Source organism: Phoca vitulina, unplaced genomic scaffold (genome assembly GCF_004348235.1).
Source record: "Phoca vitulina isolate PV1807 unplaced genomic scaffold, GSC_HSeal_1.0 scaffold31, whole genome shotgun sequence".
Lineage (NCBI taxonomy): Eukaryota > Metazoa > Chordata > Mammalia > Carnivora > Phocidae > Phoca > Phoca vitulina.
Genome location: NW_022589734.1, coordinates 5,329,567 through 5,401,655, shown reverse-complemented (window position 1 = coordinate 5,401,655; position 72,089 = coordinate 5,329,567).

Sequence of the window (72,089 nt, the reverse complement as noted above, 5' to 3'; positions counted from 1 at the left end):
ATAAACTTCTGTTGTTTATTAGCCCCCCTGTCTATTATGGTATTTTATTATAGTAACTTGACTGGACTAAGATATTTCCTTTTACCTAGGTTTGCTGATAGAATTTTTGCTCCCCTTTCATGCCTCATTGCTTGTTTTTTAATTTAATATTTCTATAGTTCACATGTCATTTATTTAAAATGCCTCAAATCTGTTTTTGACATAAAAAATTAATAAAAGAATGAGTGTAATTGTCCACCTAAAGTTTTCAACAGGTTTTCCTTAAAACTCTATTTTTTCTTTCTATCACTCCTTCCCCTACCTTCATCATTTTTAATTAATTGTTTGACAAAGTAAACAATTATATTTATTTACTTTAAAAAAGCACTAATGTATTCTAAAGGGAGACTGGCTCACTCTCAAATGTCTTGAGGCACCATAATTGTGAGGAGGGACTGTTCTGGGTGAAGGAGTTCAACCCAAGATAATGAGATTGGAGAGGGCCATAATGAGTTCAAAGGAAGGCCCTGGCATAAAGGCAGACCCAGAGGTTGTTAATGTAGGGTGGAGTTTGTCGCATCTCAGGGACCTCCCACCCTATTCCACTGGTGTCGATTTAAATGCACTCTTTGCTGACAGAATGTCAACATGAAGCGATTATTTCAGGTTTGTTAATGATATGATAGGGACATGTATGAAGATGAACTTGGCCTAGGTCCCCAAACACAACATTTACAATCAGCTTTCCTTGCTTTACAGGGACCTTCCTCAAATAAAAAGAGGTGATTCCAAAGGTCATTGCAAGATTACAAAATAACAGGTCCAGGCTTATGTGCTGTTATGTGTGGGAGGCTGACTGATCGGGCCTGGATGAAATGACATTAGCTTCAGCCCGGAGCTGGGTCTAAATGGGGACAGTAATACACGTGTGACCAGCTGTAGGCATTTCTTTGGTCCTGTCTTCTATATAGGAAAAAGAATTTTTTTTCCTCACTTAGTGTGAAAAGTACTTTGATACCATCAGACTGTGTTCAAATGATCGAACTGATGGAATGGTTTTCAAATTAAATTTTGAGTAATGCTGTTAGAGTTCTTTATTATTTCCTCTGCTGTTGATCAGCGTAAGTGACTTACAACTAAGTTTAACCAGGCTTTTTCATTCCAGAGGTGACCATAACCCAACTGTGTAATTTGGGCACCCCCTCCCTGTTTTCAGAGGAATCAATAGTTCAATTTACACTTTTTAGGCACCTGCTCTGTGTATATTTTCACGCTGGATACTGTCACTGTCCTTTAGAAATTCACCATTGAATTGGGACCATACGTTATGAATACAATACAAAAATGAAAATGATTGGCAATACAAAGCAGTGTAAATTACCTGTGATAAAGGAGGTAGAAACACACATTGCAGGAATTCAGAGGCAGGCTTAATCACATAAGTGGGCGAGATCAGGGAAGGCTTCCCCAGAATGGTGTGACCTGGTGTACAGCAGAGCTATATCTCTGGATGTTCCCGTATAGACACTCTCCTCCAGCCACAGCACTGTGAACCTTCCTTTCCCCGTTTCCCCAGCACATCTTTGCCAATGACATTCCTCTCATTTAGAATGTCCAACCTCTTTCTCTGCTTAGCATAATTCTCCCCAAGTTTCCAAACACAGGTTATAAGTGTCCTCAAATATGTGGCTTAGAAATGTGAACTTTCAGTTAATGGGAATCACTCTCTACTTTTGAGTAAGGTTACAAAAGGGTAAGTGTGAACTAAGGCTGAATTTATGAGAAGAAAATCATTTTCAAACATTCAATATAACAAGCTTATGCCTCCTATTTATTATTTTTCCCTAGGATATCTGAAAAGGACCTAAAAATTATTCATTTATTTATTGCCCCCCTACTCGAGAAGGGGATTAAAGACAAGGCAACCTTAGCCAGTGGTGGGAAATCAAAGTATCTCTAGACTCTAGATCCCAGAGTCAATGTCTAGAGATATTTTTGGTTTTCACAAGTTGAGGGGGAGGGTGCTCCTAGCATCTAGTGGTTCTAGGAAGTTGCTAAACATCCTACAGTGCACAGGACAGTCTCTCCACAACAAAGAATGATCTGCACTACAGTGTCAATGGTGCTGAGGTTGAGAAACCTGCACTGGAGAAACTAAGAAGTTACTGATTGATACTCAGTTAAGAGAAGGTTGCTTGGGAAGATTTACCTTCCAGGAGAGGAAAACAAAATAGCAACTTACAACAATTCAGTTTACAACATTTGGACCAGAAAATGAAATAAAAAAAGAGTTCAGCTCATTCATTAGAATGTCCCATTGACAACCCTTTAATGCCCTGCAGTTGTTCATTCCATACAAAGCTGACATTTCTGACTTTGACCATACATGTAGCAATGCCAAACAAATGACTTCAGGGAAACCATACTGCTGAATCATTGCCAAGTACTGTCGTCATCTTTTAATTTGTTTAGTTTCTCCTTGGGTGTGTCAAGAACTCCCCACCTTCCCAGGTGTGACCAGGTTAGACAATTTTTCCCAGTTCCCATTTCTCTCTGAAGGAAATGCAGTGTGTATGGTCAAGGTTGGGGAGGGACAGAGGTCCATGATGAAATAATCCTGAGGGGATCCCAGAAAATTCTGTCTGGATTTTTCCTTCATAGGGTTGCATTCTTGGCTGAACAGAGGCTGTTGATCAACCTTAACTATTGTTTTGCATGTTTAGAATATATTTATTTTGGGGGACTAGGGCTCAGAGGTTATTTCAACTTTATTTGGATGATTAATATGTACAACTTATGGTCATGTTTTAAAATAGAAATGATTTGCACACTTATGTGTCAGGTGAGCATAATTTTTAACCCACAGAAATTAATTAATCCACCAAATATTTATTGCATGTCAAGTATGTACAGACATGGTACTAGGCTCAATGTTATGAGGATTTATAATCTGGTCTGGGAGATAGCCAAGAAAAAGATAATCACAATCCAACGCGCTGAGTACGACGGTGGGGCAATTAGGCAGCACTGTGGGAGCACAGTGTGAAGTCCCTTAGCTGAGACCTGAGAATCGAGACTTGAAGGTTGGTAGGAGTTAGTGATATAAAGTGTATGGGGGAGCGGAGGCAAGGAGTGGGCAATGATATTTCACTAAGAGTGGTTAGCGTGTGCAAAAGTTCACAAGGTAGAAAAATCATGGAGAGTTCAGTGAACTTTAAGGTGTTCGGCACAGCTGTTTTGAAGGTATAGATTTAGGATTCAGGAGCATATGTAGGTGAAAAGTTTATTCATGGGTCTGATCAATTAAGGATGGTATGTAGAATAAGGAGAGAACTGGACCTAAGAGAAATACAATCAAGAGATGGGCAAAAGAATAAGAACCAAGACTTGTGAAATGTGGCAAGAGAAAGTAAAAAGACAAGCCACAGCTGGTAGGAAATATTTGCAATACCATTATGTAAAGAACTTTGACAAATCAATAAGGAAAACATGAACAACCCAATTGAAAAATGGGCAAAAAGAAATGAAAAAGTGTTTCATTAAGAATGAAGAGATCGGGGTGCTTGGTTGGCTCAGTTGATTAAGCATCTGACTCTTGGTTTCCGCTCAGGTCATGATCTCAGGGTTGTGAGATGGAGCACTGATTTGGTCTCTGCGCTCAGCATGTAGTCTACTGGTCCCTCTCCTTCCTTCTCTACCCTCCCCTCTTAAATAAATAAACAAAATTAAAAAAAAAAAGAAATGAAGAGATCCTCAACCTTGTTGAAAATCTGGGAAATGTTAATTTGAGCCACAAAAGATACCATTTCTCACCTATGAGATTAGCAAATTTAGAAAGACTTGACAATATCAAATATTGGCAGAATGTGGAGCAATGAGAAGTTTGGTATGCTGTTGGTGGGGGAGCAAATGAGTGCAACCACTTTGGAAAAAAATAGGCATTAACTTAGTAAATATGAAAATGCATATATTTTACATGTTTAAGGTGTTAGGAGGCATGTGGCAGTATTGCTTATGATGATAGAAAACTGGAAATAAGAAAAATATCTGCCAATAGTAGAATAAAAAAATTTGTTTTTGTCTATTCACACAACAGGATACTATAGAGCAGTAAAAATTAACAAACTACAACTCTATGTTATGGATTGACTTCTGTCTTTGTAAAATTCCTTGATCTTGTACTTCTAGCCTCTACTACTGTGAGAAAATAAATTTCTGTTGTTTAACCCACCCAGTCTGTGGTCCTTTGTTATGGCAGCCCTTGCAAACAATGTATCAATATGAATGGATCTCAAAAATATAAGATTGACTCAAATTGAATCAAATTGCCAGTCACAGAGGAACACTTAGAGTGTGATTCCATTCAGGTAGAGGTTTAAAAAAGGACATATATATTTTAGGGATACACACAGTTCTTACATTCTGACACTTCTTTCAAAAGATGGAGCTTAATTCCCCTTCCTTTGAATATGAATTGAACTTAACGACTCACTTCTAATGAACAGAATAAAGCGGAAGTGATAGTGTGTGACTTTTGATATTAAGTCATAAAAGACAGTGAGGTTTCCTCCTTCCCCTCTCTTGGATCACTTGCTCTAGGAGAAGCCAAGTGTCATGTTCTGAGGACATTCAGATCACCCAATAAAGGGGACCTGATGGGGGCACCTGGGTGGCTCAGTCGGTTAAGCAGCTGCCTTTGGCTCAGGTCATGATCCCAGGGTCCTGGGATCGAGTCCCGCATTGGGCTCCCTGCTCAGCGGGGAGCCTGCTTCTCCCTCTCCCTTTGCCTGCCTCTCTGCCTACTTGTGCTCTCTATCTCTCTGGCAAATAAATAAATAAAATCTTTGGGGAAAAAAAAAGGGGGGGGACCTGATGTCTCTTGCCATGTGAGCACACCATCTTGAAAATGTATCTGCAGCCCCAGTCAAGCCTTCAGATGACCCCAGCCCTGGTAGAAGTCTTGACTACCACTTCAGGGATTCAGAACCACCCAGTGAAGGTTCTCCCAAATTTCTGAACACAGAACCTGTGAAGTAATAAATGTTTATTGTTTTAAGCTGCTAAGTTTTGGGGTAATTTGTTACACAGCAATATATAAATAATATACAATATACACTAGAAGAAAAGCAGGGGACTGATAAACATAAATTTCAGGATAATGGTAACCTCTTGGGCAGAAGGAAGGAGATACAATTAGAACATAGATACCTCAAAGATATTGGTGATATTTTATTTATTTTTAATTTGGGTAGCAAGCAGATGTGTGTTCATTTTATTATCTTTAAAAAACTGCATAGATCTGTGCTATATATACATATACATTATATGTCTATTAGTTATGGGAGATATCTTATTAAAAAAATAACAACTGTGGTCAGAGAAATAGAAAAAAAATCCAAGAGTTAAATTACATGGCAGCTAAGAAATGAACGAGGGATATCTAGAGCAGGTAATGGTGCTTAAGAAGTAGGGCTGACTAGAGAAACACAAGAGGGTTGCCAGACTGCACTGAGCATCTAGTTTGAGTTTTCAGACCATTGATGTAGAGTAGCAGCCACCTGTCAGGCTGGGTGGCTTCCCTCCAGCCATGCCCAGTGTCCCAGATTAAGCATGAAGAACACATATCATAAATAGCTCCGAGAAGCAAAGTTTTGCCCTTGCCATCACACCTCAGCTCAAGTGTCAGATCCTCTGTCCTATGGTCTGTCCCTCCCTCCACCCTGTTAGGTGGATAATTCCCCTTCTTGCACCTTCACTAAAATAACGATGACAATTGTTAACACCTGTAACACTTGCCCATGTGCCAGAAGCACTGTGTTAACAGTTCTCACGCATAACTTCATTTCATCTTCACCATCACTCTATAGAGTAAATACTCTTCTTATCCCTATTTTACAAAAGAGGTTACACTATAGCCAGAGTGGGGCCAGGAATTGTTCGATACTAAAGCACCAGGGCACAACCATCACTTCACACTGCTGCCTAGGTGGTGGGTACATACAGAGATCTCAGCCCATGTTGCAGTTGATGGCAATGATAGCTTCATGGGTTTTTTTTGTTTTTGTTTTTTAAAGATTTTATTTATTTAATTGAGAGAGAGAGTAAGTGAGAGAGCATGAGTGGGGGAGGGGGAGGGGCAGAGAGAGAGAGAGGTTGAAGCAGGCTCCCTGCTGAGCAAGGAGCTCAGGACCCTGGGATCATGACTTGAGCAGGAGGCAGATGCTTAACGACTGAGCCACCCAGGTGACCCATGGATAGCTTTATGTATTTATGGCTCTGCCAGATTGTGAACTACTAGGGGGTTCAGGTCTGTCTTATCTCAGCTTTGTGTCGTAGAACCTGCTCAACCAAATGAATGAGTGAATAAATGAGTGCTGGGTGATGATGTGAGATACTCTGTTAGAGTTTTCTATTCCTTCTGTAGCAGACTATGTCAGTGATCTTTGCCCATGTTGTGGACTAGATGTTTGTGTCTGCCCCCCACAACCTCCCACTGCCCTGCCCCAGATTCCTATGTTGAAACTACCTTCCAATGTGATGGCATTTGAAGGTGGGGCCTTTGGGAGGTGATTAAGAATACATGAGGTCATGAGGGCGGAGTTCTCAGAATGGGATTAGTGCCCTTACAAGTCACTAGAAAGATTGTTTTTCATCTCTACTCTTTGCCATGTGAAGATAAAACCAGAAGATGACAATCTACCACCTGGAAAAGGATTTTCACCAGAAATTCATCATGCTGGCACCCTGATCTTAGACTTTTAGCCTCCAGAACTTTGAAAAATAAATTTGTTATTTATAAACCACCCTATCTATAGTACTTTGTTATAGTAGCCGAAAAGGACTAAGACAGTTCGTATCACCTGGGCTCCCTTTCCAGTTTTATATACATCTGTTCCCACACTGCTTTCAATTCCAAGGGCCAGCGGCTGTGTCTCTGCCACACACATTATCACAGGGCTGCCCCCACACTGCTTTTCTGCACTCACAGAGAGATAGAAGTGTCTGGATATTTATGTTCTCCCAAGGGTAGCCTGTGGCCAATGACAAATGAATGTGTGGGTATAAACAGCCCAGCTCCTTTGTCTCTGACTGGGACAGTTCCAAGGTATGGCCTAATACTCTCTATGGACCTCCTCATCTGGGATTGAGTCAAAGGCTTCCTCCACGGGCAGGTGGTATTTTCAAAGATGACCACAGCAGTACATCCCACCCCATATGTTCTCCTGTAATCAAGGTTTGAAGCCTAATTCTCCTCCTCTTGCATCTGGGCTCATCCAAGTGACTGTTTATAACCAATAGAATACAGTTGAATCAATAGATTTTGTCACTGACTTCTGAACTAGTTCAGAAAAAAGTTTTATACCTTCTGCCTTGGTCTCTTAGAATGCTTTTTCTCCAAGACATTGCCTCTTGGATTTCTTGCTTTTTAAACCCAACATATACATAGGCCCACTGGTTGACAGGCCCAGCTTCGAGTTATTCCAGCTCGAGAGCCATACATGTGAGTGAAGAAGCTTCCAGATGGTTCCAGCCTATACTTGCTGAGTCATCCAGACTTTGAGTGATCCCAGCTGAGGCCACAGACATCATGGAACAGAAGCAAGCTGTCCCTTTTGCCCTGTCCAAATTCCTGACTCATATAATCTGCAGGCATTACAAAAATGGCAGTTGATTTACACCACCAAGTTGGGGTGATTTGTCATGCAGTAATAGACAGCTGGAACACTAAATCTCGCATTCTTACTTGGCTTGCTTCATTTCCCTGTCCTCCTTTCCCTGTCTTCCTATCAATATCTCTTGGGAACAAATCCCAGTAAATCACTTTCATACTAATTTGTATCTCAGGGTCTGCTTCAGGGGAACCTTACCTAAGACACCCCCTGCCGTCATCTAGCCTAGAAGCTGGGGCTGGGAAAAGAAGCTGTCAGAAACCTGAAGGAAGACCGTAGACACACCTGTTGCTGCCCATCATCACTGAGGAAATCTTACCTAGAAAACAAATACCTGGGTGTGTCCTTAGCTGTTGGAACTTGGACATGAGTCAATAGTCTGGAGTCTGTGATGAGGGTGTGAGCATATCTGGTTATGGATTCAAGGGGAAGAAAGGAGCTAGGACTGAGAAGTTTGGAGGACAGACCAGGGGACTGGTGAAAGCCAAGCTGGACATCTGGATAGGAATGGTCCATGCAGACTGAATGTATGGGAGACGAGCTATCATCACAGGGCCAGTGTCCAGGTTAGGACCATGCTGGGAAATGTGAGGCAGGTCATACATTAGGATCAGGTGAGGGCAGAAAGAGGTTCAAAAACCTGAAGAACAGAAAAGAACCAAGGACAAGCACCAGGAAACAGCCCAAGGTAGACAGCCAGAAATCTGATGTAACTGGTTGGAGTAAACAAAACAGCAGCTACACACATGGGGTGCTCTGTGACCTTTGGAGGTCTTGTTGGATGAGGTTGCATTTTCTCTTCTTGGCTAGTCTTTTAGGTGATCCCTGTGGAAGCAGTCCGTATCACAGCCAGGCTGGTCTACACAGAGCAGATGCTTGGGGTCAGCAGCCTGGAGGACCGTGTGTGGACCTGGGCTGGCAATCACTTGACTAGCTGATCTGTGAGCACAGATGCAGCCTGGGGCATTGGAGCACAGAGGTAAATATAGTCAGGAAGACTTGGCACATTGGAAGTAGTTGGCAGGCAGGGTGCTGTGGCTTGCCCTTCAAAATGCCAGAGAAATTGGTTAAAGGGAAAAGCTTACTTAATTTTTCCAGGAAAGATTAACAAACAGAGAAGGAGGAAGAAGAGCAATCATGGCAATGCAATGGGGCCAAATCTCTTGAGGTTGCTTTCAGGCTTGTGTTTTCATCTAGGAGGAATGTTGGTTCACCGGGACTGTCCTTGAGCCTCCAGGGCTCCTTGCCTTGATGAACTTTGGCCTCAGGAGGTTAATCCTCCAGACCCAGTGAGAGGTGGGGTCATGTCAGAGAATTCTACCGGGGCAGAGACTCTCCAGGGCAAAAGGGAAACTGAGGAAAAAACCAGCAAGTTTTGAAGGGTAACACAGGCATATGATAAAAAATTCAAACCCTTTACAAAATAATATAGAATGAAACATAAATCTCAACCCCACCCAACTCCTAGACCCCTCGTTGCCACCTTAGAGGCAATGACTGTTCTCAGCTTCTTATGCATCTTCCAGAGATGCTCTGTGCATTTAGAAGCTGATATGGATATGCAACCATGTCCTTGCTTGCACGTTTTCCCACATTTGACAGCATACCATATCCAGTGGTGTGCTGGACCTGACCCTATGGGCACATAGGAGCCAACTACTAAATTTCTAGAAATTTTGGGAGCTGGTTGTTAAACATGGGCATTCTTAAAAATTATATTATATGACCTTATAATTAAATAAATTACACTAGAAACAAATACTCAAAAGTCATGGTGTCTTAATTATTTTACTACATTTTATTGTTTCTATATTCTTGAGGTTATTTATGACTACTGTATGTGTAGTGTGGAAATACTATGTAATATAATGATGTGGTATTTGCATCTCTTTCCAACTGTGCATTCAGTGAGGACATGTTGGTTGCTTGGAATTGGTCATCGAAATACTTGCACCTTTGGAAATCAGCAAACACTATGAATCAGAGCTTGATTTGTTGTTTTCTTGATGGTCTAGACCAGGGGCTCACAAACTCTTTCTGTAAAGGCTCAGATAATAAATATCTTAGGCTTTGTGGGCCAGATGATCTCTGTTGCAACTACTCAGCTCTGGTGTCATCATGCAGAAGCAGCCACAGGTGAGAGGTAAATGAATGATGTGGCTGCCTTCTAAACTGTATATACAAAAAGACAATGGGCTAGATTTGGCTTGAGGGCTGTCACTTTCTGACTCTTGTTCTAGAATTAAGAAAGTGGTGGGGAAATAGTAATAATGCAGGTTAATGTAAAAGTGTTGTGTCTGACTCCATTACGTTGTGAAGAGCACACAACGTTGAGGAAATATTCTTCCAGTACTCCAAAATTATGATCTGATTCAGCAAAGTTGCTCATGTCATTGATACACAAGTGAAGTTCCAACATACATATTTGTTGTTTCACTTCCATTTTGCTCATGAATAAAAATGAAATATCAACCAATCTTAATGTTTGAACCACACTCCTTTGTCAGTGATATTAGTGACTTTTTTGCTGATCAAACAGTAATCAAGCTTTACTCATGGTCCAGTTTTGAGACATGACTGTTGGTGATAGAATTGTCAAACTGACAATGGATTTCGTAAGAAATATCAGGTCATATTAATGTTAGAGGATGGAATTTACAAAGAAGAATATTGCATATTTTATTATTTGTAAATTGTGCACAATACATCTTTTATATTAGTAAATTTTTTTTGAGAGAGAGAGTGCATGTGAGTGGGAGGCAGGGAGGGGCAGAGGGTCAGGGAGACAGAGCATCTCAGCAGGCTCCATGCCCAGCAAGGAGCCCAACACGGAGCACAATCTCATGATGCTGAGATCATGACCTGAGCTGAAACCAAGAGTCGGTTGCTCAACCGACTGAGCCACCTAGGCGCTCCATATTTGTAAAATTTTTGTTTTATGTACATATATACATTCTTACAATTTTGTTTATATTATTAAACATTTAGCGGCTCAGTATTGCATGTAACTGTTCAGAACCTTACTTTTGTTCACAATATATTTTGAAGAGTCCTTCATACATGTACATTGGCCTCATTCTTTTCAGCAACTATATTCTTTTTAATAAAGAATAATTTGTACCATTTTAAATATCTTCCATATTTGTTTACCACTCACCTACTGATGGGTATCTGTATGGGTTATAAGTCTTTCACTATTAGAAACAATGCTACAGTGAACATTCATATATACATACTGTTGCACACATATACAAATATGCCTGTAGCCTAAATTCTTCGGGCAGAATTGCTGGGGCAAAGAGTGCATGCATCTGTAATTGTGATAGATATTGACAAATTGCTTTTCAAAGAAGTTGAACCAAGCTACACTCCCACCTCAAATGCAAGAGAATGCTTGTTTCTTTATACCTTTGCCAAATGGTATATTATCATACTTTTGATTTTGGAAAGTGTGATGGATGACAATGGTATCCTATTGAAATTTAACTTGAATTTTATTTGTTATGAGGGAGAGTACACGTATTTTCATGTTTAAACCCCATTGGTGTTACCAGCTATGTGAATTATTTATGTTCTTTGTTCTTTTAAAATTTTTCTACTAATATCCAAGATCACTTTACGTCCCTCCCAACAGAATATGAGCTCCACAAGGCTGGGAGTTTTAATTATTTTGAATCCTCCAAAGCTTAGAATAGTGCCTAGGTGCATAGTAGTTGCTCATTAAATATTTGTTAACTAATTAACTCCTAAGGGATTTAGCCCCTTATCTGTCATATATGTTGCCGTATTCTCTCCCAATTTGTCATTTGTCTTTTGACTTCGTTTGATTAAAAAAATTTTTTTTTGCCCTTGAAGGAATTTTAAATTTTTATATAGTCAAAACCAGAAATCTTTTTTTTTTTTTTTTTTTTTTTATGGCTCTGTACCTCTGTGTCTTATTTGGAAAGATCCTCATTTCCAAAAATAAGTCGATTCTCCTGTGCTGTCTTTTAAGAATTTGAAGTTTGATTATTTTTATATTTAAAATTGTAAAACATCTGGAAATTATGTTAGCTTAAGTGATAAAGTAGGCACTGAAATTGTGGTTTGTCCATGTGGCTGCCCAGTTGGTCTGATATTCTCATTGATCTCTCTCATTCTCCCAGTGCCTGGAATTCACTTTATCATACACCAAATTCCCATTTGTGGCTGATCTATTTCTAGCTCCTCTATTTCTCCATCTGTGTGTTCATATGCCAACACCAAGCTGTTTTAATGATTAATGCCTCCTCTTTTACATGGTGTTTATAGCATCTGAGTGATCAAACTCATGTAAATATCACAGTGTGAGGAAGCCATTTTTGGCCTTAGACCTAAACATATAGTTTCTAAAATATATACACACACACACACACACACACGTATACATGCTTTGGCAGACATCATCTCACTTGATTCTTACAATACCTCCAAGAGGAAGGCAGTCAAAGTGGGTTATTTTTTTTTTTATTGTTGTTGTTGTCCCATTTTATAAATGAGGAAGCTGAGGCTCAGAGAAGTCAGGGGCTTTTTGCCCTTGACTGTTCATTTAGTGTCTAATAATATGTGGGATGGGTAGTAAACAAACTCCTACTCTTTCCCATGACAAAACGTTGCTCAATGGAAAAATGCATTATTAAAATAACAACTGAAACAAAAGTTACCTCATTCCACACATTTTTCTTATTCTTATGTACTCACTCTTTTATGCTGTCTTCCTCAGATCTCATCAAGAAGTTCAGGTGAGTTAATGTCAGAATACTTGGGAAAAGATAATGATTTGTATATTAAGAGATTCTTAGCATGGCTCTTGGCATGTAGTATGCACTCAGTAAGTGATAGCAATTTATATGCTTATTCTTATTTATTTGATTAAGAGCATGAGTTTTGGGGCACCTTGGGTGGCTCAGTCGGTTAAGCATCTGCCTTCAGCTCAGGTCATGGTCCCGGGGTCCTGGGATGGAGCCCTGTGTCGGGCTCCCTGCTCAGCAGGAAGTCTGCTTCTCCCTCTCCCTCTGCCCCTCCCCTCCCACTCGTGCGTGCGCGTGCGTGCTCTCTCTCTCTCACTCTCTCTCTCTCTCAAATAAATAAATAAAATCTTTTTTAAAAAAAAGAGCATGAGCTTTAATGTAAGAGAGACCTGAGTTCTAGTCTCCACTCTTTCATTTATTATGGGGGCAGGTTCCTTAACCTCTCTGAGCTTTGGTGCCCTCATATGTAAAGTGGGCAAGGTAATAAAGCCCTCAGCAGTTTGGTGATGATTAAATGAGATAATACACAAAGGCTATCTTAACACAGTGTCTAGCACGTAGTAAGCCCTCCATGAATGTTAATGATTTCCTCATGGATTATTTTCTTCTGAGGGTCCTAAATGTATTTCCCCACAAATGAGGACATTTCCATTATCTTTTTTCAAGAAAATGAGAGATAGTTAGTTCTCCAGTTGTTCTGTATTCACGGATACACTTTCACATACCTGATGGCTTCTCTGTTGCCTTATCTGAAAAAGCGGAAATGAAAATCAATGCACGAAGCTTACTTTAATTTAGACTCCACTTATTCTTGCTAAGTCCCACTGGATCTGTTTGCATTATTTGCTAAAAAGAGTTTGTGAAATAAATTAACAGTGTAAATAAGACTTGGGAAGAGGGCTGAAAATAATTAAGGCAACTATTTCTAAGCATGCTTAAATACTTGAGAAGTACCATTTAAATACAATTTATCTGAGATCTCCGAACCACTCATATCCATTTATTAAGAAGTATTACAGCATATTGTGTATTGTTATGGACTGGATGTTTGTGTCATTCCCCCCACCCACCATGTGTTGAAACCCTAACCTCCAGTGTGATGGTATTAGGAGTGGCAATTAGGGTTACATAAGGTCTTGTCATTAGTGCTCTCATAAGAAGAGGAAGAGACACCAGAGCTGCTCTCCCTCTCCCCCTACCCTCTTTCTTTCTACCTCCTCCCCCCACACCTTGTGAGGACACAGTGAGAAGGGGGCCATCTGCAAGATAGGAAGCATGCCCTCACCAAGAACTGCATTGGTTGGCATCTTGATCTTGGACTTCCTAGCCTCTGGAACTGTGAGAAATGTTTGCTTTTTAAGCTACTCCATGTGTGGTATTTTGTGACTGCAACTTGAGCAGAGTAAGACATGTACCAATCTCTCTCCTCAACTCAGTAGGCTCTCAAGGGCAGGTCATGCCATATCCATCTCTATGCCCCCTGTACCTGGCCCAGAGACACAGTGCCTGTGCATGGAGGGTGCTCAAAAATGTGAAAATGACAAATATATCCCAAAGACTTTTGCTTGGATATATTTGGTTATTCTAGACAAAGTCATTAATTTATCTTTAATTGCCAGTTGGACATTCCTACTCAGATAACCCGTGGTCTCCTCAAATTTAGCTAAATGCATCATTTCATTCTATAAAATTAGCTCCTCAGCCCAGTTTCTTAATGTTTTCCTTCTTGGCACCATGATTTTTCCGTGCTCAAAACTTAGATTCAGTTTTGTTTTCCTCCTCCCCCCTTCCTCCTCCATATTCAATAAGCCACCATGTCCACCATTCCCACTTTCAGAATATCTCCTGTCTCTATCACCTCATCCTCTAGTCCAGGCCCCATTGTCTCATTTCTGCAGTACCACTGCAATCCTGTAGTATTTTTATTTCAGATGATAATACATTACCTTTCTTTTTTACCAAAAAATAATAATAATAATAATAAAGAAAATATATTAATTTCCCCTCAACTCCCCTTCAATCCCATTTTCTTAAAGGCAATCAATGTTAACAATTTGATGAAAGACCTCAATGTGAGACAGGAATCAATCAAAATCCTAGAGGAGAACATAGGCAGTAACCTCTTTGACATCGGCCACAGCAATTTCTTTCAAGATACATTGCCAAAGGGTAGTGAAACAAAAGCAAAAATGAACTTTTGGGACTTCATCAAGATAAAAAGCTTCTGCACAGCAAAGGAAACAGTCAACAAAACAAAGAAGCAACCCACAGCATGGGAGAAGATATTTGCAAATGACACTACAGATAAAGGGCTGGTATCCAAGATCTATAAAGAACTTCTCTCCACAGTTTGGCTATTGTGGACATTGCTGCTATGAACACTGGGGTGCATATGGCCCTTGTTTTCACTATATCTGTGTCTTTGGGGTAAATACCCAGTAGTGCAATTGCTGGGTCATAGGGTAGCTCTATTTTTAATTTTCTGAGGCACCTCCACACTGTTTTCCAAAGTGGCTATACCAACTTGCATTCCCACCAACAGTGTAAGAGGGTTCCCCTTTCTCCACAACCTCTCCAACATTTGTTGTTTCTTGCCTTGTCAATTTTTGCCATTCTAACTGGTGTAAGGTGGTATCTCAATGTGGTTTGGACTTGAATTTCCCTGATGCCTAATGATGATGAACATTTTTTCATGTGTCTGTTAGTCATTTGTATGTCTTCTTTTGAGAAGTGTCCGTTCATGTCTTCCACCCATTTTTTGACTTGATTGTGTTTTGGGTGTTGAGTTTGAGAAGTTCTTTATAGATTTTGGATACCAGCCCTTTGTCTGTAGTGTCATTTGCAAATATCCTCTCCCATTCTGTGGGTTGCCTCATTGTTTTGTTGACTCTTTCCTTTGCTGTGCAGAAGCTTTTTATCTTGATGAAGTCCCAAAAGTTCATTTTTGCTTTTGTTTCACTAGCCTTTAGAGATGTATCTTGAAAGAAATTGCTGTGGCCGATGTCAAAGAGATAACTGTTTATGTTCTCCTCTAGGATTTTGATGGATTCCACATTGAGGTCTTTCATCCATTTTGAGTTTATCTTTGTGTGTGGTGTTAGAGAATGGTTGAGTTTCATTCTTTTTTTTTTTTTTTTAAGATTTTGTTTATTTATTTGACAGAGAGCGACACAGCAAGAGAGGTAACACAAGCAGGGGGAGTCGGGGAGGGAGAAGCAGGCTTCCCATGGAGCAGGGAGCCCGATGTGGGGCTCGATACCAGGACCCTGGGATCATGACCTGAGCCGAAGGCAGACGCCTAACAACTGAGCCACCCAGGCGCCCCTGGCAGAGTTTCATTCTTCTTCTTCTTCTTTTTTTTTTTTTTTTAAAGATTTTATTTATTTATCTGAGAGAGAGAGAATGAGAGAGAGCACATGAGAGGGGTTAGGGTAAGAGGGAGAAGAGACTCCCTGCCGAGCAGGGAGCCCGATGCGGGACTCGATCCAGGGACTCCAGGATCATGACCTGAGCCAAAGGCAGTCACTTAACCAACTGAGCCAACCAAGTGCCCTCGAGTTACATTCTTCTGCATGTGGCTGTTATTGCACCATTTATTGAAGGGATTGTCTTTTTTCCATTGCATATTTTTTCCTGCTTTGTCGAAGATTATTTGACCATAGAGTTGAGGGTCCATATCTGGGCTCTCTATTCTGTTCCATTGGTCTATATGTCTGTTTTTGTGCCAGTACCATGCTGCCTTGGTGATCACTGCTTTGTAATATAGCTTGAAATCGGGCAATGTGATGCTCTCAGCTTTGTTTTTCTTTTTCAACATTTCCTTGGTGATTCGGGATCTTTTCTGGATTCCATAGAAATTTTAGGATTGTTTGTTCCAGCACTTTGAAAAATGCCATTGGAATTTTGATTGGGATGGCAATGAAGGTATAGATTGCTCTGGATAGCATAAACATTTTAACAATGCTTATTCTTCCGATCCATGAGCATGGAATGCTTTTCCATCTTTTTGTGTCTTCTTCAATTTCTTTCATGAGTGTTCTGTAGATCCTAGAGTATAGATCCTTTATCTCTTTGGTTAGGTTTATTCCAAAGTATCTTATGGTTTTTGGTGCTATTATAAATGGAATCGTTTCTCTAATTTCTCTTTCTACAGTTGCATTGTTAGTGTATAAGAAAGCAACTGATTTCTGTTCATTGATTTTGTATCCTGCTACATTTAAAGAGCCGAGATGCCCTTCAACAGATGAATGGATAAAGAAGATGTGGTCCATATATACAATGGAATATTACTCAGCCATCAGAAAGGATGAATACCCAACTTTTACATCAACATGGATGGAATGGGAGGAGATTATGCTAAGTGAAATAAGTCAAGCAGAGAAAGTCAATTATCATATGGTTTCACTTATTTGTGGAACATAAGGAATAGCATGGAGGACATTAGGAGAAAGAAGGGAAAAATGAAGGGGAGGAAATTGGAGGGAGAGATGAACTATGAGAGACTATGGACTCTGAGAAACAAACTGAGGGTTTTAGAGCGGAGGGGTTGGGGGGATGGGTTAGCCCAGTGATGGGTATTAAGGAGGGCACATACTGCATGGAGCACTGGGTGTTATACAAAAACAATGAATCGTGGATCACTACATCAAAAACTGATGATGTATTGTATGGTGACTAACAACATAATAAAAAAAAAAAAGAACTTCTCAAACTCAACACCCCAAAAACAAATAATCAAGTCAAAAAATGGGCAGAAGACACGAACAGACACTTCTCCAAAGAAGACACACAAATGGCTAACAGACACATGAAAAAATGTTCATCATCATTAGCCACCAGGGAAATTCAAATCAAAACCACATTGAGATACCACCTTACACCAGTTGGAATAGCAAAAATTGACAAGGCAAGAAACAACAAATGTTGGAGAGGTTGTGGAGAAAGGGGAACCCTCTTACTGTTAGTGGGAATGCAAGTTGGTACAGCCACTTTGGAAAACAGTGTGGAGGTGCCTCAAAAATTTAAAAATAGAGCTACCCTATGACCCAGCAATTGTACTCCTGGGTATTTACCCCAAAGACACAGATGTAGTGAAAACACGGGCCATATGCACTCCAATGTTCATAGCAGCAATGTCCTCAATAGCCAAACTGTGGAACAAGCCGAGATGCCCTTCAATAGTTGAATGGATAAAGAAGATATGGTCCATATATACAATGGAATATTACTCAGCCCATCAGAAAGGACGAATACCCAACTTTTACATCAACATGGATGGGACTAAAGGAGATTATGCTAAGTGAAATAAGTCAAGCAGAGAAAGTCAATTATCATATGGTTTCACTTATTTGTGGAACATAAGGAATAGCATGGAGGACATTAGGAGAAGGAAGGGGGAGGAATCGGAGGGGGAGATGAACCAGGAAAGACTATGGACTCTGAGAAACAAACTGAGGGTTTTAGAGGGGAGGAGGGTGGGGGGTGAGTTAGCAGGGTGATGGGTATTAAGGAGGGCATGTACTGCATGGAGCACTTGGTGTTATACGAAAACAATGAATCGTGGATCACTACATCAAAAACTAATGATGTATTGCATGGTAACTAACATAACATAATAAAATTAAATTAAATTAAAAAAATAATTTGATGTGTATATGTCTTTCTATATTTTCCTGTGTGGTTTTTTAAAAAATAGGTCATTCAGTACATATAATCCAATGGAGAAAAGATAGTTCTTCTAAGAAATGGGGTTGGAGCAACTGAATATCTTGTAAGAAAAATGAACCTCTACTCTTATCTTGCATCATACACACTAATTAAAAAGAAATAGATCCTAGACCTGAATGTAAAACTTAGAACTTCTAAAAGAAAACATACGAAAAAATTTTTGCAACCTTGGGGTAGGCAAAGATCATTTGAATGGAATGCAGAAAAAGCACTAGTCATAAAAGAAACTATTAAAAAGTTGGGTTTTATCATCAAAGTTAAACAATTCTGCTTTATCAAAAACACCATTAAGAAAATGAAAACTTAAAGTACTGACTTAAAGAAAATATTTTACAATATATGCACATAAGAACGTGTGTCCAGACATATAAATAACTTATAATTCAACAATAGGAAGACAATCTAATTAAAAAACAGGCAAAAGACTTGAAAAGACAGTTCACAAAAGGTATAAAAAGATATACAAATGGTCAATAAACACATGAATAGATGCTCATCCTTCGTTTACATGGAAATGCAAATTAAAGCCATAATGATATACCATTATACACCCAATTAAATGGATAAAGTGGAAAAAGACTGATAATACGAAGTGTTGACAAGAATATGGAGCAACTGGAAAACTCATAATATAGGTGGTGGAAGAATTGTTTGGCATCTCTTTACAATGTTAAACAGACACCATGTGACTCAGGAATTTCTCTCATAAATAGTTACCCAAGAAAAATGAAGACATTTTTGCACAAAGACTTGCATACAAATGTTCATAATAGCTTATATAATAAACTGGAAACCACCCAAACATCTATCAAGAGGTGCTTGTAGAATGTTCCTACTATAGAGTCATACCCAGAAATAGAAAGGAATGAATGACTGATACAGGCAATAATACAGATGACTTAAAATATTATGTTGAGCAAAAGAGGCCAGACATGAAAGAGCACACACTGTATGATCCCATTTATATTAGATCCTAAAACAGATGAAATTAATCTATAGGGCCAGAAGGCAGTGCAGTGGCTGCCTGGGGCTGAAAAGGGGCACAAAAGAACATTTTTGGGTGATTGAGTTTTGAACATTTTGATTGGGGTGGTGGTGAAGAGATGTATACATTAAATTCCATCGAAATTAAATGTATACATTAAAATCCATCAAAAGTTACACTTAGAGTATATTTTATTGTAAGTCAATTAAGACTCAATAAGTGTGAGTATGTGTGTGTGATAACAAAAGTGTGTTATACATGTTATTCTGCTCTTTGTGTTTACCAGTGTATCATGGACATTGCTCCATGTCAGCACATAAAGATCTAGCCCATTCTTTTAAATAACTGTGTAACATTTCATAGTATGGCTCAGTTCTCTTTGATGGACATTAAAACACTTTTTCTTTTTGACAAAAATGGCTTCTATAAACATGTTTTTATGTCTTTTTTTAAAAGATTTTATTTTTATTTATTTGACAGAGAGAGAGACAGCCAGAGAGGGAACACGAACATGGGGAACGGGAGAGGGAGAAGCAGGCTTCCCGCAGAACAGGGAGCCCAACGCGGGGCTCGATCCCAGGACCCTGGGATCATGACCTGAGCCGAAGGCAGATGCTTAATGACTGAGCCACCCAGGTGCCCCTGTTTTTATGTCTTTTAAAAAATATACTAGGGCTTTTATTTCTGAAAAGGTGGATTTTCAAAGTTTGCAATGTTGGTTCAAGGGAGTATGGGCATTTTAAACTTTAATAGACATTGTCAAAGACTCTAACAAATGCTCAAATAAAGGAAAGACATGCCCTTCAGGAGTATATAAGAATATTTGTTTCCAGCATCATCAACAGCACAGTATATTATCACTCTTTTTGCCACATGTTCAATGAAAGATAGTATCTCATTTTAATTTACATTTTTCTCCCTACGAGAGGTATTGACCATCCTTTTCTTTTCCTTTTTCAGGGTACTTGGGATTTTATCTTTTTGTAAATTTCCTGTTCATATCCTTTCCCAAATTTCCTGTGGGGTTATTTTCTTTTAAAAAATTCAGTTTGCCTAACAATATCTTAGCAGAGCTGTTGGTGTATTGTCTATTTTGTTATTAGAAAATTATTTTGTCACCTTTCTTACCTATCTCTATTTAAGAAACACTATTGTAGTCCTTGAATGAACCTCTCTGAAATAGCCCCTAGGGCCTGGTGCCCTTTAAAAGTAAATCCCCGTGGGGAATTTATAACCTGTTAACAGTTATCAGAAAAGAAGTTCTCGCTCTTTGACTTCACATTAATTTCTGATGAGTCAGATATACCTTCACCTAAAAATGAAAATATACAAACAAGTCTGTAAAAAGCAAATCAAATACTATATTCCATAGTATGGATGTTTCAATATAGTATATGGGGGACTTTTTTTTTTTTAGAAATAATAAACCAAGAGGACATTGCCATGTGGCATGGATGCTAGATCAATGTCACTCCTATATGACTGGGAAAAAATTCTATTCATTAATAATAGAATAAAGTCTCAATTATTTATACTGGATGTTTCTTGTGCTTCTGCAACTCTGAACCCCAGTTAATCCTCCTGTGTATTTGAATTGGGGAATTGGAGGGCCCCTGAAACTTCATTAATGGGGATAATTTCTTCACAAAAAATATCCAACTCATTAGAGAACATGGCAGTTTCTTTATCAAGGATTATCCATACATAAAAATCCCAATGGGATGCAGATGCATCTCAAGACTGGAAGAAAGTGCTTGAGTTTGGAGTGTTTTGTGCATTGAATTAGCCCACAATTATGAAACATTATCCTTTGACTGTGAGAAGGAGGGCAAGTCTTTCCCTGTTCATTGACTGCACGCCCAGAAAGCCTCAGGTCTTGGTGCCCAGGCTCAGCTGTCATAAGTTCAGCACTTGGAATCTGGACAGTTGCAGCAGAAATGATCCCTTCCTCCACCTCAAGCCTGTGAGGAAGACAACACCCCCTCCCCTCCTCAGCCAGCAGTGTGGGTCCCTAGTGTGGCTTCTTTAGTTTTCCTGCCCCCTGGATACATTACCCTATGATCAAAGCTGGCCTGGCACAATGTCTCCATGCTGGGGTAACTGTTCATAGCTGAGAAAACCCAGGTGACCACCTCCAGTCCATTTTGCACACTATTCCCAACCAGTCTTTCTAAAACTCTTTCTCTTATGCCACTTCCTCTTAAACTATTAGCAGTTTCCCACTATCTTCTGGATAAAGAACAAATATTAGCAGTTTCCCACTATCTTCAAGGAATATTATAACCTTGTCCTTAACCTAGCTCCCACTGTACCCTAGTAGACAGGGCATCCCCTCCCACCCTTGGAAAGCCATTCACCCCCACACAAGTATGCCTGGGTGTCCTCCCTGCTGAGGTCCCTTCTGCTCTTTTACACCCAACTTTTGTCTCCTTACCCTTCATTGTCTAGTTCAGGTGTGACCTGGTTCACAGGCTTCTCCAGTTCTTCTGCTGTGCTGATCTGTCTTCATCTGGACTTTACTGGAATCTATGTTAACATTTATCTGACTCTGAGTTATATGCTATCTTTTGGAAATTATAGTGTTATGAGGTTTTGTTTTCTTCTTTGTATTCTAGCACATGGCACATGCTTGATGAACTGTTACTGAATGCTGGCAGACCATGTCTTATGTTCTTTCTGTTCCCCTCCTAGTCTTTAGTGTTGTAATAAAGCTGAGTACATAGAAGAAGCTCCATAAGACCCCTTTCATCAAATTACTTATTAGCAATAATATTGAATTTCTTCATAAAATGTTATAATTCAGATAAGTAATTCAGGCTCACTTTCAGTTGTTCTAAATTATTGCATTTATTCATCTTGAGAATTTAGTATTTGCAAGGTACTGTGCTATGTGTGTAGAGATATAATGGAAAGAAAGAAAGAAAGAAAGAAAGAAAGAAAGAAAGAAAGAAAGAAAGAAAGAAAGAAAAAAGAAAGGAAGGAAGGTAGGCAGTGCTTATCCTCATGTGGCTAAAAAGTCTTATGAGAAAGACAGGCATCAAAAAACCACAACCAAAGTATGAACCTGTCATGTGGCTTCATGTGGCTTTGTGAGAACCTCGAAGAGGAAACTGACCCAGTTGGGAGGGTGACACCTTCCTTTAGTAGGTGATCATTGCACTGTGGACTGAAGGAAGCTAGGCGTTAACCATCACAGGTAGGGATGGGGCAGGGAGGGAAGGATTCTAGCCAGAGTGACCATACTGGAAGAAACAAGCTACAGGCAGAGTGGAAAGAAGTTGAATGTGACTCAGCACAGAGAGAGGTGAGGCATGGAGATGGATGGGGCTGCATAGTAAAGTGAGACCCAACATGCAATGTTTTGTAGATTGTGTTAAGAACACTAAATATCAATGGGTAGTTTTAATGGGGAGACTGAAATACCTTATTGGCACTGGGGAAAGATCATCGTGGCTGCAGTATCAACAGTGGGGGAGAGGGTACCAGGGGGAAGGTCAGGAGTCCATTTAGGTACCTCTGCAGTGGTCCAGGTGAGAGATAGTGGATATTGTGCTAGGATGGCAGGAGAGATGGAGAGAACAAGTCTTTATAAGTATGAAATGGAAGGGCTTAGTGATGAATTGCATCTAGAGGTGAGGAAGACGGGAGTGCATTCAGGGGCTGAGGTTTTGGAAGAACAGGATGGATGGTGGTGGTCATTTATCCAGATCAAACATGAACAGAAGTTCTGCATGGTGATCATGACTTTGGTTTTGGATTTATCAAGCATGAAATACTTCTGAGGTATCTACAGCAGAGACTGCTAACACTCTACCAAGAGCAAGTCTCCTCTGATTCTTTTAATAAGTCCTCCTGAATTTAACTGGGCATAGGGCTGCCCACTTAGAGACAATATTTCCCAACCTTTCTTGTGTCTATGTGTGTCCATGGAACTAACTTCTGGCCAACAGAATGTGAGTGGAAGTGATGTGATGTCCTTAAGAAGAAACTTTTGGGTGATGTCCTTAAGAAGAAACCACTCATGCTTCCCTCAGCCTCTGCTTCATCCTGCTGGCCAGGATGTAGATGTGATGATGGGATTGGAATAACCATCTTGGATCCAGAGCTGGGAACTTCATATGGACAGCAGAACCTCTCTATCAGTCCAGGTCTGTTTATCTCTGGACTGTGGTTTGAGAGGGAACTGCACTTGTCCCTCTTTTTTTTTTTTTTACATTTCTCCCTTTTAAGGCATTTATTTTGGGGTCTCTCTGTACCTTAATCATACAATATCCAAGGGGAGATGTCAAGCAGGCATTTGTAGATGGGAACCTAGAACTCAAAGGGAAAGTCTGGAAAGGAGATATGCATTTGAGTATAAAAATTATGGCAGCCATGAGTGTGGGTGAGATTGTCTAGAGGGAGAGTTAGAGAATGAGAAGAGTAGTGGTCTGGGATAGAGCCTCAAGGAGTTCATACATTTAATGGCTGGGTTTGAGAAAGATGAGCAATCAAAGGAAACAGAAGCCTCAGCTAAAGCAGTGGGTGGGAAACTAGAAACCCAGGAAGGAGCAGTGCCATGGAGTCCAGGTAGGGGAGAGCTTTAAGAAGGAGGGAGGGGTGAGCAGTGTTGAACTTAAACGGTGTCCTTTGGTGAGATTTTACTGTATATTGGCCAGGCTGGTCAATGATAACTCAAGTGTGCTTGTAAAACCAAGGGATTGTTTGCTAATAATGATTATTATCATTAACACAACTCTTAAGAGTTGTGCAAGAATACAGAGAGATCTAATTATTATCTCTCAATCCAGTTTTCATGATAAATTATCCAGAAACATTAGAAATTGTCAAACTTAGCTTGATGCTTCATATGAATCCCTAAACAAACCTAAATGTGTTTGTATCATAGCTCCAGATTCCATAAATTCATTTTTTAATTAAAAAATTTTTAAATGTGATGAAAAACATATAACATAAAATTTACCACCTTAATCACTTTTAGGTGTATAGTTCAATAGTGTTAGATACCTTTGCATTGCTGTGCAGCAGATCTCCTGGGGGTTTTTCCTCTTGCAAAACTGAAATTATTTCTATTAAACAACAACTTCCAATTTCCCCTCCCTCTAGCCCCTGGTAACCACCATTTTACTTTCTGTCTCTATGTATGTGGCTACTTCAGGTACCTCCTGTAAGTAGAATCAGGCAACATTTGTTTTTTTCTTTTTTGTGACTGGCTTATTTCACTCAGCTTAATGACCTCAAAGTTCATCCATGTCATAGCATGTGACAAGATTTCCTTCCTTCTCAAGGCTGAGTTATATTCTGTTGAATGTATAGACCACATTTTGTTTTCACGGGTTCCTTTTAAAGAGTCAACTCTCCAAAGTGCTCTTCCTCTGGTGACGTTTCTTCTGGCCCTATTTACCCAGAAAGCAGGTAGAAGAGAGATGGCAAATCAGCTAGCAACTTTCTTCAAGAAAACTGATCCTCTAAATTAGTGGTGGACACACTTCCAGAAAGGGCCAGATAGTAAATATCTTTGGCTTTGAGGTCCATGTAGTCCCTGTCCCAACTCCTCAATGACTCACCTCGCAGTTTGTCTACTCATCTCTTGTACTTTCATATTCATTGTATGCATTCACTGTCTGTCTGCCTGCTAGACTATAAGCTTTGAGGGCAGGGGCTGTCCCCACCCAGCCTCAAGGACTCCTAGCACCTGGACTATTTTAAGGACTTCACTTACAGTATATTTCCTTGTGCATAATTTCAATGATGGTTCCTTATAATGAGGGAAATACTGTATTTGTTGACTAGCTGACTTCATCTTAGGCTAAAGGAATGTCTTTGTGGTGTCAAGTGTCTTGGGAAGGAGTTAGTTCATAATACTTACCTAGAGGACAATGTCCAGCCATTTAAAATATTATTATGCTACTGTAATCTGTGGCATTTTCTACAATAAAAAGTTCTCAACCAGCCGTCTTCTAACAGACTGTCAGGGGTTTGCATGCCAAGGTGCTGCAACCAAAGAAAAGTTTAAGACAATTTGATAACACCATGAGAGAAAAGGGCAGAAACATTTTCAGGGTAATATATGAGTTAATGGCTTATGTATTAGCCTGAAAATGTTTCATCCTTCTTCTTTCTGTTCCTACTGACATCAAAGCTATTGCAGATGGTCATGTGTGTTGATCACCACACTCGGGCCCTGGCCAGGGGGGCAAATGGGACCGACTTCTTATTTTTGTTCTACACTCCAGGCCCTGTGCCCAGCATGGAGGGAAGGGGGTACCGTTTTCTAGTTGATACGTGGAGTCTTGTGTGCTAACTGTGTCTGGACTGACTCCTGCTTAGTTCAAAGTTGTATAATTTTTGTTTGGCCTATACAATAGTCTCCTAACCTAGTCTTTCTGTCTCTTCTCCTAGATTAACTTCGTCATTCTTATGCTCAGAAACCTTTGGTGGATACTTAATATGCTCACAATGAACTACAGATTTCCTTGCCTGGGACTCAAGGCCCTCTGTAGGTCTGGCTCCCGTCCCATGGTCCTGCCTTTACCTTTCTGCATCTACCTTTCACCACACCGTACGCTGGCTCTGCCTGAGCTGCACACTTGCTGGTTTCCCCAGCTGTTACTGTGCTGGTGGGCAGGGGGCAGGGTAATAAGGGCCAACATCTACTGACTCCTAAGTATGTGTTTAGCATTGTGCTAGGGGCTTTACGTGCCCTATCTCATCTATGTCTCAGAATAGTCCTTTGAGATAAGTTCAACAAACTACATCTTTCCAACTCTAAAGTACTTTATATGTCTCATCTCCTTTTTTGAAAACAACCCTATGAATATAAAACCACGTCTGATGAATACCAAATGCTCTTAACATCTATTTTTTGTTATCTTTCACGTACATTATCTCAATTAATTGTCTCAAGCACTCTGTGCAGGATATTATTATTCCTGTTCTTCAGCTGAAAAAAAAAACAAAAAACGCTAAAGCTCAGAAAGTTCAATAGTCTTCTTAAGGGCAAATAATTAATTATGGGCAGAGCTGATTCTGAGACCTTAGTTGGTTGGATACCGGAAGCTGAGCTTTTTTTTTTTAAATAAAATATATATATATTTTAAGATTTTATTTATTTGAGAGAGAGAGAGCGTGCGCACATGAGTGGGGAGGAGGGGCAGAGGGAGAGGGAGAAGCAGACTCCTTTGGGGTTCGATCCCAGGACCCTGAAATCATGACCTGAGTGGAAGGCAGATGCTTAACCGACTGAGCTGCCTAGGCGCCCTCCCCCAAAGCTGGGCTCTTAAAAGATCAGTAGTTCTCAAACTTAATCGCCCATAAGAATTGTCAATCACCAGGAGCTAGTTTAAAATGGGCACTAACTACAGAGATTTTGCTGCAGTAGATCTAAGGGAGGGCCCAGGAATATGCATTTTTCACATACAACTGGGGTGATTCTTCTACAGGTGCTTTGTGGAACATGTTTTGAGAAGCCCTGTGCTAGACTGTCCTGCTCAAGTGATGGGTATTTACTTCTTTCTGACAATATATGGTTAGTACATTCAGCTGCTTTTGGATCTTGGTTACTGGGCTAACTCATAGTGTAGAGAAGGATGCTTCCTTTTCTTTTGTTGTGATGAGAGCAAATGCATCCATTTCATCCTAAAAAGAGTCTCTGAAATCTTTGGATTTAAGAAGCAGAGCACAGATCTACTTCACACCACTTAAAATAGCAATCTGCTTCTTCAGAAGGACAGTGTTTCCCACTCTGATTCTGGAGGTGAAAGCAAGAATTCTCTGAAAGAGCGTTGAAAGCATTGGTTATACATTGAGATCCTGCAGCTTGGCCAATGATAGATTTGTCAATGCTTGGGAAATCTTGATTTCCCTGATAGCTTTAACAGAGTGTGGTAATAGGCAGTGGTTTACTGGTTGCCTCTAAACCCTGAGTGCCGCTTCTGCCAAGTGTTCTGAGTTGCAGACCCAGGCTATGGGTTGTTGGAAGCATGAGAATTGTGTTGAGTGTAAAGTCAATGGACTATGGATCCATATTTGGGAGGCCTGGTAAGGGGCCCTTTTAGACACAGCTAAGGCATTCATTCATTGAGGGAAATGGCCTTGGCAATACTGGGATCACCACAGAGCACTGAGCCAAAGGGGATTATTCTCAAGCCTTACAACCTGATGGAATTTACTCTGCTAGGTTTTAGACTTTCTTGGGACACATGATCCTTTTTTTCCCTTCCAATTTCTCCCTCTTGGAGTGGGAATGTCTATCCTATGCTTGTCTCACCATTGTATTTGGAAGCAGATGACTTGTCTGGTTTCATAGGTTCACAGATGGAGAGGAATTTTGCTCCAGGATGAATCATACACCAAGTCTCACCTATATCTAATTTAGATGATATTTAGTTGAGATTTTGGATGTAGAGTTGATGCTGGAATGGCTTAAGACTTGGGGGATGTTGGGATGAAGTGATCATATTTTGCATGTGAAGATGACATTCATTTTAAGGAGCCAGAGGGTGGGCTGCTATTTGTGTCCCCTCCAGATTCATATGTAGAAGTCCTAACTTCCAGTAGCTCAGAATGTGGCCTTATTTGGAAATAGGGTCATTGAAGTTATAATTAGCAAGATGAGTTCATACTGCAGTAGGATGGGCCCTAATCCAATATGACTAGTGTCCTTCTGAAAAGGGGAAATGTGGACACAGACACACACACAGGGAGAACATCTACAAACCAAGGGATGCCAAAGATTGTCAGCAAACCATCAAGACAGGCATGGAACAGTTTCTCCCTTGCAGCCCTCAGGAGAAACCAAACCTGATGACACCTTGATCTTGGAATTCTAGCCTCCAGAGCTGTAAGACAATAAAATTTCTCTTCTGTAAGTCACCCAGTTTGTGGTACTTTGCTATGGTGGCCCTAGCAAACTAATACAGATTTTGGCAAGATTTAATGTTTTCTGGACACAGAACTTCTTCCCTGAAGACTGTCTGTGTCCCAAAGTTAATCATTAAGGACTCCATTTTGAGAAAATTCTAAGATATCATAGGAAAGATCACAGAATTAGAGTTTAATTATCCAAAATGTCAGTGACGTTTGGTGTCTCTACAATGCCACTCCCTGAAGCCATGGAATCAACAACCACAGCCCAGAACCCAGCCTCATGACAGGCCTTAGGGTTAAACATTACCAGGCATCTGTTGTGACCTGTAGTAGATTCTCTTGAAAACAAGCACTTGAATGTAGTGAATTCCTGAGTGTTCTCCACTGAGCGCCACTTACGATGCTCTCTTGTTAACCGTGCCAAGATATTTTTGGCTTGCCCTCCATCTCAGTAAAGCCAGGAGTCAGGAAAGCAAGCCCCCAGATTTCCGGTCCCCAGTGGCCATGGCAGGTTTCAATCTGTTCACCATCTGTCGGTGTCTGACCAGTGAGGAGCCTCTATGAAGACAGCTGGGGCAGAGAATTGGAAACTTGTTATGCTAAAGATGTCAGGGAAGCTTTCTTTAGGCTTGCATCACAGGCTGCCACTGAACTGGTGTTTGTCATGGTTAGAGCTGAGTTTAAAAAACTGTTTCTTTCTTTGATAAAAAGGGATTATTTCTAAAGGGGAGGTGCATGGAAAAATAATGTGCCCAGACCAGTTAGGGAACCATTCCAAATCCTTGTGAATAGTATGGAGGATGTATTAAATACAGTTTCAAACAGCTATCAGGTTGTTACCAGGCTCCTTGACAAGGGATGTGTGGGCATGGAGACATATCAGACTCCTCCAAGCAGGTTTCTGAACTGATTAGGGAGCAATATGTCCTTACTGTGCAATGCACTGGGACTTTGCTGAGAACACTGCCATCAGCTTGTCCTTGTCTCAAAGAGGACTGTATTGTCAGGTGGACTGAAGGCTTGGGGGTGCAAGAATTTACTGTATAAAATCCAAGGTTCTCTAGGACAGACAATGTCAAAGCTCCAAGGAAGGAGTATCAGCTCGGGTCTTGGTGTTCAGTTCTCTATCTTGATCCCTTTCCAGCCAGAATTCTTAGCTGCCGTGATGCACAACTCAGTGAGTCCCCGAAGGCAGAGGGCACATGAAGTAATTTACTTTTGATATTTTAGCATAATGGCAGCTCCTGTTTGCCTACATCACTAGGGTTACTGGATTCATTTGTCCAGCCAGAATGGGATGTTTTCCCTGGTGGGAAAATGTTTAACACTTCCCTAGCCAGGAAAGGCAGAATGGGGCTTGGTAGGGAGTTAGCCAGCTGTGCAGGGGGTGGTCTCTATTATGGGGAGAGGGGAATTTGATATGCATAAGGGGCTTTAGGGTCAGGAATAGCAGAGAAAGGATATGGTGGGGATCATGCTCAGGTGCAGTGTTCTCAGGAGTTAGGAGTGCCTAATGAACTGGATTCATAGACTGGGGAGATGGGAGGTGGCCACTCCATCACTCACAGTCTAGCTAGAAAATAGAAGTCATCCAAAATGTTTTCAACAGAGAGAATTTAATACAAGGAATTTATTACATGGTGAGAGCTGAGAAGCCACACATGGGATGGTGAGGCAAATTAAAGTTGAATAAAGCAAGAAGCCTCCACTGGCTGTAGCATCAGAAGTGCATTAACTAGAGCCCAGAAGCTTGGGCACTAGGTGGAAGTGGGCAGGTGATCAGCATGGCCCTAATGGACAAGGCACTGTGGTAGGTGCCTTCAGGAGATGTTTATTAGTGTTGCCATGGTATCTCTGGGGATCAGAGAGGGGTCAGAGAAGTGTATTAAATTGCCCAAAGTCACACCAGGGCAGAGTCAGAATTTGAACACCGGGCTCTCTGGCTCTGGTTTTCCGAGTCCCATGGTAAGGAATAGGATTTGGTCTTTTGAGGAAGAGGCTCTCTGGGGTTGCTTAGGCAGAAGATGACAGGGTTGAGAGGCATGCGGGTGAGGAGGCCATTAGGTGAGGGAGTTATTAGGTGATTCAGTGCCCCAGCTTGAGGTTCATGGGCTCTCCAGCATTGCTGAGGTCAGCTCAGGGGCCAGTTTCCCATGATGAAAGCAGAGCCTGCCCATGACAGTGACTTTCCTCTTCCTTGGTGAAGATTTTGGTCTGGGTCAAAGACAAAAGGGTACCTCTTCATGGGAGGAGGCCCCACAGATGGGCCAGAGCTGGGAGAACAATGGGAAGGCTGAGGCTGATGTCTGTCCGGCAGGTACTTTACCCTGCTTGGATTTGAACATCGGAATTTTAGGAGTAGCCACATGAAATGAGAAAGCCGGTTTGGCTGTGGTTTGGGTGATGGGGGAAGAGAGTGAGGGAAACTTGCAGGTCATGCCAAGATTTCAAAGCAGGAACAACAGCTCTTTGGACCAGCTACAGGCAGAGCTCTTGCTGCAGTTATCTGCCAGGCAGCCAGCTACATTCTGGGAAGACAAAGGCAATGTCAACCCCCAAATCCTTTGAGCTCATCTCTTTTTGACTCACAGTTGGATCTTCCCCATGAACAACACTTTGTGGAGGTTTGGAATGGATTTTTGTGTTGCAACAGTGTTTTCTAGCTGGTTGCTTAACTTAAGTGATGAGTCTGCAGAATATGCCAGGAGGATTTGAACTCAGATGACGAGGCCACATTTACTGCAATGCTGACTACTTTATGCACAGCATCACAGCATGGTGTCCAGGTCATTGAAAATGTTTTTAAAGTTCACAAACGGGTTAATCCAACTATTCATGGCATGGGATGCTATCTATGAGATGTTTGTGTTCCCTCTGTGTTCTCTAGAGTGATGATTCCACAATATGGTCACCAGGAGCTCAAAGCTCCTTCTCTAGCCGTCCTCATTCCCCTCTCATTCTGTTAGCTCCTTCTGAAAGGAAGGAGGAGCATTTTATCCCCATGGCAGAATCTAAGCCACAGGCATCCTGCTCCCCATCTTTGCACCCCCAGAGTGCAAGCACTCAGGCCTGCATAAGCGATTGCTAATGTGGGTGACAAGCAATGCTGCTTCAAAAATGCTGATCTGGATAAACAGAAAACTTTCAAAACTAGTGTTAAGAGTTGAAAGAAGAGGAAAAATTGCAATGGTACTTTGACTCAAAGCTTCTTACATCCCAACCTGTGCTCTGGTAGTGTCTTCTGTGGAGAGCATTGAGTCACATGGTTCTTTGTTTGGGACTGCATGAAGACCATCCATTTTGGGTGTGATTGGCCTGGTCTGGCAGGTGATGATCTCATTTCATTGGACAGTTTGGCCAGAAGAGCCGTTCATTTATTACACTCATCACAATAACATGCCCAGGAATCTGCTTCTGTGCTTGGAGAATAAGCCCACTTCATAAACGACCCACCTTATTTGGCATAGTATATATACAACATGACTGATGGCTCTCCTGGGAGCGGGGCAGGGGGTGGGGGGATGAGATTGGAGAGGAGAAGGGGAAGCGAGTACTTGGCCCATTTACCAGAAAATGGTAGCCATGCAGATCTGCTAGTCCCTTAAACCTCATCGTCTGGGAAAACAGGACTCAGCAGTTTGCCCTGACAGAAACAGCTGGCACTAATAGGTCCTGGGCCCATGGTCCTTCCAGGGAAAACCCAAGTCTGCCTGCTACAGGCACATGGATGACTGACAGGGCCAGCCCGGGCTCACCCACTGCTTCTGCAGCTTCCCCCCCGACCCTGGCCCTGGATGCCTCACTCATTCAACAAGTATAGCATGGATGGCTCCTCCAAGTCTCCTTTGGCACGTGCTAGGGATACAGCGGGAGAATGTTGTTCTCAAGGGGTGTAGAGTCTTGCAAGAAACCAACAATTTTGGGGTAAGTGGTAGGCTGAGGAGAACACCCACCTCGTTCTTTGAGAACACAGAGGGGTTGTTTACTGGCCCAGGGAGTAGTGGGTGAGGTTCGTTGTTGGGGTTCATTCTTCAAAACTCTGCTGACCATTGCTTCTATACTTGCACCCAGAAAGTTCTCATGTGAAACATTGCAGAGTCTCGCTTTCTCTCTTTTATCACTTCCTCTTTTCTTTCTCTGCTCTTGTCGTTTTTTTTTTTTTTTTTCCCGTCTCTCTGCAACAAGAAACTCTGAACTGTGGTCACCTTTTCAAAAGTTAGCTCATAGAATCGGGACCAAGTCTGTCACTGCAAGGCCAGGGTTTCAGAGCAGGTGTGGACAGGATGGAGTCCGGAGAAACACCCAAGTCTGACTGGCAAGTCAGAGGCAGCCATCCCCAGGCCGGGCCTGGCTGGAAGTCAGGGCCCAAAGGTGGTCCGGGACCAGAGGTTGGCTGGAAGTCCAAGGAGGGCGGCTGAGGTGGCCATCGCCGGAACAGGGCAGAGAAATGCCCAGCCCCAGCAGGATGCAAGCAACAAAAGCAGCCTCTGGTATTCCTGCTGCTGGGCACAGCCCCCCTGTGAGCCTAGAGGGGGCAGGTGGGAGCAGTGAGCGGGCCAGTTTGGGAGTTGTTTAGGGCAAAAGCAAGGGCAGTCTGGCACCTGTCTGGCTTTAGTCCGAGACATCTTTTGCTGTTTTTGATTTCTTGAAGTGCGGTCCAGAGTCCTCTTATTAACTTCTGGAGGAATTCAGTTTTGGGGAGCCCTCAAAATGCTAAGAAACAACATCACCTTGGGCTGCTGTTGTGGACTGGCTTCCATCTCAATTTTCTACAGCTGATTTCCTTCCACGTTTAAAAAAAAAAAAAAGCAATGCTGTTTGTTCTGTCCCATGGAACTGCAATTATTCACCCCTGGGAGGATGCTCCCCTCCCCCTGGGACTCCGGCAAGAGCAGGGGAAATTCCTTTCCCCACCAGCCCTGAGGAATCCTCATGATGCTGGTTTCCATTTTGGTCAAAACTGAGATGAAAGAATTCGATCCAGCATTGAGGAGAACTATAATTTTGATCCCGAAGGAGGCAGGGTGAGATGGAAAACTAGGCTACCCTTTCATCTGTCCTGTGAATGAAGAGGCGTATCCTGTTACAGATTGAATGACTCTGTGCCTTGAACTTCTGGGGCAGGTCCCACCTCTAAATCTAAGCCTCTGTAGGTGAGGAAAGCCACAGTGAGAAGGGGCTGGATTTTTTTTCCCCACCGAAGTGTTGTTAAATATTATTGTACATCAGCTGTCTCAGTCCGTTGGGGGCTGCTCTAACAAAATATCACAGGCTTGGTGTGAGACAACAGAAATTTATTTCTCACAGGTCTGGAGGCTGGAAGTCTGGTCACATGAGGGTTCTCTCCTGGCTCGCCCACTTCTTGGTGCGTCCCCACCTGGCAGAAGGGGCGAGGCAGCTCTGTGGGATCTCTTTTATAAGAGCACTAATCCCATTCATAAGGGCTCCACCCTTGGGACGCAATCACCTTCCACAGGCCCCACCTTTAACACCATCACCTTTGAGGGTTAGGATTTCAATATGAATTTCAGGGAGAGAAACAAACACTCAGATCAGAGCATCTACCTTCTTTTTGGCTTTGTGCTTTTGTAATAATTTTATAAATTCAATTAGGAATACCAGGATTCCTAGGGAAAATTTCCAACTGGTAAAAACGGGACAACTTATTTTAGACAATCTCGGACATTTCTATTCGAAGGATTCTTTTTACACCTCCTTACTTGCAGTCCTTCCGATATTTGTAACTGTGGGGACATTACTACTCCTAGATTTGGTATTCTTCAAAAAAGTTTTATTTAGGGGCGCCCGGGTGGCTCAGTCGGTTAAACGTCTGCCTTCGGCTCAGGTCATGATCCCCCAGGGTCCTGGCTTCTTCCTCTTCCCACTTGTGCTCTCGCTCGCTCGCTCGCTCGCTCTCTCTCAAATAAATAAAATAAGGAATATTTTAAAAAATTAAAAATTTTTATTTAAATTTTAATTGTGGAAAATGTACATAACATGAAATTTACCATAACAGCCACCTCTAACTGTATGGTAGTGTTAAGTGTATTCACACTGTTGTGTAACTGATTTCCAGAATTCTTTCTATGTGTAAAACAGAAACTCCCCACTTCTCCCTCCCCCCCAGCCCTTGTCAACTTTCTACTTTCTGTCGTCATGAATTTGACAATCCTAGGTACCTCCTATAGGTGGAATCGTACTCTAACTGGCCTACCTCACTTAGCATAATGTCCTCAAAGATTCGGTGTTCTTTTATTTCATCTTTAAAATAATATTTCCTCGGGGCGCCTGGGTGGCTCAGTTGTTAAGCATCTGCCTTCGGCTCAGGTCATGATCCCGGGGTCCTGGGATCGAGCCCCGCATCGGGCTCCTTGCTCTGCAGGAAGCCTGCTTCTCCCTCTCCCACTCCCCCTGCTTGTGTTCCTTCTCTCGCTGTGTCTCTCGCTGTCAAATAAATAAATAAAATCTTAAAAATAAAATAAAATAAAATAAAATAATATTTCCTCTTAACATCTGAAGGCTAACCCATTCCAATGTTGGAAAGGTCATCAATAGAACTTAAATAATACTCTTTAAGCCTGGAAATTTTAAAGAGCAGTGTGTATTCAGGAAACAACATATTGCTCATAGCAGAGTGGAACATCTCAGAGGTGAAAAATCAAATGGACCGTAGCCTCCCTAGTGAAGGGAGAGGGGTCGTGGTGAGTGGTCCCTGCCGGGAACCTCCTGTCTAGCAGGGAGCTGAGCCCGCAGGCTCGAAGCCAGGGGCAGGGCACGCTCTGCAGATGTGCCGTGCTCACGGGTGGGTGCCCGTGGTCGCGCTGCTCTCCCGGGGGCTGCTGGGACAGCTGCCATGGAGTGGGGTTGGCAGTGGCTCTGGAGGGAGACATCTGCTCGGGCTGCCACTAGAGCAGAAAAATAGGAGGCAGCTGCATAGAAGCAAAGAGAAGGACAGAGGAAAGGATGCCCAAGGAACACCCTCGACATCCTTGCACTCCCATCCCCAAAGCATGGCGCCCCCAGGCTAGTCGGGGAATACCAAGGAAGCTATTTGAAGCTATTCTTGGACAGAGAGGCTCATGCCTGAGCAGATGCCCAACCATGTCACAGAAATGCTGGAACAAGGGGGCCACTGGCTGGGGACACCAGGCTATTCATCTCACAGACGTGGCCTCTAAAAGCTTCTTGGGGTTTTCTTGTGTCTCAGCAGCCATGCAAATAATCTCTAAGAACCGTGACACCATCTTTTTCACAGAAATGTAATTTGCTACTGTCAGTAACACAAATTTCCCACCCCGAAGAGCCAAGGCGTTTTCTTGCTATTTATCAAATCTTTTACACTCTGATGACTAATGGAAAATACAATGGCAATTTGTTACTGTTTTGGCATTGTTTGCTATCAGAAATGACACTGGAACAAAAGGGTAATCAGTTACCATTGCATTCAAAATTTATTCTCTCCTGAGGGAATACACACACTCACATAGCAATAGGGGTTGCTAACCACACTATGTGTAGGCTTTATAAATTATCTATGTAGGAATTTTCACTTTAAAAAGCCGTGTTCCCATATATCAGCTCATTTTGGCGTCACGAGAATGTTTATGATATGGCTTTAGTTGAAAAGAGGGAGGCTTAAAGGAGAAATGGCTTGTCTAAGGCCACAGAGGAAGTCAATTGGGGCTAAAATATAGGTCTCGAGAGTCCTAAACCACAGCTCTTTTCACTAAACTGTACTTGAGAAGAACGTGTTCGAACCAGGGCATGAAATAGAAGAGATTATCAGTTTCTTTCTCCTACTGACTGGCAGTGCTCGGCCCCACTCTCAGCCTAAGCAACCCCGAGATGTTATATTAGCCATGACTTAAAAATCAAGGGGACATAACTATTAGGTTGAACTATTTAAAACTACCATTTTTTAAAAAAGATTAAAATAGTCAAATATCAACGATTTCATGTTTCAAACTAATCCATCTCCCTAAATTTACAGAGGTTACATTTCCCAGGCAGCATCAAATTGGTCTTTTTGTTGGTTAATTCGGCTGGTTGCTTTCCTTTCAATTTTGCTGCCCCTTGATCTGAATGGGCCGGTGGCCTCAGATCATTAATTTAGTGGCCTCCATAACCAAATGGAGCCAATTGTAGAGGCAGTAGGCCAAACTGTGCAATTAACTCAAACCCGGCAATTCAGGGTCATGTAAATATGACTCACAAATGGCCAGCCTGCAAGAATTTGCAACAGGTCTAACCGGCTCCTGTTGCCGCACATTTTGCCTGAAAAGGGAATTAAATCAGTATTCTTTTCCATTCATCTGGCGTAAATTCATGTGTTCTGGTGAGTGGAAGACAGCTGATTTCCAAGGCTGTTGCAGGGGGATGATTAGAAAATCAGGAGGGTATCTTGGCCCAATGTCAACACTGAAGCAAGGGGGCAGTGAGTCAAGTGGCTAAAGAGGCACACATTAGAGTCATTCATTCTTACGGTGGCAGAAGCTGGAAACTTGCACCACTGGCCAGGCTTCCCACCATCTGGAGCGAAATCAGGACACTCCCACCAGGCATGGCCGAGCTCCAAGTGGGGGCAGGCAGGCAGAAGGGCTGTGGTCACACTGCAGGGAAATAGAGCCTCCTGCTTCCCTGCAGGGAAATAGAGCCTCCTGCTTCCCTGCAGGCAACAGAGAAGTGAGGAGGGTGCAGCCTGCACTTCCTTTTCTGGTTCTAAGGTGCTTTTGTGAGCCACTGGATATCAGGCACGAAATGATGAAGCTGGAAAGCTCCTGCGGTTGCCTCTTTGGAAGAGCTGTGTTTTTAAGGCGCTGCACCCGGAGTCTCTCAGGGCCCCTGTTTCTGGCAATAAGACCTTCATTTTCCCTTCACACTTCATGTGAAGCGAGCTCACAAAAGGCCTGGATCAGGCAGAAGAACCCTGATTCCCTCAGCAGGGTTACAGACCCAGCAAGCTGAAGTTAGAAAGACAGATGGGGCGGTGGTCCACAGTCTCAGCATGAATGTTGCAGAGCGTGCCGGAGGGAAGCAAGGGCTTCCGTAGAGTCAGGGGGTAGGGGTGTATCGGGAAACCAGTTCTCTGGCAAAAATACAAAACAACCCTGATTTGCAAAGTCTGCCGATTTCCATGGTGTAAAGATACTCCCTCTGTGACCAATGTCAAACCACCAATAGTTTAACAACCAGCTTGGAAAACTCCTGGATGTTTGACAATCTCTCCTGAACCCGTATGGACTGGCTCAAATGCAGCATGGCTTGGTGGCTTACAGATTGGAATTGGGGAAATTTGGGAACAGAGTTTGAAATGTAAGGATCCTGTGGAGGAAGTGAGTGTCTCAGGGCAGACCCATCTCCTCCCTATCCTGCCACCCTCCCTTCCTCCTAAGAATGTTCCCTGGATAAATCTCGCTTGGGACAATCATCTCAATCCTAGGCTCTGTGTCTCAGCAACCTGACCTAAAACACTGTGCCCACTCAGTCACACCCAGAGCCCAAGATCTTCCTAGAGATACCCTCACACACCTGCTGCACCATCAACCATGCTCACTGCTCATGCAGACGTAGGGACTACCTGCTCCTGTTGGGGTGGGGGGCGGGGGCAGGTGGAGTGGCAGTGGAGGTTGCTGCTTATCTCCTGGGGTGGGGGGTGGAGGCTGTCGAGGGGTTGTCACATTGCCCCATGCATAATTTAAAATACCTGTCTCCATGAGTAGAAATTTGGTTAAATTGTTTGGAAGGTAGAACCAGCTTTTAGGCGGGACGGGTTTGTAGAGTGATAAGATAGGTTTATTCGGAAGGAAATTCTTGTGACCCCAACCGAAAGAATTCAGTGTGTAATGATCAATCTGTCTTCCAATTATGCAAATGTTAGGGCTGTGTTATCTGCATTTTGGCAACACATTTTTTAGTTAAGCCTCAGGTTCCTAATGTGCAGCAATGAGCGGCAGAGATGAACCGATCTTTAAGGCATCCGTCTGTTCTATCCTTCTATGCTTCTGGGCTGCTAGTGTATGATTTACTCACACTTTCCCATACGGTTTTTAGTCCCTTTGTCAATTTGACTGTTGTTTTTTGTACTCCTGGGACATCTAGTATTCCACTAAATAACATTCTTTAGTTGTGCCACAAATAAAGTGTGTTTCAGCTAAATATACTTTGGGGAGCAGCCTACGTTACCTGTACATCTTCTCCAGAATCTTTGATATCCTAGGGTACGTTCTCTATCAAGGGAAACTTAATGCTCATGGGTTTCCAAACTTTATAATCTCAAATAATTTTTTTTCTAAGGATAGCATATTCGTCTCCTAGGGCCGCCATAACAAAGTCCACAAGTTCAGTGGCTTAGAGCAACAGAAATTTAGTTTTTCACAGTTTTAGAGGCTGGACGTTAAAAATCAAGATTTTGGCGGGGCCACGTGCTCTCTGAAGGTTTTAGGGAGAAAGTCTGTTCCATGTCCTTTCCTTAGCTTCTGGTGTTGTCAGCAGCCCTTGGTGTTCTATGGCTTGTAGACTCATCAGTCATTCCTGTATCTGGCTTGAACAGACATTACATGCATTCTTCCTGTGTGTCTCTGCGTCTCTTCTCCTCTCTTATGACAGCTGCATAGACACCAGTCCTATTGGATTAGGACCATCCTTAATTGAATACAACCTCTTCTTAACTTGACTACCTCTGCAAAGACCCTATTTTCAAATAAGGTCCTATTCCCAGGTACCAGGGATAAAAGGTTCCACGTATCTTTTGGGGGGACACAATTCAACCCACAACAGATAGTTATTAATATTTTCTAAAACTAGTATACTCCAATGAACGCATTTTAGAAAATGCTGTCCCAGGAAGTTGAACTGTAATTAGGATTCACTAACCAGGTACATGGTAAAACACTTAGGTCAGGAATTCTTAATATGATAGCAAGGGGTTTGTGCCCTTGGCTGAGAAAAGAAGTTCTACCTTTGTATTAAATTTCTCATTTCCTTCATTTATAAGTGTAGGCAACCAAGCACAGTACTATCAGTGGTAGTTGGTCAATAGAAGTCAGACATTTTCATCTAACACTGCTGCTACTGCAGATGTCTTGGGATATCATTTACACTCATCACCATTTTTTCATTTGTACATTTAAAAACACTACTCTGAGAAAGAGACTGTAGTCTTCACCAGACAGACAAAGGCATCCATGGCCCTAAAGAGTTAAGAACCTCTGTCCCTGTCATGGCTTCCATGACCTGAACAACCCAGTGTCCATAGAAGGGTTTAACTGAGAGATGACCAACCAGCAGAATCTTTTCATTTTTACAAATAAAGAATAAATAAGCCAAACACAAATATTATAACACATTTTATTTGTAAATGGAATACCCAATTAGGGCAAAATGTAAGAATGAAATATACATAGGTACAATAAGGTATCTTGTACAATAATCTTCAATGATTGTCACTTTGTACTGATTTTTAATAGACCACATTACCAGGGAAAGATTTGTCTAGATTATCTGGGTATATTTTGGAAGCTATATATGCATAAGAGTATCTGACTAATTTCTAGGAAACATGCATTCCTTTTTGTGTGTGTTGAAATGTATCAAATAGTTGAATATATTCAACTATATTCCCTGAGAAAACTGGAAAGTCCCAGACAAACCAGGATAAAGCTCTGGGCGGCATGAATGAGCATGGTCACGTTGCTGCCCAGAGTCCTGACAGACGTCACTGTGTGAAGGTTTCCCCCGGACATGTTACCCCCCAGAGCACTTTGGCCTTATGAAAGCACAGGAGTGTCAAAGACCAAATTCCAGCCCAGCTCTGCCTCTGAATCATCTTGGAACTAGGCATGTCACCTAATCTTCTGAGCCTCTGTTTCCTTATCTGTGATAAATGGAGATAGTGGTGTGCTCTCTCTCTCTCAGGGCTACTGGGAGATTCAGCTGAGATAATTATAAACTGTAAAAGGGCTGTATGAATATAACACATAGAACAGTTCTTTAATTTCTCATGGCAACACTAAAATGGTATAAATTGGTTGATAGCCTTTTCTTGGATTATAAGAAGAATAAGAATATTAGCCTGCTAATCTTTTGTCCTTTCCCTCATGGCTTCTGTAGCCAGGGCTTGGTGGGGAGTCAGCCAGTTGTACAGGAGGTAGTCTCTATCATGGGGAGAGGGGAATTCGATATGCATGAGGGGTTTTGTGGTCTGGAATAGGAGAGCCTGTGGTAAGGTTCTGACTTCCTGAGTCTTAGGCAGCTACCATCACGGTGGGACTTCAAAGGCCATATAGAAGGACCCTCCTATTGGGTCCCACAGGTCTTCCCAAGTCCCTGATGTTCTCAGCTTAAAAGGTACTCCCTTGCCAAACCATTATACTTCCAAGAACCCATGTTGAAATGTTTATTATTTAACCTGATTTCAACCTTATTAGATCAACACTATGAGGATTTATCCATTTAATTATGGTTGGACATTACTCACTCCAGAGCTCCGTAATAAAGCATGAAAGTATTCTGAGGTCTGGACTCTTAGCTGTGTGCTCTTGGGCAAATCACTTATCTTCTTGAGGATCAGTGCTCTCATCAATGAAACGAAGATTTTTGTCTTTTCCTCACATACTTCCTATAGGATTATGGTTGGGATCATTGGAGGTAATGAAGAAGAAATTGATTTTTGTACAGCAAAGCCCATTTGACAGAGTGGAAGATAGTTTCATTATTACTGTTGTTAAAAAAACAAATGTGTTGGTCCGCTTTTCCAGTATAGCTCCCTGACAGTGAGGGAGACAAGGAGCCAGTCAGTTTCAAAGGGTGAGTTTGGAGAAAAAGGTGCTGCCTGTGGAGGTCCTGCTGAGGTCAGGTGCTGCAGTGAGAAGCTCCCAATATCCTGGATATGACCTCAGAGTCTTAGGGACCTGGAGACAGCCTAAGTGGGGAGGAGAGAAAATTAAATGGAAAATTCAAGATAACTTCACTTACTTCACATTTTGTTAGGTGCCAGCTCAGCCCACCACTGAGACAGGTGATAGAGAAACTGCAAACCTGCATAAGCTCCTATGTGCATATTTCATACTCAGTAGGAGAACAGACCACTGACAAAGAATAATACAGACCAACAGGCAGGGCCGGACACACCCTAAAGGAAAATAAAGAAACAAGCTATGTACTGGGCCTGGCCTTTTTTGAGGTGGACTGGTTGACTGGCAATGGACAACCTAGGGTGGGCCCTAGGTGTGGTGGTTGATGGGGCCAGTGGAGCATCTGCCAGATCCAGCACTCAGGCCTTGGGAAAGTTGACTTGCCCTGGGGGATAGGACTGAAAACCTGTAACCAGGCTGGGTGAGGGCAAGCTCAGTTCAAAGCACTTCCTTCTTTGTGGGCCCTGTGTCCCTTGTGATTAGAAGGATTATGCTAAGTGAAATAAGTCAAGCAGAGAAAGTCAATTATCATATGATTTCACTTATTTGTGGAACATAAGGAATAGCATGGAGGACATTAGGAGAAGGAAGGGAAAAATGAAGGGGGTGGAAATCAGACGGGGAGACGAACCATGAGAGACTATGGACTCTGAGAAACAAACAGGGTCTTAGAGGGGAGGGAGGTGGGGGGATGGGTTAGCCCGGTGATGGGTATTAAGGAGGGCACATACTGCATGGAGCACTGGGTGTTATACGCAAACAATGGATCATGGATCACCACATCAAAAACCAATGATGTATAGTATGGTGACTAACATAACATAATAAAATTTAAAAAAATAAACTAATTAAAAAAATTAAAAAAAAAAAAGAAGGATTTGAGTACCTGCTTTCCCAGGTGCACCTTCTGTGATCCAGTGGGTACAGTACAGGCTGTGGTGTAGGCTCTGCCCTGATTCTCTTCCCTGTAGACTGTGGCTGTGGGCAAGTTGCATCACTTCTCTGGCTGCCTATTCATTTGTATAAAATGAGGAAATTGGTCTATATGAACTCTAAGGGCACCTTCTAGCTTGGCATCAGGTTGTTCTATGATCCAAGACTGGTTTCTAAGGAACTCAAGAAAAAGTATGGCATATGTGACTGGAGCCTAGGGATGGAGTTCCTTTTCTGAAATTATAGAATCTTCCTATTAAAAGCAAATACTGGCTAGTATGGCATGACTCAAAAAATTAAACATAGAATTACCATATGATCCAGAAATTCCACTTCTGGGTATTTACCCAAAATAATTGAAAGCAGAGAAAGGCAACTGCATTCCAATATTCATGGCAGCATTATTCACAGTAGCCAAAAGGTGGAAACAACCCAAGTGTCCACTGAGGGATGAATGGAAACAAACATTGATGTATACATACAATGGGGATATTATTCAGCCTGAAAAAGGAGAGGAATTCTGACATATTCTACAACCTTGAGGACATTATACTCAGTGAAATAAGCCAGACACAAAAGGACAAATACTGTATAATTATACTTATATGAGGTACTTAGAATAGGCAAATTCATAGAGACAGACAGCAGAAGGGTGTTTACCAGGAGCTGAGAGAGGAGGAAATGGGACGTATTATTTAATGAGTACAGAGTTTCAGTTTGGGATTATAAAAAATTCTGTGGATGGATGGTGGTGATGGTTACACAGCGATGTGAATGTACTTGATGCCACTAACCTGTACACTTAAAAATAGTTAATTTTATGTTCTGTATATTTTATCATAATAAAAAAAACATAAAGTGGGAGAAGATATGTGTGAGACATAAGCTGGCAAAGGACTAGGATGTCAAATATATAAAGAACTTAACCAAATCAATAAGAAAAAGAACTAACCCAATGGTAAAATGGGCTTACCAGCTGGACAGCATAAAACCAAAGAGGAAATCATAATGGCCGATAAATATGAAAGGAGGCTCAACTTTATTAATAATCAGGGAAATGCAAACAAAAAGCACACTAAAATATTATTACATATAAGATAGGCAAAAAATAAAGTTCTGAAAATATTGATTGTCAGCAAAAATTTGGAGCAGCAAGAACTCTGGTGAAAGTTGCATATTGCTAATACCTCTTTGGAAAGCAGCTTGCATTATGTGGTGAGATTGAGATGGTCCAGCAATTCCACTCTTAGGTACCCAGAGAAACAGGCAAATGTGCAGCAGGGTATAATGTACAAGAATGTTCATGGCAGCATTGTTCACCTCAGCTGCATTAGGAAAAAATCCAAATACCACCTATAGAATAGATACATAAATTCTAATATGGTCAAATAATGAAATCCTATATTAACAATGAAAATGAGCAAATTTACAGACACAAAACAAGAGGAGTAAATTTTCAAAACACAATATTGAGCAAAAGAAGCAAGACAAAACATACAATGTGATCACATTTTTTTTTTTCAGGTGGAAAAGCAGGTAAAATGGAACTGGTATGTCAATTTAGGGATGGATACATAGTTGGCTACCTTTGGGAATGTCATGGGTGGAGTGTTTGTATTTCTTCCCCTGCTCCCAAATTCACGTTGAAGCTTTAACTTCCAGTGTCATAGTATTAGGAGGTGGGGCCTTTGGGAAATGACTAGTTTAGGTGAGGTGGTGAGGGCAGAGCCTTCATGATGGGTTTGTAAGAAGAGACACCAGAGAGTTTGCTTCCTCTTCCTCTCTCTGCTATTTGAAGACACAGTAAGGAGATGGTCATCTGCAAGCCAGGAAAGGGGCTCTCATGAGAACCCAAACGTGATGGTGACCTAATCTCAGACTTCCAGGTTCTAGAGCTGTGAAAAATAAATATATGTTGGTTGAGCCACTCAGTCTACAGTGTTTTGTTTTAGCAGCCAAGACAGACTGCTGATACTAGGAGTGGGGGTTGGGTGTGTATGCACTGGGGAGGGGCCCAAGGGGGACTTCTGGGTACTGACAGAGAGACCTCAAGGAGGTTTACACAGGAGTTCACTTTCTTATTATTCATTAAGCTCTATGTGTATGTTTTATTCATACAAATGTACATAAATCTCAATGCAATAATTCACACTAAAAATAAAAAAAGAAGAAGTATATGTGGGTGTGCCAGTGAGTAGCTTCCTCGTCGCCCAGTTTCACGGGCATTGTGGCATGTCTTATGCAGGAGCAGGGAGCAGTGGTTGATCTGGCAACACAGTCAGGTAAAGCTGGGGTGAGGAGATGAGAGGGGCATCTGAGAAAAGATGATAAAAATGAAATATTGATATATTCAGGTTGAGAATAGAGGTTCTGAGGAGTTATAATAACATTTTATTATTCATTTTACATTGTTTATTACCTAAGCCACAATATGACAAATCTAATGCATTTCCCCCTGATTGGTGATAATTCCATTGAGTTCCTTCTTTAGCACAGTCTTTGTATTTGGAGAAAATGAACATTTTCTGGGTATTTGTAGGTATAATTTGGATAAAGGCAGAGAAAGGAATTGTTTTCAGAAATGATATTATCACAATATATAAAGCATAATAAAGGGAGGCAATCGCATAAAATCTCACAAAATATCAACAAAGACAGAAATATCCAAAGCCTACCTCTTCTTCCAAAACAAACCATAGAATCTGGCATGCTCCCACAGAAACCTGGGCTTCTTGCAATGGAGTTTTATAACCTCATTATAAAATGGAGGGACCCAGGACTGGGAGTGTGGGAGAGAAAGGGATGCTGAGTAATTCCTTACTCTAATAACACATTCTTCACAACTCTATAATAGCTTTGTTATATCTTGGAGCTGTTGACTCATAGGTCTGATGACTGAGATACTGAGAGAAGAGGAACTGCTCCTCCACTCCCTTCCCCCAGCTCCCAAGGACAACTCTCTTTCATTTCATTTGTGTTCAATATGTGTTTGTTGAATTAAATTCTTGAAAGCATCCAAAGGAGTTCAAAGAGCTCTGGAGATTCAGAGGAATGAGACTTTCTAAGCAAGTATTTCTGACTGGGAGGTGGAGGAAGACTTCATGAAAGGGAAAGAAGCTGAGCTAGACCTTGAAGAATAAATAGAGATGGGGGATGAAGTTGGATTTGAGAGGCAAGGCTGCAAAGGCACGAGGCAACAAGGACAAAACATGTTTGGAGATTGAGGTGATGTTTGTTCGGCTGAGTCTGTGGAAAATCAGAGGGAGAGAGTTAAATTGAAGTGGAATTGAGGAGGTTCATGCTAGAACCAGAAACAGTGCACTTTGCTTCACAGGCAATGAGGAAGGTGAATGATTTGGTACAGAGGTGTGCCTGGGTCAAAGGTCAGTCTGGTGGCAGTGTATAGGCTGGATTGGACAAATGATTGGCTGTGGCCCAGGGAATGAGTTAGGGGGCTGGGACAGGAGATCTAGGCTGGAGTAAGAAGGGCCAGACAGACAAGGCTGGTAAAACACAGAAAGCAAGGGGCAACTGATGTTCAAAGAAAGAAAAAAAAAAAAAGGTATTAGCTACAGAATGGATTGAGGGGTGCAGGTGGAAACAGAGATGGCTGAGGTTTTTAAGACCCAGTGACAAGGGATAAGAGGATGCCACAAATGGAAAAAGAATCTGGTGTGTGTGGGCAGATAATGAGCTATTTTCTACTTGCTAGGTCTGAGGTGCTGCTGGTGGGACATAGAGGTGGAAGCATCCCACAGCTGGAAATTTGGAACTGAAAGTCTGGAAGGAGGTTGGGGCTGAAGCAACAGTTTCAGGAGACAAAGACCTGGCAGTGAGCCCTGGATGTAGATTGGCCCCAGAGGGAAGAGTGTGGAGCAAGAGAAGACAAAGTTTGGCAAAGGTGCATGTTTAGGAAGAAGGAAAAAGAAGACATCATGAGCCAGAATCAAAGGATAATATAAATTATTGTCATTTTGTAGATGAAGAAATTATTTTATTTTTAGCTGTGTTCACTTAGCCCTGAGATTCCCATAGCCAGAGCTATTTATGCTCCAATCAGGTTTGGGTCAGCCCTGGGTTCCGTAAGGAAACCCATCATTTCTAGCTTTAAGTGGTTCCAAGAAGGTAACTTGTTTATTGAATAGACTTCTGCTACACTATTTGTCTTTGTTGCAGGTTAAAACCTGTAACAGACGGGTGGGGGTGGGCAGTCGAAGGGTGGAGGAAGAGGGTGGTAACCTTTGTGAATAATGAATGCCTATAATTCTGCATGAAAAAGAACAATAAATAACAAATACAAAGCTCTTAGTATGTGTAAGTAACTCTGCTAAGCATTTTGCAAGCATTATCCCACTTAATCTTTAATCCACCTGAGTAGATACTAACATCTTCCCATCTAACAAAAAGGAAATGGATTCTCAGTGCAAGTAAGCTCACAAAGCTAGTTAACAGGGTTGGAGTCCAAGCAACTCAATCCCAAAGCCCTTGGTTTTAACTGTTACATTATCCTGAGAGAAAAACAAAGGAAGCAGGAACAAAAGTACATATGTAAGAAAGAGGGGCACTTTGGTGCCTCAGTCAGTTAAGTGGCTGCCCTCGGCTCAGGTCATGATCTCAGGGTCCTGGGATGGAGCCCCGTGTTGGGCTCCCTGCTCAGGGACTGTCTGCTTCTCCCTCTCCTTCTGCCTCCCCCACCCCCAGCTTGTGCTCTCTCTCTCTCTCAAATAAACAAATAAAATCTTAAAAAAAAATGTAAGAAAGACGAGAGGGAGGGAACTTTCAAGAAAATTAGTTGAAAATGTTAATTATCAAAGGTGCCTTGAACTGACAGGAAGAGAAGTCTCCAAATCTATAAAGTCATTAGAAGGTTTTTACATCCTAAAGTGTAAAGGAGAATTTAAGATCCCCTAGAATTAATGATGCTTTGATCCAATCTCCCCTAAGATAGGCAGAAGCCATCTCTGAGAAGAAGGCTTACAAGGTACTTGAGAATCATGAAATCTAAAACAAATTGTGAGGAGAGTAATGCCAGCAAGATGGCAGAATAGGAGTTTTCTACTCTCATCCCCTCATAGAACATTGATTTGACAATCACCCACAGATGAAAGTACTTTTGTGGGAGTCTAGGAGTCCAGCAAGGAAGTTCCAGCATACTATTGGATTAAAAGAAGTCAAAGACTGGATGCATTGAAGAAGGTAAGAAAAACAGTTTCACTTTCCTGCATTACCCTTCTCCCAAGCTGGCACTGCTCAGTGCCAAAAAAGACTCCTTTGGCTGCATTTCTCCCACGGGGGAAGGCAACAGTGTATGAGTAGGCACCAACTTCCCAAGCTGTGTAGGACACTTCCTAAGAGGCCCCGTTCTTTTTAACCCCACCCAGATGAGGTGATTTGCATAACTGAGGGGTTGGGTGAGGCTGGGAGCACAAGAACTGGGGCTCAGCACCAATTAAAAGGATGCTACTAACTATTTTGCCATCCATCCTACTAAATACTTCACAGACTCCATCAGGAAGTCCACCCACAAGCCACTGGGGATGCCTTACCTGTGGTTCACCTAACTAGCCCATGGGCACCTCCAACATTCTGTGCATTTCAACAAAAGTTGTGAAGTGGGTACAAGCATAGAAAAGTTCCATGAAAGCCTCGATTCTCTAACCAGACAGACTGGTGAAGTTTATTTCTTTCCCAAGCCAGTCAGTAAAGACTGGGAGAGGTGACACCTTCTTCAATGCAAAGACCACTGCGAGACTTCAGGGAACACAAAAAAATCAAAGAAAATGTGTTCCAGCCAAAGAACACAATAATTTTCTAGTAAACCAGCCCAAAGAAAGGGAGATCAATGAATCGTCCAACAAAGAATTCAAATTAATTGTTTAAGGAAGTTCAATGAGCTACAAGAGAACAGATAGACAAGTTAATGAAACCAGGAAAACAATACATGAACAAAATGTGAGGTTCAAAAAAGAGATAAAAATCATAAAAAAAGAACCAAATGGAAAATTTAGAAGTTAAGGATACATTGAATGAATGAAAAATGCAGAAGAAAGCATCAATATCAGACTTGATGAAGCAGAGGAAAGAATCTGTGAACTCAAAGACAGATCTTTGGGAATTATCCAGTCAGAAAACAAAAGAAAAACAGAATGAAAAAGTGAAGAATGCCTACATGAATTATAGGATATCAGTAGGTGAAACAATATATGTATTATGAGCATCTCAGAAGGTGGACAGGGAAGGAGGGGGGGAGATAGAGAGAGAGAGAAAGAAACACAAAGAGAGAGAGAGAGAGAGGAAGAGAACTTATTTAAAGGAATAATGGCTGAAAACTTTCTAAGGGTAGAGAGATGGACATTCAGGTACATGAAGCTCATAGGTCCGCAAAGATTCAACCCGAAGAGGATTTCCCTGAGATATATGATAATAAAACTCAAAAATCAAAAAGAAAGTTTTGAAAGCAACAAGAGTAAAAGAAACTCATCGCATACAAAAGCATCCCCACAAGGCTATCAGTGGATTTCTCAGATGAAACCTTACAGGTCAGAAGAGAGTGAGGTGATATATTCAAAGTGCTAAAGGAAAAAAAATCTTGCCAACCAAGAATACTTTAACTGGCAAAGCAATCCTTCAAAAATGAGAAAGAGAAAGATTCCCAAACAAAACAAAAGCTAAGAGAGTTCATCACCTCTAGACCTGCCTTGCAAAAAATGCTAAAGGAAGTCCTTCAAGGAGAAATAAGAGGACACTAAATTGTAACATGAAAACATATGAAAGTATAAAACCCACTGGTAAAACTAAGTAGTCAAATTCAAATTCAGAATATTCTAATACTGTAATAGTGGTATGTAAATCACTTAACTCTGGCATAAAGGTTAAAAGACAAAAATATCAAAAAGTTATAGATATAATAATTTGTTAATGGATATACAGTATTAAAGATGTAAATTGTGACATTGAAAACATAAAATGTGGAAGGGCTGGTAAAAGGGTAGAATTTTTGTATGTGATGAAAGTTAAGTTGTTATCAGCTTAAAATAGACTGTTATAACTATGAGATTTTTTTTACATAGGTATTGTGGTAATGACAAAGTAAAAACCTATGGTAGATGCACAAAAGATAAGGAGAAAGCAATCTGAGTATACCACTATGGAAAATTATCAAGTCACAAAGTTAGACAGCAAGAGGGGAAAAAGAAACAAAAGAACTACAAAACAGCCAGAAAACAATTTATAAGACCACAATGATAAGTCCTTACCTATCAATAATTAGTATAAATGTAAATATAGATCAAATTCTCCAATCAATTAGCAGAGTGGCTGAATGGATAAAAAACCAGACCCGACTATATGCTGCCTATAATAGGACACACATAAGCTGAAAGTGAGGGAATATAAAAAGATATTTCATGCAAATGGAAAACAAAAAAGGGCAGGAGTAGCTATACTTATATCAGACAAAATAGATTTTGAGTAAAATAAACTGTAACAAGAGACAAAAAAGGTCATTATATAATGATAAAGGTGTCAATTAATCAAGAGGATATAATAACAGTAAATATATATATGCACTTAAGATTGAAGCACCTAAATATAACTAAGCAAATATTAACAATCTAGAGAGAAATAGACAGTAATGAAATAATAACAGAGGACTTCAAAATCCCACTTTCAACAGAGGATAGATCATCCAGACAGAAAATCAATGAGGTAACATTGGACTTGAGGTATACTTTAGACCAAATGGATCCAACAGAACATTCATCGAATGGAAGCATGATACACATTCTTCTCAAGTGCACACAAAACACCCTCCAGGATAAATCATATGTTAGGTCACAAAACAAGTCTTCACAAGTTTAAGAAGATTGAAATCATGTAAAGTATCTTTTCGTATGGGACAAAAAAATCAATAACAGAAAGAAAGCTGGAAAATTCACAAATATGGGAAATTAATATAATCCTGAACAACAAATGGGTCAAAGATGAAATCAAAAGGGAAACTAAAACACATACTGAAACAAGCAAACATGGAAAAACAGCATACCAAAACTTAAGGGAGGCAGCAAAAGCAGTTCTAAGAGGGTTTATAGAGATAAAGCCTACATTGAGAAAAAACAAATATCTCAAATAACCAAACTTTGTGGTTCAAGTAGCTAAAGAAAGAACAAACTATGTTCACTGTTAAAAGAAGTAAGAAATAACATGGTGGCACCTGGGTGGCTCAGTCGTTAAGCGTCTGCCTTCGGCTCAGGTCATGATCCCAGGGTCCTGGGATCGAGCCCCACATCAGGCTCCCTGCTCTGCAGGAAGTCTGCTTCTCCCTCTCCCACTCCCCCTGCTTGTGTTCTCTCTCTCGCTGTGTATCTCTCTCTGTCAAATAAATAAACAAAATCTTTAAAAAAAAAAAAAAGAAGTAAGAAATAACAAAGATCAGAGCAGAAATAAATAAAATAGATGCTAAAAAATAGACAAGATCAATGAAATTAAAATCTGTTTCTTGGAAAAGATAAAATTGACAAACCTTAAGGTAGTCTAACTAAGGAAAAAAGAGAAGATTCGAATAAAATCAGAAATGAAAGAGAAGATATTACAGTTGATATCACAGAAGTACAAAGGATAATAAGAGACCACTATGAATTATTATATGCCAACTAATTGGACAACCTAGAAGAAGTGGAAAAATTCTTAGAAACATACAAACTACCAAGTGAATCAAAGCCAGAGAAGCACATTACAAGAAAAGAAAATTACAGGCTATTATCCATGATGCATATAGATGCAAAAATCCACAACAAAATATTAGCACACTGAATTCAGCAGCACATTAAAAGGATCATACACCATAATCAAGTGGAATTTATTGCTGGAATGCAAGGATGTTTTGACATACGCAAATCAATTTTAAATCATTAATAGAAGGAAGGATAAAAATCATATGATCATCTCAATAGATGCAGAAAAACATCGATGAAATTCAACATTCTTTCATTGTGAAAGCATTCAACAAATTAGGTGTAAAAGGAATGTACTTCAAAATAGTAAAGACCACATATAAGAAGCCCACAGGTAACATAGTTATGAAAAGCTGAAAGCCTTTTATTCTAAGATCAGAAATAAGACAAAGATGCCCACTCTTGCCACTTTTATTCAACATAATACTGGAAATCCTAACAAGAGCAATTAGGCAAGAAGAAAACTAAAAGGCATCCACAACAGGAAGTAGGAATTAAAAGCCTCTGTTTGCAGATGATGTAATATTATATATAGAAAACCCTAAGGAATCCGCCAAAAAAACCCACAAAAAACCAAACCCAAAACTGTTAGAACTAATCAATGAATTTAGTAAAGTTACAATATATAGAATCAACATACAAAAGTCAGTTGCATTTATATGTACTATAAAAAAATATCCAAAAAAGAAACTAAGAAAACAATTCTATTTACAATACATAGGAATATGTTTAACCAAGGAAGTAAAAGACCTGTACTGAAATTGTAAGACTTTGATACAACAAATTGGAGAAGACACAAATAAATGGAAAGATATTCCATGTTCCAAAATTGGGGAATTAATATTGTTAAAATGCCCATACTACCCAAAGCAATCTACAGATTTAATGCAATCCCTATCAAAATTTTGATGGTATTTTTACAGGAATAGAAAAAGTAAACCTAACTTCATAGGGACCCACAAAATACTCTGAATGACCAGAGCAATCTTGAGAAAAAACAGAACTGGAGATATCACCCTTCCTGATTTCAAGCACATTACAATGCTATGGAAATCAAAACAATATGGTAGGGGAAATAAAAAATAGGCACATCAACCAATGGAACAGAATAGAGAGCACAGAAATAAGCCCATACATATACGTCAACAGATCTTTGAAGAAGGTACCAAGAATACACAATGGGGAAAGGGTAATCAGTAAGTGGTGTTGGAAAAACTAATGTCTTCATGTAGAAGAAAAAAGCTGGGCCCCTATCTTATATTGCTCACAAAATTGACTCAAAATTCAATGAGGACTTAAATGTAAGACCTGAAACCATAAAACTCCTAGAGGAAAACAGAAAAAAAGCTCCTTGGCATTGGTCTTGGCAGTGATTTTTTTTTGGATATGACACTGAAAACACAAGAAAGAGGAGCAAAAATAAAGAAGAGGGACTACATGAAACTAAAATCTTCAGAGCAAGGACAACTATCAACAGAATGAAAAGGCAAGCTATGGGATGGGAGAAAACATTTGCAAATCATAGATCTGATATCTCTAAAACATATAAGGAACTCCAATCACTCAACTGCAAAAAAAGCAGAGAACCAATTAAAAATGAACAAAGGACTTCAGTAAACATTTTTCCAAAGAAGACATACAAATAGCCAACAGAGACATGAAAAGGTGCTCAACATCACTAATCGTTAGGGAAATGCAAATCAAAACCATAATGAGATATCACCTCACACCCATTATTTCAAAAGACTAAAGTTTTCAAAAAGACAAAGGATAACAAGTGTTGGCAAGGATGTGGAGAAAAAGGAACACTTGTGTACTGCTGGGGGGAATATAGGTTGGTGGGTGCAGCCACTATGGGAAACAGAATGGAGGTTTCTCAAAAGACTAAAAGTAGAACTGCCGTATGATCCAGCAATTCCACTTCTGAATATATACCTGAAGGAAATGAAATTAGTATCTCCAAGAGATATCTGTATTTTCCTGTTTATTGCGGCATTATTCACAATAACCAAGATATGGAAACAACCCAAGTGTCCAACAATGAAAGGATAAAGAAAATGTCACACACACACACACATCTATACACACACATACACACACACATACATAGACTGGAATATTTTTCAGCCATAAAAAAGGAACTCCTGCCTTTCACGACACAATACAGATGAACCTTGAGGGCATTAAGTGAGATAAGCCAGACACAGAAAACAAATACTGTATGATCTCACCTATATGTGGAATCTCTAAAAAAAAAAAAAAATTGAACTCCTAGAAACAGAGTAGAATGGGGGTTGCCCAGGGCTGAGGGTGGAAATAGGGAGAGGTTGGTCAAAGGGCAGAAACTATTAGTTATAAGATAAATGAGTTCTGGGGATATAATGTACAGTATGATAACTATAGTTAACAACACTACTGTGTACTTGAAAGTTACTAAGAGAGTCGATATTAAGTGTTTTCACCACACACACACACACACACACAAATGGTAACTATGTGAGATGATGGATGTATTCATTAACTAAATTATGGTCATCATTTCAAAGTGTATATGTGTATCAGTCATGACGTTGTGCACTTTAAATATATACAATTTTATTTGTGAATAAAGCTGGGAAAAAAACCCTATCTTGAATCCAAAGATAATGGGAGGCAAAGTGGTTGCTGGAGTGGCCTCCTTCCACCCTACCTTCAACTTGCAAGTTGGCCTCCTGGGGTGGGCTAGCATTCTGTTAGATTGATCAATGTGAAAAGTAAATTGTGAAGCATTACCAAGAAGCATGTCATTGTCCTGCCTTCGGGAATCTTGGGGAGACAGGGATCAGAAGGGTAGGGAGAGACACAACCTTAGAAACGACAGGCCAGTCCAAACTCCCAGGTTTATTTTTATGAGTGGATTAGTGTGGAGAAACACTTATTGATATAGAAGGATGTTTTTGTTATTGCCCCATTAGAGAATCTGGAGATCCCTCCAGCACTCCCATTCTGCACTTTTCAGAGTAAGACTGTGTGTGTGTGCATGTGTGTTCATCCATGTGTATGTGTAGATACGGGGTGAAATCAGCACATTCTCCATGGCTCAGTAGAATAATAGAGACACTGTGGAAACAGCTAAGAAGCTGTAAGAGTTAAAAGAGAATGAAGGGAGTGGCAGCGATGGTGGTATGTGTATATTTTTAGGAAGTGGAGAAAGAACTTCTTTGTCCTGGCTTGGAATCCCTCTTCATCTGGACAGGTCTCCACCTTCAGTGGCGGGTCTTTTTTTCATGCTTTACTTGGGGCCCAGGGAATCCCGACAGCCTGTCCCAAGGTCTCTGCAGAGAAGCCAAGAAAGCTTGTACCCGGCACCCAGTGAAATAAGATGTCACTGGAAGAGCTACCTCGGTTACTTCCACGCTAGCCTTTAGTGACTAGAGTATTAAATGAGACAGAGCATGTGAAGAGTTTAGGTCAGTGCCCCACATATAAGCATGCAGTAAATGACAGACAGCTCTTAATATTGCAGCAGAGGCAGGGCTGGAATCTGAATCTCTGACTCTAGCTCAGTGTCATCGTCTGCCTTCCCCACCTGGCACACGCCCATGGCTGCTACTCCTTTTCATCCTTCTGGGCTCCCTGCATCTGTGAGCCAAGATGCCTTCACGCCACCCTGCCTGCCTTTGAATGAAGATGAGTAACAACACAGGTCAGATCACAGGCTTGGGAGGCTGGGCTGGGGGAGCCTGAGTAAGGGTCCTGAGGCTTCACATGCTCAGGCACGGGAACTTTGCCTGTATTTTGCAATCCAGAAGCTGGAGGGATAATTGACTCTAATTAGAAAGTCAGCAAGTCTGGGGCTCTGGGATTCCCACCATGCTTCTCCCCCTTGAGAGGAAGCAGCTCCTGACCCTCAAGGGTGCTAACCAGGGAGGCAGTAGTGGCAGGGAAAGCGGGTGAGTGCTGCAGGAGACAGACCTGTGGCCATATTCTGCAGCCAACCAGACTACCTGGGTGAATATGGGCAAGTTACTTTACCTTTTATAGCCTTAGTTTTTTCCCCTCTGTAAAACAGAGGTAACAAAGATTTGCAGAGTGGTTATAGAAACAATGCAGCATGTGTGTAGTGCCTAGAGCATTCATTGAGGATTGGAAAAGGGGTGGGTAGGGATGTATTTCTTGCTGCCCCCCAACATGAGCTATCCTGGCTAAGAGGGCTGGGGATGACTATTCCCTTATGACAAATTGGAATGCAGAATACAGGTTATAAGGCATCAGAGATGATGCTTAGAACCATGCTTTGGACTCATTATGAGTATTTGTGGCTACACAGAAATGAAAGTTCCTTGTGGGCTTCATGGGTCAGAAAAAACTCAACAGAGCAGGCAGGATATGATCTGGGCCTTTAAAGACACATAGGGTTTGGGGTGGGAGGGCAGCATAGAGGAGGGAAATGGTTGAGCCAATTCTCAGAGGAAGGAATGTGCTGCCTTTTTGGTGTTCAATGAGGAAATCAGCCAAGTGGGAACAGAGGGTTTGCCCACACAAATGTGGGAGAGGATTCTGGTGCCTTGTCTTTCCTCCTTGTCATCCTCATCACACTTCATTGAAATGACTTATTGGAGTTTCCATTTTCCCAACCAGGCTGTAAGCCCACACAGAGCAGAGACTCATATCACTAGGGTCTGACACATAGTAGGTGCTCAATATATATATTGAATGGATGAGTCAATGAATCAATGAGAGAGTGGGTGGACATATTGGAAATGATCAGGTTGTGGAAGGTCTGGGGTAGGAACTGGGGACCCACTGAAAGTTTTGAATGGGGATATATCTCTCTGAAGGGGATGTTTTAGGAAAGAGTAGCCTGAATGCCATATGGAAGATGGGTTGAAGGGCAGAGGATTTGTAGAGAGAGAGCAGTGAAATGGAGGTCAGTGAGGAGGTAGCTGGGATCATGGAGGCATCAAATGGTGAGACCATAGACTCATCTGTTATCAGTGGAGATGAGATGGAAAAGAAGGCAGAGTCAAAAAGTGAATGAAACAAGGAAGGGCTCCACAAACATCTTAACACTATGGTCACTTCTGATGGTTTCTGCCATTCTTAAGACTCTATCTATTTTTTCCCTCTCCTGAATAACTGTAAAAGATTCCAAACAGTTAAGAAGAGGAGAGAAAAAAATCACAGCTTCCCACTGTTTTGCCCATCTGGCTTGGCTTTGGAAAGGGGAATGGACCAGGATAATGGGGAGCCCTGGGCACTGGGTCTGGGCCAGTGGCCAGGCTGGGCCAGAGGGCAGTGCTCAGGGCCTCACACAGTTGCCACAGCATTCTCTTCTTTGGAAAAGGTGGAAATTCCTGACTTTACTGGTATGCAGTGAGAGGCAGAAGAGAAGAGAGGGGGAATAGCTTCTTATTTTCTGCCCAGTTAGAAACCTGGACTACTTAGGCTTTTTGAAATGGTTATACCCAGTGTTCTAAGGATTTTATAAACTCCTCTCTAGGGACAAGACTCCAGGGAGAATATACCCAACAGGAGTATTCTTGATTGAAGAACAGGGCTTGAAGAGCAGGGAGTTGAAAATTTCCTTAGAAATGCAAACAATCCTTTTTTTTTTAAGATTAAAGGGCTTTGCATTGGGTTATGTTTTACCTTGTTGGAACTTCAGGTGTTCAAAGACCAGTGGTTAGTTAAGATCAACCTTCAAGGATATACGTAGACAAGAGAAGCCCTGCATTTTCAGTTACCACCTCAGAAAGGGGATCAAGAACTAGGTTGAGGATGGGAAGAACACAGCCTGGAATCTCCACATTTGTATTTTTTATTGTATCTTGTTTGTTCCTGGTCATGATCAGTAGAAAAACCTTGCAAACAAAATAGGCCTATATGCCTGTTTTTAATATAGTTGGGGAGGCTGGCCCTTCTTTGGCCAGGCTTGGTGGCAGAAGAACCAGAGGGGATCATGAGGTGGGACAGCCATAAATAGGAGAGGAAAACCTACTGGTCCTGAGGCCTTTGTCAATAAAGGAAAAGGAGAACATCCTAATTAGAAGCTGTAATGGTTAATTTGATGTGTTATCTTGGCTGGGGCATTGTGCCCAAATATGTGGTCAAAGATTATTCTGGATGTTTTTGTGAGGGTATTTTTGGATGAAATTAACATAAAAATTGGTGGACTTTGAGTAAAGCAGATTGATCTCCATAATGTGAGTGAGCCTTATTCAATCAGATGAAGGCCTGAATAAAACAAAAGACTGACCTCCCCCAACCAAGAGGGAATTCGGTCAACAGATGGCCTTTGCAACATTGGCTCTTCCCTGAGTTTCCACACCTTCAAACATGGGATTTTCTCTGGGTCTCCAGACTGCCAGCCTACTCTGCAAATTTTGGACTTGCCAGTCTCCATGATCATGTAAGCCAATTCCTCAAAATAAGTCTATCTATACATAAATACATGTATGTATGTATAAATATACATTATATGTATACATTTATATAAATACAAGCATATAATAAATATGTGTATAAATAAATATATACCAACCACATCCAGTTGGTTCTGTTTCCCTGAAGAACCCTAAGTAGTACAGAGCCTAAATTATGGCAGTTCTATAGCTTGCCCGTACTTCCATTCCCATGATTGCACCAAGATAGGAGGATGGATAAACTAGCAGATACTAACTCCTCATCCTTAACTAACTCTGTTCATCACTCTTGCTTATTTTGGTCATCTGTGCTATCAGCAAAGCTTGGATGAACTCAAGCCATATATAATTTTAAGTACACTGAAACTTCAAAGAAGTCTTTGCTACCTTTATTAGGGGATCTTTGAACATTATTTAGATAAAAGAAGGAATGCTGATTACTTGCCAAATAGGATTTTTTTCACTCAACATTAGAAAACACATATGGAACAGTGGGTACAACATTAGAACAACATTTTTCTTCAATAATTAACATTACTCTGTAGTAGATAGTTAAATCCCAATATTCTAGCTTATCTTAGCATTCTGGTTCAACAAAGTTTCAGCCAATTAGCATCCCTGACTTGGTGCAGTGCAATGCATAACTTTATGCTTTGGACCATGTTGGTTGAATGGTTGTCCTGACAGTTCAAGTTGAGCAGGGACCATAGCTGGACAAATTGGTGGTGGTGGTGGGCGGTAATAGACTGCTGAAGTTCAGTAGAGAGAATAAAGTATGTGTCTTTCTGGCCAGAAGTCATTTCTGAGAAACAGAAGGCTGTGCCAGATGGTCTGAGAATCATTTCTAAGCAGGTGACATGAGCCCAAGAACAGTACCAGTCATGACTGCACCTGGAGCCACCAGGACGCTAAGAGGTGAGTGAACCCAGCAGATAGAAGAAGGGTCTGAAGAACCAGTCTTGGCTCTAACTCTTTCAGTGCTGAAAGAAAATGTCAGGTTAATAGGTTTAGTCTTGAATTCTGACATTGTTCCATGGTGGAGAGAGGGGGCAGAGAGAAATTTCTAGCCAAAATAGAGAAGACAATTTCAGACCTTTTCACTGAAGTAACACATCCTTAAAATACTCTTCAAATGCTAGGAGTGAAAATGAAACCTTGGTCAGTGAGGTTTTAGTGACAGAAAAGTAGACCTCATATGCCATATACCCAGGTTTTACTAAATTACTTGCTAAACTTAAAAGGCCATAATCTCTCCACATTCTGAGTCTTGTCCTAGCTTTGGAGGCATCTGGAGACTACCTAACTCCTCTTTGACCATTAGGTCTCAACATGGAACCAGTACTTCTAGAATCCTTTCTTGTTCCTCCTATATGCCACCACAGCCTTGCTGCTTACTTCTCTTGGCTCTTCTCATGTAATTGAATTATTGTCTCCTAGACCATTTGATCCTTGACAAAAGAAATGTGACATATGTAGTTATATCTCCAGTGCCTGGAACAGGGCCTGCTACAGTGCAACTGGCTCCCTTTTTTTCTCCCTAGTTTTGACCTTGCCCCAGACCTTGCCTTTGGATCAGATTTAATCTCAAAGCACAGGCACTACAGAGCTTATCTGTTCTTAGCCCACTGATTCTGTTTTGGACCTGCTTTGATCCTAGAAACCCACTTCCTACATGTATTCCTTATTATATAGTCCTTGCCTGCTACCCATGTTCTTCCCAAGAATGCATTTCCTTTCTTTGGACCTCAATTTCCCTTGATTGTATCAGATACCCACAGCTATATCTCCCCATTTCTGATGCTAATGAAAGTTGGTTGCCTCCATTAGAAATTGTGTCTATCATCTGCTTATAGCACTTGTTAGATATGACCTTAGATCCTAGGCTTCATCTGAGCTATCACCAAATGGGAATTTTGCCTTGCATCCCCTCCTCAGCCTGTTTTAGACCTAACTCTAATCTCAAGTCTTGTATTAACTGACCCCTAGTCTTGCCATGTGTTCTAATACTGGGTTTCCCATGGTCCTTGGCACCTCATGGACTCCAGATCCTGGCTTTCCTGGATCTACCTGTGCTTCTCAGCAGCTCCTAAATGTTGAGGATGGGCTGTAGGTACAATTCCATAAGCCTAAAGATGAACAGTAATGTGTCTCATACAAATGCTCAAAGGCCTAGATTTTTTTATATTTGGAGATTTAAGTTTTTTCCCACATATTGCAAATCAAAGACCAGCTGTGCTCTACCAAGAAAAAGCCCAGTTGTATTTATGCCAGGTGGGGTCCTACTCCTGTGATGTAAATGTAGGGCTCTGTCAAACATTAGATCCAATATGGTGCCTCAAAGATGTCCACATTCTAATACTTGGAACCTGGGCATAACTTACATGGCAAAAGGAGCTTTGCCGATGTACTTCAACTTACTGACCTTAAGATAGGATGATTACCCAGGTGGGCCCAATCTAATCATCTGGGCCCTTAAAAAGCAGACATCTCTCTCTGGATGGAGTCAGAGAGATACAGTAGAAGGGGGAAGTCAGGCAGATTCCAGTTGTGAGAGGGATTCAGTGTGTCTTTGTTGGTTTTGAGGTGTAGGAGCCATGTACAAGGACTCAAGCAAGGCCTTGAGGAGCCAAGTGTGGCCCCCTGTTGACAGCCAGCAAGGGAACAGGGACCTCATTTTTGCAACCCTAAGGAACTGAGTTTGCCAACAATCTGAGTGTGCTTGGAAGCAGATTCTTCTCCAGAACCTTCCCTAAGCGATGGAGTTCTGCTGATAGCTTGATTTCACCCCTGTGACACTCTAAAAAGAGGACCCAGCCAAACTACACTGTACCTAGACTTCTGAGTTACAGAATTGTGAGATAATAAATGTGAGCTACCAAATTCATGTGATTTGCTCTGGCAACAATAGAAAACTAATAGAGACCTTTGCAAAGGTCAGAGTCTGTGGGAAGATTCACCATTTCCTCCTACCGTCCAAGATTCTTGGGCTGCAAAGCACTTCTCTGAAGCTAGTCCTTGTCTGCCTAGTGAGTGAAGAAAACCCCAGGAGCTGGTTAGGAGCTTTCCTTAGTACAACATATTTGGAACCCCACAGCCTTCCTATGGAGCAAGAATTTGGTTATTTCATCACCATTCTGGAGATCCTGCCCAGCCCAGCCAGACTCCAAGGAAGCTGTCATAAAAAAGGTGAACATTCACTTCGTGCTTTTACCATCTCCAGCTGTAAAGTAGAGTATGGCTTATTTTGCAGCAAAAGCAGAGAATCCAATCAAACATTTCTGAGAAAGACCTGTTAAGTAGGTGAGTCACCTCTCTGAAGACTGCCTCCTATTCAGCAAAGTGAAATAGTCTTCTACAGAAATAGAGCTGGAACAAAGAGCTCTGGTGGCTTTGTCCCTGTGAATGGTTTCCTTAGGTAGAGCCCAGTGCTAATTAGGCCAGCTCCAGGTAGATTGGCTCTGCAGGCAGGCCAATTAACTTCAGTCTGTTCCACAGAGAAAGACTCTATCTCATTCAAAATGCCTTCACTGAGTACCTAATATTTGCCAGGCCCTGTGCTAGGGGTTCGGGGGACAAAGAAAAAGAGTCAGTTCCCACCCACATAAATTCACATATAGTGGGGAGATGAGCCTTAAACAACTATCACAGTTACAAAGAAGGGTAAACTGATGTTACATGAAGGTATAGGAAAACTTCCATGTGCAGAGGTAGTAAATATAAATTCTGCCTGCATATCCCAGATAAAACTTCACAAAAGAGATGACATTTAAGCCAGTCTTTGATGGAGAGGCAGGGATAAATAATAATTGATGGCATATATTTGGTACTTTATATTTTATAATTTCATTTCAGTGGAATTTTGATAGGCTGAGCATAACAAAGGTGTTTTAATGCAGGAAATGGTAGGGTTGGGCATAAATGACCAGAAAGAAGTAAAAGTTCATGATGATTCCTGTGGGCAGGTGCTCTCATTGATTACTAGAGTACTATTGCTTCTAGGTCCTCTCAGTATACAGGGAATAGATCCTGATACATACTTGCACTTATGTCTGTAGTTATTTCTGTATCCATCTATACATATTGAAATCTAAGCGTTCACATCAATGTCTTCAATTCCTAACAACACCTCAGGGTTAGGTCTAGTTTTTTCCCCTTTCCATACTTGTAAATTTCTTCTTCAGCAGTGGAATGTAGCCTGCCTTAGTCTGTTCAGTCTATTACAAAAATATCATAGATTGGGTGGCTTATAAAGGACCAAAGTTTGTTTCTCATAGTTACAGAGACTGGGAAGTCCAAGATCAAGGTGACAGCACATTCAGTGTCTGGTGAAAGCTTGCTTCCTGGTTCATAGACAGCTGTCTTCTTGCTGCGCCCTCACATGTCAGAATGAGGCAAAGGTTCTCTATAAGCGCACTAATCCCATTCATGAGGGCTCCACCCTTATAACCTAATCATCTCTCAAAAGCCCCACCTCCTCATACCATCACACTGGGGACTAGGATTTCAACATGTGAATTTCGGGGGGCAGGGGACACAAACATCCAGTATATAGCATAGCCCCATGTGAACAGCATGGCTGAAGAATAAAGTATATTGTGAAAGAGAGGACAGATGTGAGAGGATCTGCTCAGGAAGGACCTCGAGTGTCATGACTTTATCTTTTAGGTGTTTGAGGGGGGTTATTCAAGATTTCTGAGGAAAAAATAAGATATTACCAGAAGAATAAAATTAATAGAAATTTCAATAGAATTAAGGTGATTAGGTAGAAAAGGAAAGACTGGAGAAAGTTCTTGCAGATTTGTAAAAATTGTCTTGGACTGTTTTCAGCTTACTTACATGACTACTCAGTATTCATTCTTGTCCTACTGAGGTGCCCCACTATGATAAACTAAGCATATTCCTTTATTCTTTAGTCTACTTTTTACTTGGAATCTGAAAGTCACAGGCTCTAGAAGATACTCAATGCACACATTTCCTATTAGTAAACAGGATCCACTTTATTTACCCATGAGGAAGATTTCCACTTAAGTATCTTATAAATGGAAAGTATTTGTTAGGATGGGAGTGGGATTCATTGTTGGAGGACACTGGAATCCTTTTTCAATGACTATGAATAAGTCAGGAAGCTTTTGGTGCGGATCATTGAAAACCCAACACAACTAGCTTGAATGGTAAGGAATTTTAATGATGCTTGTAACTGGAATGGTTCAGAGGAAGGCTGGGTACTGGGCTGATTTAATCTAGTGGCTCTGGACCCATGTGCCTGGCTCCTCTTGGCTCTGCTTTCCTTTCAGACTTGTAGTGACACCACTCTGGATTTCACCTCAATGCCCAACATTATCCAGAGTGAAAGAATCTATTCAGGAGGAAGAACAACTTTTCTAGAAGTCACCTGCAATGATCTCCTTGTATCTTAAGACAACATTTTTCACATTTTTTTATTTATATTTTTTGTTTTTGAAACAATCTTAAATCTACAGAAAAGCTGCAAAACAGTATGAAGCTTTTTTTTCCTCTGAACTATTTGAGAGTAATTGGTCAACCTGAAGTTCCATCCACCAGAATAATTTAGTGCATATTTCTTATGAACAAAGAATTCTCGCCCACAGACTCCATTCAAGTTTTGCTACTCATCCCAATGATGTCCTTTATAGAATCCTTGACTTTTGTGACTTAGACACTTTAGAAGAGGTTAGCCCAGTGATTTTGTAGAATGTCCCTCAGCTTGAGTTTATGTGATGTTTCCTCATGACTGGATTCAGGCTTTGCATCTTTGGCAGAAATAGCACGAAAATGATACTGTATTTGTCTCCTTGCATCCTATCATCTGGCACATGATTTCAATTTGTTTAATCATTGGAAAAGCTTATTTTGATCACTTGATTAAAGTCATTATCTGCCAGACTTTTCTACTGCAGAGTTACTCCATTTTCTGTTGGAATTAATAAGCATTTTATAGGGATGTACTTTGAGACAACGTGAATATATACTTCCACATCAAAATTTCAACATATTTATGTATATAATGTCAGTATGGATTCATGAGATTCTATTTTATCTAATGGTCTGTGATCTGTAACTATCATTATTTATTTTGATGATCAGATTATTCCTGATTTGGTTGCCTCGTTAAGCTAGCTTCTGTGTCCTTTTGAAATGTTCTCTAATTTTGGGGGCACTTCTTTTCCTTCTGATAGAAAAAGATATTCCAGGCTCATCTTGTCCTTTCCTGGCTTGAGTCATCAAATCAGTCATTTCTCCAAGAAACCCTGGCTCCATTCAGTGCAGGATGATATTTAGAAGCCAAAGTTTAGATACTAAGTGTTCTTATTGCTACTAGGTGTCATGGCTTCTAGAATTTCTTAGCAGACAGGACAAGGGAATGTACCTGGTATATATACTTACATTTACAACTGTATTTACTTCAACCTTGAGATGTATATTTCTGTATCTAGATATGTAGCCCTTTATATAGGTATGTATCCCTATATAGCTCTCTATCTCTATTTCTATGTATCTTTCCAGTTCACACTAATGTCTTCAATTCCAAAATAAGACCACAGGGTTCAAACTAGTTTCTCCTTTTCCATATTTGTAACGTCTTACTCCATCAGTAAGAAACATGCCCCCCATAATTCTCATTATATTAGTTTATTTGACTAATCCCCCATATGTAATCAATTTCCCATTACTGTAGTTACCTGCTGCAGACAGACAGTCCATCTGTCTGCAATTCCCTTTCTCATTTTACTTCCTTTACCTGGTGGAAACCTGTTCCACTTTCAAGACTCAAATCAAATGGCACCACCTTTATAAAATTTCCTGAGCTGGTTTTGTTATGTTTTATTTTGGCCCTATTCTACCCTTTGCAGACTTTTATCATGTACTTTATATTATGTGTTTGTTCACATGACTCAACTAAGCTCCTGGAGGGCAGGGACTAGATCTTCTTCACCTCTGAATCTTATGATCTTCAGAGCCCCAAAAGTACCTGGTATATGATGAACTCTAAGTTTATGACAAAGGGATGGTCATGAAAGTCCTCAACTGAGTGTCAGCCCTGCTGAAGGAGGTGCTCAGCTCATGGGGAGAGAAGCCAGACTGCTTGGATGGGCTGAGGAAGAGGAGAGGTAGCAGTTTCCAGTAACACTCTTTATACAGACTTTAATCCTTCAAGTCATCAAAGCTCTAAGCAAGCAAAACACAAAATCAATGCATCATAAAGAAAAAGATTAATATATTTTATAACATAGAAACAAAAAAAATACTGTGTTGAAAAATCTACCACAAAAATGGGGGGAAAAGACAAAATGGGAAAAGTATTTGCAATTCATATCACAAAGAGTTAATTGTCTTAATATAGAAAGAGCTCTTACAAATCAGTGAAAAAAAGAATCATCCATTCAATAACCAAAAATGGACAGACGGTGTAAGTAGGCATGCAAAGAAAAAATGAAAATGACTTTTAACCATATGAAAAGACATTCAACTTTATTCATAATTGAAGAAATGCAAATCAAAACAACATAGTGTGTAGATTTTACCCACCAGATTGGCAAAAATTTAAGTCCAATAATAGCCAACGTTGGCCCGGGGGCCCCAGGTTTGGAGAAACTTGCATCTATCACCACTTTGGTGGGAGTGATAATTTATCCAACACTTTGATAGTGAAATTTGTCTACATCTTTAACATTTTAAATTCACATACTCTTTAATTCAAATAATTATACTGGGAAAGGGAAAGGGAGGGGTCTGAGATAGGCTGTGATTTCAGAATATATTTATTCTGCCCTGACTGGGCTCTACTCCAAAATCCTTGTTCACATAGTTTCTTGTTCATGGTGGCTGTTTACATTATTGGTCTTTTCTCAGCAGTCAGACAACATTGTCCCTTGGCTCCAGCACCAAAGAACTGTGCTTCCCATAATTGGAAAGATGATGTGAGAGACCTGCCTTCAGTGTGACATGGTTGCTGGGATGAGAGTTGTTTGTTATCAGTAACGGGAATGTGTTTGTTCTGCTCTTTAGTGGGCACCACTATTGTGAAGTCAGCATCCATTCTCCTCTCTTCTTTCCTAAGAAACTTGAAAAGGACTGGGACCAAAGCAGTAAGTAGTAGAGGGGATGGAAACAGAGGCTGGGTATGGAAGGGGAACAGTGGTTAAGGTTTGGTCTTATTGGAAGTGGGGGGTGGTGTGTGTTAGGGGAGCAAGGAAGCTGGAGGAATGGGGAAGTGAAGTGAAGAGTGCCATCTGGGAGGACTTCCAGGTTTCTTTTAGTGTGAATGATGATACTGATGACCAAGAAGGGAATGTGAGAAGAGAGGCAGATCAGCAGGGCAAGGTAATTTAGTTTTGGACTTACTGTGTTTGCTGTGTTGGTGGGACAACCAAGTAGAGACAGTCAACGGGCAGTTGGAAATAAACAGCTGGGGTTCTGGAGAAGGTCTAAATTGAAGATAACAGATTTCTACCAGTCAATGGTTATGGTTGACAGTGGATGAGATAAACAGGTAATGAAAGAAGTCCTGAATCTTATGTATATATTTTAATTTGGCAAGTACTTATATAGCCCTTGCTATGGGTTAGGCACTTTGCAAATATTTACTCATTTAATGCAAATAAAACTTTGAGGAAGATACTATTATTATCCTTATTTTGCAGATGAGAGAGTGGAGGCTCAGAGAAGTTTCCCAACCTGCCCAAGATCTCACAGGTCACAGTGGCACAGACAGGGTTTGAACCCATGCTATCTGGCCCAAATTCCATGCTCTCACTCACCCACCATGCTACACTGGCACTTTACAATGGACATTGGTCATCAGTATGTTTATCAGGAAGCTTATGGGATCAAGAATAATTACCACTTATTCTCTTCTGGGGCCCTGGGGCTGTTTGTATATAGACAATCCCCTGTCCTTAGAGGTAAAAGCTGAGACATCTGGGAGTTGAAGAGCATCCTCTGGTCTTATGAGTAGAAGCACTGTGTTATCTGTGTCTCTTACTTCTCCATGAATGCAGGACATCTGCGTGAAAAGTGACCTACAGTGAAACCATGGGCTTAATCACACTACTTGTCTACTTTTAGTTAATTTCCACCCACCTTTTTCTACTCCTGCCCCCTTTTGTTTTTTTCTTTTATCAAGGTCCAAATGATATTGTAAATTTACTATTCTCACAATAAATCTTCTTCAAAGACATCACATATCAGTGATAGATACCATACCAAAAGAAGACATTAACAAATTATAGAGTCATTAGGAAACAACACAAAATTTTCATGGTCCAGAAATGTAACAGAAACACAACTCTGAGGGATGTGCTAAAGTCATGGGCCTTCTGTGCTTAAGTCCTGAAGTAGGTAAAATGGATGAGAGTTTATATTTTGCAAAGTTATGGGCACTAAAAGCATTTCACTTGGGGCAGGGGATCTGGGCTAAGCTCATTGCATGAAACTAGGTGTTGGAATGGGGTTCCTCCTATATTGATAGCGGTTTGAAGAACTTACTACTGATTGCTTATTCTGCTTTGGAGCCCCTGGCTTATACAAAGAGCAGAGAGGTAAGAGGAAGCAGACCCAATCTTATAACCAGGACCTGGATCAAACAACCTGCTGCCCCAATGACTTAATCTGAGATATTTCATTCTCAGTAACATGGAAGTCTTGAGCCACCAATATAATATCTGGTTCAAGTTTGGGACACCTGAGAGAGGGGCACATAAAGGTGTCACCAAACTGCTAGGCAAGGATTGTAGGTGAAGGAAGAGAAGAGAGGAGAGGAGAGAGACACTTCCATTCAAGTGAGCATACAAACTAAAGTTTCTAAACAGATTGAAAATGAACACTAAGGAAGACTACCAACAAAAGAAGCTAGTGGGAGATTAATCATTCTGGGCAAAACAATAATAATAGAAGACTAGTTAGCTAGTGAAAGTACACCCCATCCCATTTTTAAAATTCCAGTAGAGTTAACATAGTGTATTATATTAGTTTCAGGGGTACAATGTACAATTCCATACATTACTCAGTGCTGATCATGCTAAGTATACTCTTTAATCCCCATCACCTATTTCACCCATCCCCCCACCAACCTCCCCTCTGGGAACCATCAGTTTGTTCTCTATGGTTAAGAGTGTTTTTTGGTTTCTCTCTTTTTTTTTCTTTGTTCATTTGTTTTGTTTCTTAAATTCCACATAAGTGAAATCATATGGTATTTGTCTTTCTCTGACTGACGTATTTCACTGAGCATTATACTCTCTAGATCCATCCGTGTTGTTTCAGATGGCAAGATTTCATTCTTTTTTATGGCTGAGTACTATTCGTGTGTGTGTGTGTGTGTGTGTGTGTGTGTGTGTGTGTGTGTATACATTCATCTATCAATGGACACTTGGGTTGCTTCCATAATTTGGCTATTGTAAATAATGCTGCAATAAACGTAGGGGCACGTATATCTTTTTGAATTAGTGTTTTCATATTCTTTGGGTAAATACCCAGTATTGCAATTATGGGATCATATGATAATTCTATTTTTAATTTTTTTAGGAACCTCCGTACTTTCAGTGGCTATACCAGTTTGCATTCCCATCAACAGTGGATAAAGGTTCTTTTTTCTCCACATCCTTGCCAACTCTTGTTTCTTGTTTTTTTGATTTTAGCCATTCTAACAGGTGTGAGGTGATAGCTCATTGTGATTTACATTTCCCTGATGATGAGTGATGTTGAGCATCTTTTCATGTGTTGGCCATCTGGATATCTTTGGAGAAATGTCTGTTCGTGTCTTCTCCCCTTTTTTTAATTGGGTTACTTTTTTTTGTGTTAAGTTGCATAAGTTCTTTTTTTAAAAAGATTTATTTATTTATTTTAGAGAGAAAGAGAGAGAGAGAGTGGGGGGGAGGGGCAGCGGGAGAGGGAGAGAGAGAATATCAAGCAGACCCCCCGACACAGGGCTCAGTCTCATGACCCTGAGCTGAAATCAAGAGTAGGACACTCAACCAACTGAGCTACCCAGGGGCCCCAAGTTGCACAAGTTCTTTATATATTTTGGGTACGGACCTTTTATCAGATATGTGATTTGCAAATATCTTCCTTCATTCAGTAGATTGTATGTCATTTGCAAATATCTTCCTTCATTCGGTAGATTGTCTTCTAGTTTTGTTGATTGTTTCTTTTTCTATGCAGAAACTTTTTATTTTGATGTAGTCCCAATAGTTTATTTTGGCTTTTGCTTACTTTGCCTCAGGAGACATAGCTAGAAAAATGTTATGGTCAATGTCAGAGAAATTACTGCCTGTACTTTCTTCAAGGATTTTTATGGTTTAAGTTCTCACATTTAGGTCCTTAATCCATTTTGAGCTTATTTTGGTGTATGGTGTAGGAAAGAAAGTTGTCCAGTTTCATTCTTTTGCATGTAACTGTCCAGTTTTCCCAACACCATTTGTTGATGAGACTGTCTTTTTCTCATGGCATATTCTTGCCTCCTTTGTCAAAGATTAATGACCATATAATCACAGGTTTATTTCTGGGCTCTCTATTCTGTTCCATTGATCTGTGTCTATTTTTGTGTCAGTACCATACTATTTTGATTACAACAACTTTGTAGTATATCTTGAAGTCTGGGACTGTGATATCTTCAGTTTTGTTCTTTTTCAAGATTGCCTTAGTTATTTAGGGCTTTTGTGGTTCCATACAAAGTTTAGGATTATTTGTTTTAGTTCTATGAAAAATGCTGTTTGTATTTTGATATGGATTGCATTAAATCTGTAGATTGCTTTGGGTAGTATGTACATTTTAACAGTATTCGTTTTCCCAATCCATTAGCATGGAATATCTTTCCATTTGTTATATCATCTTCAATTTCTTTCATCAATGTTTTATAGTTTTCAGAGTATAGGTCTTTCACCTCCTTGGTTAAATTTATTCCTAGGTTTTTGTTATTTCTGGTGCAATTGTCAATGGGATTGTTTTTTTAATTTCTCATTCTGCTACTTCATTATTTGTGCATAGAGATGCAACAGATTTCTGTATATTGATTTTGAACCCTGTGACCTTACTGAGTTCATTTATCAGTTCTAGTAGTTTTTTGGTGGAGTCTTTATGGTTTTCTCTATATAGTATCATGTCAACCATAAATAGTGAAAGTTTTACTTCTTTCTTACCGATTTGGATGCCTTTTATGTTATTTTGTTGTCTGATTCCTGTGGCGAGGCCTTCTAGTACTATGTAGAATAAAAGTGGTGTGAGTGGACATCCTTGTCTTGTTCCTGATCTTAGAAGAAAAGCTCTCAGTATTTCCCCATTGAGTATGATGTTAGCTGTGCGTTTTTCATATTATGGCCTTTATTATGTTGAGGCATGTTACTCTAAACCTACTTTGTTGAGAGTTTTTATCAGGAATGGATGTTGTACTTTGTCAAATGCTTTTCTGTGTCTATTGAAATGATCATATGGTTTTTATCCTTTCTTTTATTGATATGATGTATCATGTTGATTGATTTGCAAATATTGAACTACCCTTGCATTCCAGGAATAAATCCCACCTGATTGTGGTGAATGATTTTTTAAATGCATTGTTGGATTTGGTTTGCTAATATTTTATGGAGGATTTTTACATCTATGTCCATCAGAGATATTGGCCTCTGGTTCTCTTTCTTTGTAGTATCTTTTTCTGGTTTTTGGTATCAGGATAATGCTGGCCTTGTAGAATGAATCTGGGTTTTTCTTTCTCTTCTATTTTTTTTTGAATAGTTTGAGAAGAATATGTATTAACCCTTCTTTAAATGTTTAGTAGAATTCACCTGGGAAGCCCTCTGGCCCTGAACTTTTGTTTTCTGGGAGTTTTTTTTTTTAACTGATTCAATTTCATTACTGGTAATCTGTCTGTTCAAATTTTCTATTTCTTCCTGATTCCACTTCCTATTCTTATTAAGCAGATAGCTAGACTACATTTCTTAGCCTTCCTTGCAGTTAATTGTGACCATATCATCCAAAGAAGTGTCAGTAGAAATGAGCTGTGCTATTTGCATATCTGGCCCACAAAAACTTCCTACAAGCACTCTCCTAAAATTTTTTTTCCATGTACAAACTGATTGGGATAGAGACATCCATTGTACCCTCGGAAGCATATATAGAAAGGCAGAGCTGGGTCCTTTTCCTCTTTGGAGGAAAGTTGGCTTACCAACCCATTCACCCACCCAGGACTGCTATCTGACTAAAAAATAGCTGTTATTGTGTTGAGCCATTACATCTTTGGATACACAAAGAGAATCAAGGAAAGAAAACTAATATAAAAGATGAATAAATAATGAAAAGCAGGCAGAAATAGGAGAAGAACCAACTAGAAATCCTAGATTAAAACAATAATAAATGAAATTTAAAAACACAATAAATGAAATAAACTCTATACCACTCAGTTGAAGAGAAAATTGATTAACTGGAAATATCACTAGAATGCAGTATAAAGAGAAAAAGAAACAAAAAGTATGAAAAACAAGTTAAGAGTCACAGAAGGGAAATCAAGGGGCTTCAATAATCATATAATAGGAGTTCTAGAAGAAGGCAAGAATTGGCTCAATGGTGAACATCAAAATTTGAAGATACATTGATGATAATTTTTCATAATTGAAGAAAGCCATTGGTTTTCAGATTAAAAGTGTATACTGAATCAATAAAAGTAATTGCACACCTAGATACACTGTAGTGAAACACTGAATATCAAGAATAAGGATAAAATATTAAAGGCTAATAGAAAAAATAAACATTAAACCTATAAAAACAATAACTAGAATGACATAAGACATCTACTTAACCACAGTGGATGATAGGAGACACTGGAGTAATATTTTCAAAGGGTTAATGGAAAATAGACAACCTAGAATTCTATACCTAGAAACTTACTTACACATGAAGGCAAAGTAAATAAGTTTTTAGACAAAGATTAAATGAATTCACCTATAGATTCTCACTGTAAGACCTAATAAAGATGTATTTCAACAGAGGAAATGTGAAGCAAGAGGGAAGGGCAGGATCTAAGAAACAATGGTGAACATAAGCCATTAATAAAATATATTTCACCAAAGGAAATCAATGAGAAGAAAATCTAATTTTTGTGTGTATGTTTAAAAAAGCAGTGCAACTCAAATTCTAGACAATAATCACATGGAAGAATATTTTCAGTGGGTAGTTGAAGCATTTCTTATCATGTTTGAAAGACGAAAGACACTGAATATTTAACAATCTTATTTATGATTAATTATGATTGTTAAAAATTGAAAAATGCAAGTAAAAGAACAGAACACAATATATCCTTCCAAAGCAGCAAAAAAAATAAGAAGGAATAAAGTAAACATTAACAAAATTTAAGGGAAGTTAGGAAAGGAGAAAAGAGGAAGCAAAGGAAAAAACATGGAATAAGATGGCAGAAATATGTCCAAAGGGATCAGTAATTACAATAAATGTAAAAAGTTGTGGGCCTTGGGGGCGGAGCAAGATGGCGGAGGAGTAGGAGACCTGGATTTCGTCTGGTCTCAGGAATTCAGCTGGATGGGAATCAAACCATTCTGAACACCTACAAACTCAACAGGAGATTGAAGAAAAGAAAAGCAACAACTCTCTGAACAGAAAAGCGACCACTTTCTGGAAGGTAGGACGTGCGGAGAAGTGCATCCGAGGTGATATTCGGGAGGATAGACAGCAGGGGAGGGGGCCTCTGTAGGCCGCTTCTGGTAGGTGATAGAGCTGGGGAGCACAAAATCGGAACTTATAGAAGTCTGCTCCGCTGAGGGACGTCGCTTCGGTGGCTAAGCAGGGGGTGGAACCCTCACTGGGACAGTGTGGTCTCAGGACCCTCGGGGTCACAAGAAGACCGGGGGTGCCTAAGTGCAGCAGAGCTCCCAGGTATGGGAGAAGGGAAGCCGGCTGCAGAGACGGAGCCGAGGCACGGGCTCTCAGCTTTGGGGTTGCCATAAACCATGATCCGCGGTGCAGTCGGGCCACTGCTCCTCCAGCAGGGACCCAACAAGGGGCGTATCCGGGGAGACTCCCCTTCCTCCCCTGGGAGGAGCAGCGTGGGAGCGCACTGCAGGGATCTGCTGGGTTTGGAGACTCCACACGGGG